The sequence below is a fragment of the Rhinolophus hipposideros genome (assembly GCF_964194185.1).
Source record: "Rhinolophus hipposideros genome assembly, contig: HAP1_SCAFFOLD_79, whole genome shotgun sequence".
Taxonomy (NCBI): Eukaryota; Metazoa; Chordata; class Mammalia; order Chiroptera; family Rhinolophidae; genus Rhinolophus; species Rhinolophus hipposideros.
Genome location: NW_027668954.1, coordinates 88,331 through 160,253, shown reverse-complemented (window position 1 = coordinate 160,253; position 71,923 = coordinate 88,331).

The window sequence follows — 71,923 nt, the reverse complement described above, 5'->3', positions numbered from 1 at the left end:
CATTGGCAAATATCTTTTCCCATACAGTAGGATCCCTTTTTGTTTTATTGATGGTTTCCTTTGCTGTGAAAAAACTTTTCAGTTTGATGTCATCACACATGTTTATTTTTTCTCTTACTTCGCTCGCGCGAGGGGATATATCAGTAAAAATCTTACTCCGGGTAATGTCCATGAAGTTTCTTCCCATATTTTCTTCTAGATATTTTATGGTTTTGGCGCGGGGGCCTGCTCCCAGCGTCTGTGGCCACAGCACCTTGAACGCGCCCGATGTCCTCTGATCTGGAAAGCTAAGCAGGGTCGGGCCTGGTCAGTACTTGGATGGGGGACCGCCCGGGAATACCGGGTGCCCTCTGCTTCCGCCCGCCACTCCTTTTGCGGCCGCCCCGGCCCTCGTCCTTCGGGAGTGGCCCAGCCCGCCTAATAAACCCAGGCCAGGGGTGGCGCTGGGGGGGCTAGTGGGCAGGGGGAGAGGAATGGGTGGCGCCACACAGCACTACAATCTCGCTGCCCCGGCCCCACGCCAGGCCCTTCGGCCCGGGCTCCCCCCTCCCCCCCACCACCTTCTTAGTCCCCTTCCCTCCCGCAAGCCGTCTGCCAGCAGCCGTTCGCCCCGCCCCCAAGGCCCAAGCCCCGATCTGCCTGCAGGCGCAGGCCTGCCTCGGCCTTGGGCGGCTTTCTCCAGCCAGGGACGTGCTGGTGCTTGACACCTCGGGACCCAGCCCAGGGCACGACCATCGCTCTGCCTGCCCCTGGGCCCCTAGACAGAGACTCCGGGTGTCGCCCGACACCGGACCAAGGGGAACGCCACCAGCCCCACCCCACCGGATAGCTCCGTCTCTGATGGCCGGCACTGCGACCCCTCCCCGCCCCCCTCTCATCTCCCCGGAGCACCAGGCGCCCTCCGTTCCCGCAGAACTCGGTGGCCCCACCCACAGCACCAAAAGAGCAGGGACAAACCGGCAGGAGTTGGGAGCACACGTGCCCTCCGGCTCCAGGAGAGACCAGCACAGGGTAAAGCAGGCAGGCGGGCATGCACACAACCCACACGAGGAGGGTGCCTGGGGCCGCTCCTCTCCTCCCGCATGCGGGACCCAGGGCGGGGCTCGGAGCCCGGCGGCGATCCGCGGACCCTGGAGGCCTGCCCCGGGGTCCCACGGTGACTGCCAGCGCCCGGGCACTGCCTCCGTAACGGAGCCCAGCCCCGGGCACCACCGCACTCCTGTGGGGAAGCCGCCACTTCAACTCAGCCTCAGTGCCTCTGTCCCAGTCGGTGTCCCATCCTGTGCGTCAGTCCCCCCTCCTCCCCAACTACCAACCCCTGTCTGTCTGTCTTCTGCCACCTCCAGGGAAGTGGTAGAGGCCCCGTGGAGTCTCGGATGGCGCGAAGGGGCCTCGCTGCGGGCAAGGAGGAAAAGGCAGTCCACCCAGGCGGCGTTTTGAGGAGGCGGGGAGCAGGCGGGAGGCGGGGCCCTGGCGGAGCCGGCCAGCGGGGAGATGCTCCGGACGGGAGAAGCCCTGCAGCCTGGTTCGCGCTCACCACGCAGGCCGGTCCGCTGCTCATTTTTTTTTTTATTTTATTTATTTATTTATTTTTTTATTAATTAATTTATTTATTAGTTTCAGGTGTACAAAACAAGGTAATACTTAGACGTTCATCATTTATATCCCTCATACTTTGAACCCCCCAACCCCATCCACTATCCCTCCGACCTCATACTGAACCATCACATTATATATATAAAATTATTGTTGGCATTCATTAATGTTTAGCTTCTGGTGTACAATGCCATGATCAGGTATCCACTGTATCCCTGAGGTGGTCTCCCAAATAGGACGCATGTCCATCGGATACCCAACAAAATCTTTACAACATTATAGAATACCTTCCCCAAATTAATTTTCAAAAAAACCCTGAGGCCATCTTGTGGTTACCAGCTGCTTCCAAATCCCTTCACCTTTCCCCTTATGCCCAACCCCCTCCCACACACCCATCTAACCACTCTCGGTTTTTTGTCTGCTTCCCCAAAACTGTCTCTGATTAGTTCATTCACATAGTCTTTTCTTTAGATTCCATATATAAGTGAGATCATATGGTACTTGTCTTTCTCTTTCTGACTTATTTCACTTAACATAATGCTCTCTAGATCCATCCATGTTGCTGCAAATGATAAGATTTCTTTCTTCTTCATGGCTGCGTAATACTCCATTGTATAAATGTACCACAGCTTCTTAATCCAGTCATCTACCGATGGGCATTTTGGTTGTTTCCATATCTTGGCTATTGTGTAAAGTGCTGCAATAAACATAGGAGTGCATACAGATTTTTGAATTGGAGTTTTGGATTTCTCCGGGTAGATGCCTAGGAGTGGAATTACTGGATCATAGGGGAGTTCCATTTTCAGATTCCTGAGATACCTCCATACTGTTTTCCATAGTGGCTGCACTAATCTGCAGTCCCACCAACAGTGCACTAGCGTTCCCTTTTCTCCACATCCGCGCCAACATTTGTTGTTTGTTGATTTATTGATAATAGCCATTTTGACTGGAGTGAGGTGGTATCTCATTGTGGTTTCTATTTGCATTTCTCTGCTGGTTAGTGAGGTTGAGCATTTCTTCATATGTCTTCTTGCCTTCTGTATGTCCTTTTTAGAGAAATGTCTCCCCAAGTCCTCTGCCCATTTTTTAATTGGGTGGTTTGTTTTTTTGGAGTTGAGTTGAGTAAGTTTTTTATAGATTTGTGATATTAATCCCTTATCAGATATATCATTGGCAAATATCTTTTCCCATACAGTAGGATCCCTTTTTGTTTTATTGATGGTTTCCTTTGCTGTGAAAAAACTTTTCAGTTTGATGTCATCACACATGTTTATTTTTTCTCTTACTTCGCTCGCGCGAGGGGATATATCAGTAAAAATCTTACTCCGGGTAATGTCCATGAAGTTTCTTCCCATATTTTCTTCTAGATATTTTATGGTTGTGGCGCGGGGGCCTGCTCCCAGCGTCTGTGGCCACAGCACCTTGAACGCGCCCGATGTCCTCTGATCTGGGAAGCTAAGCAGGGTCGGGCCTGGTCAGTACTTGGATGGGGGACCGCCCGGGAATACCGGGTGCCCTCTGCTTCCGCCCGCCACTCCTTTTGCGGCCGCCCCGGCCCTCGTCCTTCGGGAGTGGCCCAGCCCGCCTAATAAACCCAGGCCAGGGGTGGCGCTGGGGGGGCTAGTGGGCAGGGGGAGAGGAATGGGTGGCGCCACACAGCACTACAATCTCGCTGCCCCGGCCCCACGCCAGGCCCTTCGGCCCGGGCTCCCCCCTCCCCCCCACCACCTTCTTAGTCCCCTTCCCTCCCGCAAGCCGTCTGCCAGCAGCCGTTCGCCCCGCCCCCAAGGCCCAAGCCCCGATCTGCCTGCAGGCGCAGGCCTGCCTCGGCCTTGGGCGGCTTTCTCCAGCCAGGGACGTGCTGGTGCTTGACACCTCGGGACCCAGCCCAGGGCACGACCATCGCTCTGCCTGCCCCTGGGCCCCTAGACAGAGACTCCGGGTGTCGCCCGACACCGGACCAAGGGGAACGCCACCAGCCCCACCCCACCGGATAGCTCCGTCTCTGATGGCCGGCACTGCGACCCCTCCCCGCCCCCCTCTCATCTCCCCGGAGCACCAGGCGCCCTCCGTTCCCGCAGAACTCGGTGGCCCCACCCACAGCACCAAAAGAGCAGGGACAAACCGGCAGGAGTTGGGAGCACACGTGCCCTCCGGCTCCAGGAGAGACCAGCACAGGGTAAAGCAGGCAGGCGGGCATGCACACAACCCACACGAGGAGGGTGCCTGGGGCCGCTCCTCTCCTCCCGCATGCGGGACCCAGGGCGGGGCTCGGAGCCCGGCGGCGATCCGCGGACCCTGGAGGCCTGCCCCGGGGTCCCACGGTGACTGCCAGCGCCCGGGCACTGCCTCCGTAACGGAGCCCAGCCCCGGGCACCACCGCACTCCTGTGGGGAAGCCGCCACTTCAACTCAGCCTCAGTGCCTCTGTCCCAGTCGGTGTCCCATCCTGTGCGTCAGTCCCCCCTCCTCCCCAACTACCAACCCCTGTCTGTCTGTCTTCTGCCACCTCCAGGGAAGTGGTAGAGGCCCCGTGGAGTCTCGGATGGCGCGAAGGGGCCTCGCTGCGGGCAAGGAGGAAAAGGCAGTCCACCCAGGCGGCGTTTTGAGGAGGCGGGGAGCAGGCGGGAGGCGGGGCCCTGGCGGAGCCGGCCAGCGGGGAGATGCTCCGGACGGGAGAAGCCCTGCAGCCTGGTTCGCGCTCACCACGCAGGCCGGTCCGCTGCTCATTTTTTTTTTTATTTTATTTATTTATTTATTTTTTTATTAATTAATTTATTTATTAGTTTCAGGTGTACAAAACAAGGTAATACTTAGACGTTCATCATTTATATCCCTCATACTTTGAACCCCCCAACCCCATCCACTATCCCTCCGACCTCATACTGAACCATCACATTATATATATAAAATTATTGTTGGCATTCATTAATGTTTAGCTTCTGGTGTACAATGCCATGATCAGGTATCCACTGTATCCCTGAGGTGGTCTCCCAAATAGGACGCATGTCCATCGGATACCCAACAAAATCTTTACAACATTATAGAATACCTTCCCCAAATTAATTTTCAAAAAAACCCTGAGGCCATCTTGTGGTTACCAGCTGCTTCCAAATCCCTTCACCTTTCCCCTTATGCCCAACCCCCTCCCACACACCCATCTAACCACTCTCGGTTTTTTGTCTGCTTCCCCAAAACTGTCTCTGATTAGTTCATTCACATAGTCTTTTCTTTAGATTCCATATATAAGTGAGATCATATGGTACTTGTCTTTCTCTTTCTGACTTATTTCACTTAACATAATGCTCTCTAGATCCATCCATGTTGCTGCAAATGATAAGATTTCTTTCTTCTTCATGGCTGCGTAATACTCCATTGTATAAATGTACCACAGCTTCTTAATCCAGTCATCTACCGATGGGCATTTTGGTTGTTTCCATATCTTGGCTATTGTGTAAAGTGCTGCAATAAACATAGGAGTGCATACAGATTTTTGAATTGGAGTTTTGGATTTCTCCGGGTAGATGCCTAGGAGTGGAATTACTGGATCATAGGGGAGTTCCATTTTCAGATTCCTGAGATACCTCCATACTGTTTTCCATAGTGGCTGCACTAATCTGCAGTCCCACCAACAGTGCACTAGCGTTCCCTTTTCTCCACATCCGCGCCAACATTTGTTGTTTGTTGATTTATTGATAATAGCCATTTTGACTGGAGTGAGGTGGTATCTCATTGTGGTTTCTATTTGCATTTCTCTGCTGGTTAGTGAGGTTGAGCATTTCTTCATATGTCTTCTTGCCTTCTGTATGTCCTTTTTAGAGAAATGTCTCCCCAAGTCCTCTGCCCATTTTTTAATTGGGTGGTTTGTTTTTTTGGAGTTGAGTTGAGTAAGTTTTTTATAGATTTGTGATATTAATCCCTTATCAGATATATCATTGGCAAATATCTTTTCCCATACAGTAGGATCCCTTTTTGTTTTATTGATGGTTTCCTTTGCTGTGAAAAAACTTTTCAGTTTGATGTCATCACACATGTTTATTTTTTCTCTTACTTCGCTCGCGCGAGGGGATATATCAGTAAAAATCTTACTCCGGGTAATGTCCATGAAGTTTCTTCCCATATTTTCTTCTAGATATTTTATGGTTGTGGCGCGGGGGCCTGCTCCCAGCGTCTGTGGCCACAGCACCTTGAACGCGCCCGATGTCCTCTGATCTGGGAAGCTAAGCAGGGTCGGGCCTGGTCAGTACTTGGATGGGGGACCGCCCGGGAATAACGGGTGCCCTCTGCTTCCGCCCGCCACTCCTTTTGCGGCCGCCCCGGCCCTCGTCCTTCGGGAGTGGCCCAGCCCGCCTAATAAACCCAGGCCAGGGGTGGCGCTGGGGGGGCTAGTGGGCAGGGGGAGAGGAATGGGTGGCGCCACACAGCACTACAATCTCGCTGCCCCGGCCCCACGCCAGGCCCTTCGGCCCGGGCTCCCCCCTCCCCCCCACCACCTTCTTAGTCCCCTTCCCTCCCGCAAGCCGTCTGCCAGCAGCCGTTCGCCCCGCCCCCAAGGCCCAAGCCCCGATCTGCCTGCAGGCGCAGGCCTGCCTCGGCCTTGGGCGGCTTTCTCCAGCCAGGGACGTGCTGGTGCTTGACACCTCGGGACCCAGCCCAGGGCACGACCATCGCTCTGCCTGCCCCTGGGCCCCTAGACAGAGACTCCGGGTGTCGCCCGACACCGGACCAAGGGGAACGCCACCAGCCCCACCCCACCGGATAGCTCCGTCTCTGATGGCCGGCACCGCGACCCCTCCCCGCCCCCCTTTCATCTCCCCGGAGCACCAGGCGCCCTCCGTTCCCGCAGAACTCGGTGGCCCCACCCACAGCACCAAAAGAGCAGGGACAAAACGGCAGGAGTTGGGAGCACACGTGCCCTCCGGCTCCAGGAGAGACCAGCACAGGGAAAAGCAGGCAGGCGGGCATGCACACAACCCACACGAGGAGGGTGCCTGGGGCCGCTCCTCTCCTCCCGCATGCGGGACCCAGGGCGGGGCTCGGAGCCCGGCGGCGATCCGCGGACCCTGGAGGCCTGCCCCGGGGTCCCACGGTGACTGCCAGCGCCCGGGCACTGCCTCCGTAACGGAGCCCAGCCCCGGGCACCACCGCACTCCTGTGGGGAAGCCGCCACTTCAACTCAGCCTCAGTGCCTCTGTCCCAGTCGGTGTCCCATCCTGTGCGTCAGTCCCCCCTCCTCCCCAACTACCAACCCCTGTCTGTCTGTCTTCTGCCACCTCCAGGGAAGTGGTAGAGGCCCCGTGGAGTCTCGGATGGCGCGAAGGGGCCTCGCTGCGGGCAAGGAGGAAAAGGCAGTCCACCCAGGCGGCGTTTTGAGGAGGGGGGGAGCAGGCGGGAGGCGGGGCCCTGGCGGAGCCGGCCAGCGGGGAGATGCTCCGGACGGGAGAAGCCCGGCAGCCTGGTTCGCGCTCACCACGCAGGCCGGTCCGCTGCTCATTTTTTTTTTATTTTATTTATTTATTTATTTTTTTATTAATTAATTTATTTATTAGTTTCAGGTGTACAAAACAAGGTAATACTTAGACGTTCATCATTTATATCCCTCATACTTTGAACCCCCCAACCCCATCCACTATCCCTCCGACCTCATACTGAACTATCACATTATATATATAAAATTATTGTTGGCATTCATTAATGTTTAGCTTCTGGTGTACAATGCCATGATCAGGTATCCACTGTATCCCTGAGGTGGTCTCCCAAATAGGACGCATGTCCATCGGATACCCAACAAAATCTTTACAACATTATAGAATACCTTCCCCAAATTAATTTTCAAAAAAACCCTGAGGCCATCTTGTGGTTACCAGCTGCTTCCAAATCCCTTCACCTTTCCCCTTATGCCCAACCCCCTCCCACACACCCATCTAACCACTCTCGGTTTTTTGTCTGCTTCCCCAAAACTGTCTCTGATTAGTTCATTCACATAGTCTTTTCTTTAGATTCCATATATAAGTGAGATCATATGGTACTTGTCTTTCTCTTTCTGACTTATTTCACTTAACATAATGCTCTCTAGATCCATCCATGTTGCTGCAAATGATAAGATTTCTTTCTTCTTCATGGCTGCGTAATACTCCATTGAATAAATGTACCACAGCTTCTTAATCCAGTCATCTACCGATGGGCATTTTGGTTGTTTCCATATCTTGGCTATTGTGTAAAGTGCTGCAATAAACATAGGAGTGCATACAGATTTTTGAATTGGAGTTTTGGATTTCTCCGGGTAGATGCCTAGGAGTGGAATTACTGGATCATAGGGGAGTTCCATTTTCAGATTCCTGAGATACCTCCATACTGTTTTCCATAGTGGCTGCACTAATCTGCAGTCCCACCAACAGTGCACTAGCGTTCCCTTTTCTCCACATCCGCGCCAGCATTTGTTGTTTGTTGATTTATTGATAATAGCCATTTTGACTGGAGTGAGGTGGTATCTCATTGTGGTTTCTATTTGCATTTCTCTGCTGGTTAGTGAGGTTGAGCATTTCTTCATATGTCTTCTTGCCTTCTGTATGTCCTTTTTAGAGAAATGTCTCCCCAAGTCCTCTGCCCATTTTTTAATTGGCTGGTTTGTTTTTTTGGAGTTGAGTTGAGTAAGTTTTTTATAGATTTGTGATATTAATCCCTTATCAGATATATCATTGGCAAATATCTTTTCCCATACAGTAGGATCCCTTTTTGTTTTATTGATGGTTTCCTTTGCTGTGAAAAAACTTTTCAGTTTGATGTCATCACACATGTTTATTTTTTCTCTTACTTCGCTCGCGCGAGGGGATATATCAGTAAAAATCTTACTCCGGGTAATGTCCATGAAGTTTCTTCCCATATTTTCTTCTAGATATTTTATGGTTGTGGCGCGGGGGCCTGCTCCCAGCGTCTGTGGCCACAGCACCTTGAACGCGCCCGATGTCCTCTGATCTGGGAAGCTAAGCAGGGTCGGGCCTGGTCAGTACTTGGATGGGGGACCGCCCGGGAATACCGGGTGCCCTCTGCTTCCGCCCGCCACTCCTTTTGCGGCCGCCCCGGCCCTCGTCCTTCGGGAGTGGCCCAGCCCGCCTAATAAACCCAGGCCAGGGGTGGCGCTGGGGGGGCTAGTGGGCAGGGGGAGAGGAATGGGTGGCGCCACACAGCACTACAATCTCGCTGCCCCGGCCCCACGCCAGGCCCTTCGGCCCGGGCTCCCCCCTCCCCCCCACCACCCTCTTAGTCCCCTTCCCTCCCGCAAGCCGTCTGCCAGCAGCCGTTCGCCCCGCCCCCAAGGCCCAAGCCCCGATCTGCCTGCAGGCGCAGGCCTGCCTCGGCCTTGGGCGGCTTTCTCCAGCCAGGGACGTGCTGGTGCTTGACACCTCGGGACCCAGCCCAGGGCACGACCATCGCTCTGCCTGCCCCTGGGCCCCTAGACAGAGACTCCGGGTGTCGCCCGACACCGGACCAAGGGGAACGCCACCAGCCCCACCCCACCGGATAGCTCCGTCTCTGATGGCCGGCACCGCGACCCCTCCCCGCCCCCCTTTCATCTCCCCGGAGCACCAGGCGCCCTCCGTTCCCGCAGAACTCGGTGGCCCCACCCACAGCACCAAAAGAGCAGGGACAAACCGGCAGGAGTTGGGAGCGCACGTGCCCTCCGGCTCCAGGAGAGACCAGCACAGGGTAAAGCAGGCAGGCGGGCATGCACACAACCCACACGAGGAGGGTGCCTGGGGCTGCTCCTCTCCTCCCGCATGCGGGACCCAGGGCGGGGCTCGGAGCCCGGCGGCGATCCGCGGACCCTGGAGGCCTGCCCCGGGGTCCCACGGTGACTGCCAGCGCCCGGGCACTGCCTCCGTAACGGAGCCCAGCCCCGGGCACCACCGCACTCCTGTGGGGAAGCCGCCACTTCAACTCAGCCTCAGTGCCTCTGTCCCAGTCGGTGTCCCATCCTGTGCGTCAGTCCCCCCACCTCCCCAACTACCAACCCCTGTCTGTCTGTCTTCTGCCACCTCCAGGGAAGTGGTAGAGGCCCCGTGGAGTCTCGGATGGCGCGAAGGGGCCTCGCTGCGGGCAAGGAGGAAAAGGCAGTCCACCCAGGCGGCGTTTTGAGGAGGGGGGGAGCAGGCGGGAGGCGGGGCCCTGGCGGAGCCGGCCAGCGGGGAGATGCTCCGGACGGGAGAAGCCCGGCAGCCTGGTTCGCGCTCACCACGCAGGCCGGTCCGCTGCTCATTTTTTTTTTATTTTATTTATTTATTTATTTTTTTATTAATTAATTTATTTATTAGTTTCAGGTGTACAAAACAAGGTAATACTTAGACGTTCATCATTTATATCCCTCATACTTTGAACCCCCCAACCCCATCCACTATCCCTCCGACCTCATACTGAACCATCACATTATATATATAAAATTATTGTTGGCATTCATTAATGTTTAGCTTCTGGTGTACAATGCCATGATCAGGTATCCACTGTATCCCTGAGGTGGTCTCCCAAATAGGACGCATGTCCATCGGATACCCAACAAAATCTTTACAACATTATAGAATACCTTCCCCAAATTAATTTTCAAAAAAACCCTGAGGCCATCTTGTGGTTACCAGCTGCTTCCAAATCCCTTCACCTTTCCCCTTATGGCCAACCCCCTCCCACACACCCATCTAACCACTCTCGGTTTTTTGTCTGCTTCCCCAAAACTGTCTCTGATTAGTTCATTCACATAGTCTTTTCTTTAGATTCCATATATAAGTGAGATCATATGGTACTTGTCTTTCTCTTTCTGACTTATTTCACTTAACATAATGCTCTCTAGATCCATCCATGTTGCTGCAAATGATAAGATTTCTTTCTTCTTCATGGCTGCGTAATACTCCATTGTATAAATGTACCACAGCTTCTTAATCCAGTCATCTACCGATGGGCATTTTGGTTGTTTCCATATCTTGGCTATTGTGTAAAGTGCTGCAATAAACATAGGAGTGCATACAGATTTTTGAATTGGAGTTTTGGATTTCTCCGGGTAGATGCCTAGGAGTGGAATTACTGGATCATAGGGGAGTTCCATTTTCAGATTCCTGAGATACCTCCATACTGTTTTCCATAGTGGCTGCACTAATCTGCAGTCCCACCAACAGTGCACTAGCGTTCCCTTTTCTCCACATCCGCGCCAGCATTTGTTGTTTGTTGATTTATTGATAATAGCCATTTTGACTGGAGTGAGGTGGTATCTCATTGTGGTTTCTATTTGCATTTCTCTGCTGGTTAGTGAGGTTGAGCATTTCTTCATATGTCTTCTTGCCTTCTGTATGTCCTTTTTAGAGAAATGTCTCCCCAAGTCCTCTGCCCATTTTTTAATTGGGTGGTTTGTTTTTTTGGAGTTGAGTTGAGTAAGTTTTTTATAGATTTGTGATATTAATCCCTTATCAGATATATCATTGGCAAATATCTTTTCCCATACAGTAGGATCCCTTTTTGTTTTATTGATGGTTTCCTTTGCTGTGAAAAAACTTTTCAGTTTGATGTCATCACACATGTTTATTTTTTCTCTTACTTCGCTCGCGCGAGGGGATATATCAGTAAAAATCTTACTCCGGGTAATGTCCATGAAGTTTCTTCCCATATTTTCTTCTAGATATTTTATGGTTTTGGCGCGGGGGCCTGCTCCCAGCGTCTGTGGCCACAGCACCTTGAACGCGCCCGATGTCCTCTGATCTGGAAAGCTAAGCAGGGTCGGGCCTGGTCAGTACTTGGATGGGGGACCGCCCGGGAATACCGGGTGCCCTCTGCTTCCGCCCGCCACTCCTTTTGCGGCCGCCCCGGCCCTCGTCCTTCGGGAGTGGCCCAGCCCGCCTAATAAACCCAGGCCAGGGGTGGCGCTGGGGGGGCTAGTGGGCAGGGGGAGAGGAATGGGTGGCGCCACACAGCACTACAATCTCGCTGCCCCGGCCCCACGCCAGGCCCTTCGGCCCGGGCTCCCCCCTCCCCCCCACCACCTTCTTAGTCCCCTTCCCTCCCGCAAGCCGTCTGCCAGCAGCCGTTCGCCCCGCCCCCAAGGCCCAAGCCCCGATCTGCCTGCAGGCGCAGGCCTGCCTCGGCCTTGGGCGGCTTTCTCCAGCCAGGGACGTGCTGGTGCTTGACACCTCGGGACCCAGCCCAGGGCACGACCATCGCTCTGCCTGCCCCTGGGCCCCTAGACAGAGACTCCGGGTGTCGCCCGACACCGGACCAAGGGGAACGCCACCAGCCCCACCCCACCGGATAGCTCCGTCTCTGATGGCCGGCACTGCGACCCCTCCCCGCCCCCCTCTCATCTCCCCGGAGCACCAGGCGCCCTCCGTTCCCGCAGAACTCGGTGGCCCCACCCACAGCACCAAAAGAGCAGGGACAAACCGGCAGGAGTTGGGAGCACACGTGCCCTCCGGCTCCAGGAGAGACCAGCACAGGGTAAAGCAGGCAGGCGGGCATGCACACAACCCACACGAGGAGGGTGCCTGGGGCCGCTCCTCTCCTCCCGCATGCGGGACCCAGGGCGGGGCTCGGAGCCCGGCGGCGATCCGCGGACCCTGGAGGCCTGCCCCGGGGTCCCACGGTGACTGCCAGCGCCCGGGCACTGCCTCCGTAACGGAGCCCAGCCCCGGGCACCACCGCACTCCTGTGGGGAAGCCGCCACTTCAACTCAGCCTCAGTGCCTCTGTCCCAGTCGGTGTCCCATCCTGTGCGTCAGTCCCCCCTCCTCCCCAACTACCAACCCCTGTCTGTCTGTCTTCTGCCACCTCCAGGGAAGTGGTAGAGGCCCCGTGGAGTCTCGGATGGCGCGAAGGGGCCTCGCTGCGGGCAAGGAGGAAAAGGCAGTCCACCCAGGCGGCGTTTTGAGGAGGCTGGGAGCTGGCGGGAGGCGGGGTCCTGGCGGAGCCGGCCAGCGGGGAGATGCTCCGGACGGGAGAAGCCCGGCAGCCTGGTTCGCGCTCACCACGCAGGCCGGTCCGCTGCTCATTTTTTTTTTATTTTATTTATTTATTTATTTTTTTATTAATTAATTTATTTATTAGTTTCAGGTGTACAAAACAAGGTAATACTTAGACGTTCATCATTTATATCCCTCATACTTTGAACCCCCCAACCCCATCCACTATCCCTCCGACCTCATACTGAACTATCACATTATATATATAAAATTATTGTTGGCATTCATTAATGTTTAGCTTCTGGTGTACAATGCCATGATCAGGTATCCACTGTATCCCTGAGGTGGTCTCCCAAATAGGACGCATGTCCATCGGATACCCAACAAAATCTTTACAACATTATAGAATACCTTCCCCAAATTAATTTTCAAAAAAACCCTGAGGCCATCTTGTGGTTACCAGCTGCTTCCAAATCCCTTCACCTTTCCCCTTATGCCCAACCCCCTCCCACACACCCATCTAACCACTCTCGGTTTTTTGTCTGCTTCCCCAAAACTGTCTCTGATTAGTTCATTCACATAGTCTTTTCTTTAGATTCCATATATAAGTGAGATCATATGGTACTTGTCTTTCTCTTTCTGACTTATTTCACTTAACATAATGCTCTCTAGATCCATCCATGTTGCTGCAAATGATAAGATTTCTTTCTTCTTCATGGCTGCGTAATACTCCATTGTATAAATGTACCACAGCTTCTTAATCCAGTCATCTACCGATGGGCATTTTGGTTGTTTCCATATCTTGGCTATTGTGTAAAGTGCTGCAATAAACATAGGAGTGCATACAGATTTTTGAATTGGAGTTTTGGATTTCTCCGGGTAGATGCCTAGGAGTGGAATTACTGGATCATAGGGGAGTTCCATTTTCAGATTCCTGAGATACCTCCATACTGTTTTCCATAGTGGCTGCACTAATCTGCAGTCCCACCAACAGTGCACTAGCGTTCCCTTTTCTCCACTTCCGCGCCAGCATTTGTTGTTTGTTGATTTATTGATAATAGCCATTTTGACTGGAGTGAGGTGGTATCTCATTGTGGTTTCTATTTGCATTTCTCTGCTGGTTAGTGAGGTTGAGCATTTCTTCATATGTCTTCTTGCCTTCTGTATGTCCTTTTTAGAGAAATGTCTCCCCAAGTCCTCTGCCCATTTTTTAATTGGGTGGTTTGTTTTTTTGGAGTTGAGTTGAGTAAGTTTTTTATAGATTTGTGATATTAATCCCTTATCAGATATATCATTGGCAAATATCTTTTCCCATACAGTAGGATCCCTTTTTGTTTTATTGATGGTTTCCTTTGCTGTGAAAAACCTTTTCAGTTTGATGTCATCACACATGTTTATTTTTTCTCTTACTTGGCTCCCGCGAGGGGATATATCAGTAAAAATCTTACTCCGGGTAATGTCCATGAAGTTTCTTCCCATATTTTCTTCTAGATATTTTATGGTTGTGGCGCGGGGGCCTGCTCCCAGCGTCTGTGGCCACAGCACCTTGAACGCGCCCGATGTCCTCTGATCTGGGAAGCTAAGCAGGGTCGGGCCTGGTCAGTACTTGGATGGGGGACCGCCCGGGAATACCGGGTGCCCTCTGCTTCCGCCCGCCACTCCTTTTGCGGCCGCCCCGGCCCTCGTCCTTCGGGAGTGGCCCAGCCCGCCTAATAAACCCAGGCCAGGGGTGGCGCTGGGGGGGCTAGTGGGCAGGGGGAGAGGAATGGGTGGCGCCACACAGCACTACAATCTCGCTGCCCCGGCCCCACGCCAGGCCCTTCGGCCCGGGCTCCCCCCTCCCCCCCACCACCTTCTTAGTCCCCTTCCCTCCCGCAAGCCGTCTGCCAGCAGCCGTTCGCCCCGCCCCCAAGGCCCAAGCCCCGATCTGCCTGCAGGCGCAGGCCTGCCTAGGCCTTGGGCGGCTTTCTCCAGCCAGGGACGTGCTGGTGCTTGACACCTCGGGACCCAGCCCAGGGCACGACCATCGCTCTGCCTGCCCCTGGGCCCCTAGACAGAGACTCCGGGTGTCGCCCGACACCGGACCAAGGGGAACGCCACCAGCCCCACCCCACCGGATAGCTCCGTCTCTGATGGCCGGCACCGCGACCCCTCCCCGCCCCCCTTTCATCTCCCTGGAGCACCAGGCGCCCTCCGTTCCCGCAGAACTCGGTGGCCCCGCCCACAGCACCAAAAGAGCAGGGACAAAACGGCAGGAGTTGGGAGCACACGTGCCCTCCGGCTCCAGGAGAGACCAGCACAGGGGAAAAGCAGGCAGGCGGGCATGCACACAACCCACACGAGGAGGGTGCCTGGGGCCGCTCCTCTCCTCCCGCATGCGGGACCCCGGGCGGGGCTCGGAGCCCGGCGGCGATCCGCGGACCCTGGAGGCCTGCCCCGGGGTCCCACGGTGACTGCCAGCGCCCGGGCACTGCCTCCGTATCGGAGCCCAGCCCCGGGCACCACCGCACTCCTGTGGGGAAGCCGCCACTTCAACTCAGCCTCAGTGCCTCTGTCCCAGTCGGTGTCCCATCCTGTGCGTCAGTCCCCCCTCCTCTCCCACTCCCAACCCCTGTCTGTCTGTCTTCTGCCACCTCCAGGGAAGTGGTAGAGGCCCCGTGGAGTCTCGGATGGCGCGAAGGGGCCTCGCTGCGGGCAAGGAGGAAAAGGCAGTCCACCCAGGCGGCGTTTTGAGGAGGCGGGGAGCTGGCGGGAGGCGGGGCCCTGGCGGAGCCGGCCAGCGGGGAGATGCTCCGGACGGGAGAAGCCCGGCAGCCTGGTTCGCGCTCACCACGCAGGCCGGTCCGCTGCTCATTATTCTTTTTATTTTATTTATTTATTTATTTATTTATTAATTAATTTATTTATTAGTTTCAGGTGTACAAAACAAGGTAATACTTACACGTTCATCATTTATATCCCTCATACTGTGAACACCCCACCCCCATCCACTATCCCTCCGACCTCATACGGAACCATCACATTATATATATAAAATTATTGTTGGCATTCATTAATGTTTAGCTTCTGGTGTACAATGCCATGATCAGGTATCCACTGTATCCCTGAGGTGGTCTCCCAAATAGGACGCATGTCCATCAGATACCCAACAAAATCTTTACAACATTATAGAATACCTTCCCCAAATTAATTTTCAAAAAAACCCTGAGGCCATCTTGTGGTTACCAGCTGCTTCCAAATCCCTTCACCTTTCCCCTTATGGCCAACCCCCTCCCACACACCCATCTAACCACTCTCGGTTTTTTGTCTGCTTCCCCAAAACTGTCTCTGATTAGTTCATTCACATAGTCTTTTCTTTAGATTCCATATATAAGTGAGATCATATGGTACTTGTCTTTCTCTTTCTGACTTATTTCACTTAACATAATGCTCTCTAGATCCATCCATGTTGCTGCAAATGATAAGATTTCTTTCTTCTTCATGGCTGCGTAATACTCCATTGTATAAATGTACCACAGCTTCTTAATCCAGTCATCTACCGATGGGCATTTTGGTTGTTTCCATATCTTGGCTATTGTGTAAAGTGCTGCAATAAACATAGGAGTGCATACAGATTTTTGAATTGGAGTTTTGGATTTCTCCGGGTAGATGCCTAGGAGTGGAATTACTGGATCATAGGGGAGTTCCATTTTCAGATTCCTGAGATACCTCCATACTGTTTTCCATAGTGGCTGCACTAATCTGCAGTCCCACCAACAGTGCACTAGCGTTCCCTTTTCTCCACATCCGCGCCAGCATTTGTTGTTTGTTGATTTATTGATAATAGCCATTTTGACTGGAGTGAGGTGGTATCTCATTGTGGTTTCTATTTGCATTTCTCTGCTGGTTAGTGAGGTTGAGCATTTCTTCATATGTCTTCTTGCCTTCTGTATGTCCTTTTTAGAGAAATGTCTCCCCAAGTCCTCTGCCCATTTTTTAATTGGGTGGTTTGTTTTTTTGGAGTTGAGTTGAGTAAGTTTTTTATAGATTTGTGATATTAATCCCTTATCAGATATATCATTGGCAAATATCTTTTCCCATACAGTAGGATCCCTTTTTGTTTTATTGATGGTTTCCTTTGCTGTGAAAAAACTTTTCAGTTTGATGTCATCACACATGTTTATTTTTTCTCTTACTTCGCTCGCGCGAGGGGATATATCAGTAAAAATCTTACTCCGGGTAATGTCCATGAAGTTTCTTCCCATATTTTCTTCTAGATATTTTATGGTTTTGGCGCGGGGGCCTGCTCCCAGCGTCTGTGGCCACAGCACCTTGAACGCGCCCGATGTCCTCTGATCTGGAAAGCTAAGCAGGGTCGGGCCTGGTCAGTACTTGGATGGGGGACCGCCCGGGAATACCGGGTGCCCTCTGCTTCCGCCCGCCACTCCTTTTGCGGCCGCCCCGGCCCTCGTCCTTCGGGAGTGGCCCAGCCCGCCTAATAAACCCAGGCCAGGGGTGGCGCTGGGGGGGCTAGTGGGCAGGGGGAGAGGAATGGGTGGCGCCACACAGCACTACAATCTCGCTGCCCCGGCCCCACGCCAGGCCCTTCGGCCCGGGCTCCCCCCTCCCCCCCACCACCTTCTTAGTCCCCTTCCCTCCCGCAAGCCGTCTGCCAGCAGCCGTTCGCCCCGCCCCCAAGGCCCAAGCCCCGATATGCCTGCAGGCGCAGGCCTGCCTCGGCCTTGGGCGGCTTTCTCCAGCCAGGGACGTGCTGGTGCTTGACACCTCGGGACCCAGCCCAGGGCACGACCATCGCTCTGCCTGCCCCTGGGCCCCTAGACAGAGACTCCGGGTGTCGCCCGACACCGGACCAAGGGGAACGCCACCAGCCCCACCCCACCGGATAGCTCCGTCTCTGATGGCCGGCACCGCGACCCCTCCCCGCCCCCCTCTCATCTCCCCGGAGCACCAGGCGCCCTCCGTTCCCGCAGAACTCGGTGGCCCCACCCACAGCACCAAAAGAGCAGGGACAAACCGGCAGGAGTTGGGAGCACACGTGCCCTCCGGCTCCAGGAGAGACCAGCACAGGGTAAAGCAGGCAGGCGGGCATGCACACAACCCACACGAGGAGGGTGCCTGGGGCCGCTCCTCTCCTCCCGCATGCGGGACCCAGGGCGGGGCTCGGAGCCCGGCGGCGATCCGCGGACCCTGGAGGCCTGCCCCGGGGTCCCACGGTGACTGCCAGCGCCCGGGCACTGCCTCCGTAACGGAGCCCAGCCCCGGGCACCACCGCACTCCTGTGGGGAAGCCGCCACTTCAACTCAGCCTCAGTGCCTCTGTCCCAGTCTGTGTCCCATCCTGTGCGTCAGTCCCCCCTCCTCCCCAACTACCAACCCCTGTCTGTCTGTCTTCTGCCACCTCCAGGGAAGTGGTAGAGGCCCCGTGGAGTCTCGGATGGCGCGAAGGGGCCTCGCTGCGGGCAAGGAGGAAAAGGCAGTCCACCCAGGCGGCGTTTTGAGGAGGCGGGGAGCAGGCGGGAGGCGGGGCCCTGGCGGAGCCGGCCAGCGGGGAGATGCTCCGGACGGGAGAAGCCCTGCAGCCTGGTTCGCGCTCACCACGCAGGCCGGTCCGCTGCTCATTTTTTTTTAATTTTATTTATTTATTTATTTTTTTATTAATTAATTTATTTATTAGTTTCAGGTGTACAAAACAAGGTAATACTTAGACGTTCATCATTTATATCCCTCATACTTTGAACCCCCCAACCCCATCCACTATCCCTCCGACCTCATACTGAACCATCACATTATATATATAAAATTATTGTTGGCATTCATTAATGTTTAGCTTCTGGTGTACAATGCCATGATCAGGTATCCACTGTATCCCTGAGGTGGTCTCCCAAATAGGACGCATGTCCATCGGATACCCAACAAAATCTTTACAACATTATAGAATACCTTCCCCAAATTAATTTTCAAAAAAACCCTGAGGCCATCTTGTGGTTACCAGCTGCTTCCAAATCCCTTCACCTTTCCCCTTATGCCCAACCCCCTCCCACACACCCATCTAACCACTCTCGGTTTTTTGTCTGCTTCCCCAAAACTGTCTCTGATTAGTTCATTCACATAGTCTTTTCTTTAGATTCCATATATAAGTGAGATCATATGGTACTTGTCTTTCTCTTTCTGACTTATTTCACTTAACATAATGCTCTCTAGATCCATCCATGTTGCTGCAAATGATAAGATTTCTTTCTTCTTCATGGCTGCGTAATACTCCATTGTATAAATGTACCACAGCTTCTTAATCCAGTCATCTACCGATGGGCATTTTGGTTGTTTCCATATCTTGGCTATTGTGTAAAGTGCTGCAATAAACATAGGAGTGCATACAGATTTTTGAATTGGAGTTTTGGATTTCTCCGGGTAGATGCCTAGGAGTGGAATTACTGGATCATAGGGGAGTTCCATTTTCAGATTCCTGAGATACCTCCATACTGTTTTCCATAGTGGCTGCACTAATCTGCAGTCCCACCAACAGTGCACTAGCGTTCCCTTTTCTCCACATCCGCGCCAGCATTTGTTGTTTGTTGATTTATTGATAATAGCCATTTTGACTGGAGTGAGGTGGTATCTCATTGTGGTTTCTATTTGCATTTCTCTGCTGGTTAGTGAGGTTGAGCATTTCTTCATATGTCTTCTTGCCTTCTGTATGTCCTTTTTAGAGAAATGTCTCCCCAAGTCCTCTGCCCATTTTTTAATTGGGTGGTTTGTTTTTTTGGAGTTGAGTTGAGTAAGTTTTTTATAGATTTGTGATATTAATCCCTTATCAGATATATCATTGGCAAATATCTTTTCCCATACAGTAGGATCCCTTTTTGTTTTATTGATGGTTTCCTTTGCTGTGAAAAAACTTTTCAGTTTGATGTCATCACACATGTTTATTTTTTCTCTTACTTCGCTCGCGCGAGGGGATATATCAGTAAAAATCTTACTCCGGGTAATGTCCATGAAGTTTCTTCCCATATTTTCTTCTAGATATTTTATGGTTTTGGCGCGGGGGCCTGCTCCCAGCGTCTGTGGCCACAGCACCTTGAACGCGCCCGATGTCCTCTGATCTGGAAAGCTAAGCAGGGTCGGGCCTGGTCAGTACTTGGATGGGGGACCGCCCGGGAATACCGGGTGCCCTCTGCTTCCGCCCGCCACTCCTTTTGCGGCCGCCCCGGCCCTCGTCCTTCGGGAGTGGCCCAGCCCGCCTAATAAACCCAGGCCAGGGGTGGCGCTGGGGGGGCTAGTGGGCAGGGGGAGAGGAATGGGTGGCGCCACACAGCACTACAATCTCGCTGCCCCGGCCCCACGCCAGGCCCTTCGGCCCGGGCTCCCCCCTCCCCCCCACCACCTTCTTAGTCCCCTTCCCTCCCGCAAGCCGTCTGCCAGCAGCCGTTCGCCCCGCCCCCAAGGCCCAAGCCCCGATCTGCCTGCAGGCGCAGGCCTGCCTCGGCCTTGGGCGGCTTTCTCCAGCCAGGGACGTGCTGGTGCTTGACACCTCGGGACCCAGCCCAGGGCACGACCATCGCTCTGCCTGCCCCTGGGCCCCTAGACAGAGACTCCGGGTGTCGCCCGACACCGGACCAAGGGGAACGCCACCAGCCCCACCCCACCGGATAGCTCCGTCTCTGATGGCCGGCACTGCGACCCCTCCCCGCCCCCCTCTCATCTCCCCGGAGCACCAGGCGCCCTCCGTTCCCGCAGAACTCGGTGGCCCCACCCACAGCACCAAAAGAGCAGGGACAAACCGGCAGGAGTTGGGAGCACACGTGCCCTCCGGCTCCAGGAGAGACCAGCACAGGGTAAAGCAGGCAGGCGGGCATGCACACAACCCACACGAGGAGGGTGCCTGGGGCCGCTCCTCTCCTCCCGCATGCGGGACCCAGGGCGGGGCTCGGAGCCCGGCGGCGATCCGCGGACCCTGGAGGCCTGCCCCGGGGTCCCACGGTGACTGCCAGCGCCCGGGCACTGCCTCCGTAACGGAGCCCAGCCCCGGGCACCACCGCACTCCTGTGGGGAAGCCGCCACTTCAACTCAGCCTCAGTGCCTCTGTCCCAGTCGGTGTCCCATCCTGTGCGTCAGTCCCCCCTCCTCCCCAACTACCAACCCCTGTCTGTCTGTCTTCTGCCACCTCCAGGGAAGTGGTAGAGGCCCCGTGGAGTCTCGGATGGCGCGAAGGGGCCTCGCTGCGGGCAAGGAGGAAAAGGCAGTCCACCCAGGCGGCGTTTTGAGGAGGCGGGGAGCAGGCGGGAGGCGGGGCCCTGGCGGAGCCGGCCAGCGGGGAGATGCTCCGGACGGGAGAAGCCCTGCAGCCTGGTTCGCGCTCACCACGCAGGCCGGTCCGCTGCTCATTTTTTTTTTTTATTTTATTTATTTATTTATTTTTTTATTAATTAATTTATTTATTAGTTTCAGGTGTACAAAACAAGGTAATACTTAGACGTTCATCATTTATATCCCTCATACTTTGAACCCCCCAACCCCATCCACTATCCCTCCGACCTCATACTGAACCATCACATTATATATATAAAATTATTGTTGGCATTCATTAATGTTTAGCTTCTGGTGTACAATGCCATGATCAGGTATCCACTGTATCCCTGAGGTGGTCTCCCAAATAGGACGCATGTCCATCGGATACCCAACAAAATCTTTACAACATTATAGAATACCTTCCCCAAATTAATTTTCAAAAAAACCCTGAGGCCATCTTGTGGTTACCAGCTGCTTCCAAATCCCTTCACCTTTCCCCTTATGCCCAACCCCCTCCCACACACCCATCTAACCACTCTCGGTTTTTTGTCTGCTTCCCCAAAACTGTCTCTGATTAGTTCATTCACATAGTCTTTTCTTTAGATTCCATATATAAGTGAGATCATATGGTACTTGTCTTTCTCTTTCTGACTTATTTCACTTAACATAATGCTCTCTAGATCCATCCATGTTGCTGCAAATGATAAGATTTCTTTCTTCTTCATGGCTGCGTAATACTCCATTGTATAAATGTACCACAGCTTCTTAATCCAGTCATCTACCGATGGGCATTTTGGTTGTTTCCATATCTTGGCTATTGTGTAAAGTGCTGCAATAAACATAGGAGTGCATACAGATTTTTGAATTGGAGTTTTGGATTTCTCCGGGTAGATGCCTAGGAGTGGAATTACTGGATCATAGGGGAGTTCCATTTTCAGATTCCTGAGATACCTCCATACTGTTTTCCATAGTGGCTGCACTAATCTGCAGTCCCACCAACAGTGCACTAGCGTTCCCTTTTCTCCACATCCGCGCCAGCATTTGTTGTTTGTTGATTTATTGATAATAGCCATTTTGACTGGAGTGAGGTGGTATCTCATTGTGGTTTCTATTTGCATTTCTCTGCTGGTTAGTGAGGTTGAGCATTTCTTCATATGTCTTCTTGCCTTCTGTATGTCCTTTTTAGAGAAATGTCTCCCCAAGTCCTCTGCCCATTTTTTAATTGGGTGGTTTGTTTTTTTGGAGTTGAGTTGAGTAAGTTTTTTATAGATTTGTGATATTAATCCCTTATCAGATATATCATTGGCAAATATCTTTTCCCATACAGTAGGATCCCTTTTTGTTTTATTGATGGTTTCCTTTGCTGTGAAAAAACTTTTCAGTTTGATGTCATCACACATGTTTATTTTTTCTCTTACTTCGCTCGCGCGAGGGGATATATCAGTAAAAATCTTACTCCGGGTAATGTCCATGAAGTTTCTTCCCATATTTTCTTCTAGATATTTTATGGTTTTGGCGCGGGGGCCTGCTCCCAGCGTCTGTGGCCACAGCACCTTGAACGCGCCCGATGTCCTCTGATCTGGAAAGCTAAGCAGGGTCGGGCCTGGTCAGTACTTGGATGGGGGACCGCCCGGGAATACCGGGTGCCCTCTGCTTCCGCCCGCCACTCCTTTTGCGGCCGCCCCGGCCCTCGTCCTTCGGGAGTGGCCCAGCCCGCCTAATAAACCCAGGCCAGGGGTGGCGCTGGGGGGGCTAGTGGGCAGGGGGAGAGGAATGGGTGGCGCCACACAGCACTACAATCTCGCTGCCCCGGCCCCACGCCAGGCCCTTCGGCCCGGGCTCCCCCCTCCCCCCCACCACCTTCTTAGTCCCCTTCCCTCCCGCAAGCCGTCTGCCAGCAGCCGTTCGCCCCGCCCCCAAGGCCCAAGCCCCGATCTGCCTGCAGGCGCAGGCCTGCCTCGGCCTTGGGCGGCTTTCTCCAGCCAGGGACGTGCTGGTGCTTGACACCTCGGGACCCAGCCCAGGGCACGACCATCGCTCTGCCTGCCCCTGGGCCCCTAGACAGAGACTCCGGGTGTCGCCCGACACCGGACCAAGGGGAACGCCACCAGCCCCACCCCACCGGATAGCTCCGTCTCTGATGGCCGGCACTGCGACCCCTCCCCGCCCCCCTCTCATCTCCCCGGAGCACCAGGCGCCCTCCGTTCCCGCAGAACTCGGTGGCCCCACCCACAGCACCAAAAGAGCAGGGACAAACCGGCAGGAGTTGGGAGCACACGTGCCCTCCGGCTCCAGGAGAGACCAGCACAGGGTAAAGCAGGCAGGCGGGCATGCACACAACCCACACGAGGAGGGTGCCTGGGGCCGCTCCTCTCCTCCCGCATGCGGGACCCAGGGCGGGGCTCGGAGCCCGGCGGCGATCCGCGGACCCTGGAGGCCTGCCCCGGGGTCCCACGGTGACTGCCAGCGCCCGGGCACTGCCTCCGTAACGGAGCCCAGCCCCGGGCACCACCGCACTCCTGTGGGGAAGCCGCCACTTCAACTCAGCCTCAGTGCCTCTGTCCCAGTCGGTGTCCCATCCTGTGCGTCAGTCCCCCCTCCTCCCCAACTCCCAACCCCTGTCTGTCTGTCTTCTGCCACCTCCAGGGAAGTGGTAGAGGCCCCGTGGAGTCTCGGATGGCGCGAAGGGGCCTCGCTGCGGGCAAGGAGGAAAAGGCAGTCCACCCAGGCGGCGTTTTGAGGAGGCGGGGAGCAGGCGGGAGGCGGGGCCCTGGCGGAGCCGGCCAGCGGGGAGATGCTCCGGACGGGAGAAGCCCTGCAGCCTGGTTCGCGCTCACCACGCAGGCCGGTCCGCTGCTCATTTTTTTTTTTATTTTATTTATTTATTTATTTTTTTATTAATTAATTTATTTATTAGTTTCAGGTGTACAAAACAAGGTAATACTTAGACGTTCATCATTTATATCCCTCATACTTTGAACCCCCCAACCCCATCCACTATCCCTCCGACCTCATACTGAACCATCACATTATATATATAAAATTATTGTTGGCATTCATTAATGTTTAGCTTCTGGTGTACAATGCCATGATCAGGTATCCACTGTATCCCTGAGGTGGTCTCCCAAATAGGACGCATGTCCATCGGATACCCAACAAAATCTTTACAACATTATAGAATACCTTCCCCAAATTAATTTTCAAAAAAACCCTGAGGCCATCTTGTGGTTACCAGCTGCTTCCAAATCCCTTCACCTTTCCCCTTATGCCCAACCCCCTCCCACACACCCATCTAACCACTCTCGGTTTTTTGTCTGCTTCCCCAAAACTGTCTCTGATTAGTTCATTCACATAGTCTTTTCTTTAGATTCCATATATAAGTGAGATCATATGGTACTTGTCTTTCTCTTTCTGACTTATTTCACTTAACATAATGCTCTCTAGATCCATCCATGTTGCTGCAAATGATAAGATTTCTTTCTTCTTCATGGCTGCGTAATACTCCATTGTATAAATGTACCACAGCTTCTTAATCCAGTCATCTACCGATGGGCATTTTGGTTGTTTCCATATCTTGGCTATTGTGTAAAGTGCTGCAATAAACATAGGAGTGCATACAGATTTTTGAATTGGAGTTTTGGATTTCTCCGGGTAGATGCCTAGGAGTGGAATTACTGGATCATAGGGGAGTTCCATTTTCAGATTCCTGAGATACCTCCATACTGTTTTCCATAGTGGCTGCACTAATCTGCAGTCCCACCAACAGTGCACTAGCGTTCCCTTTTCTCCACATCCGCGCCAGCATTTGTTGTTTGTTGATTTATTGATAATAGCCATTTTGACTGGAGTGAGGTGGTATCTCATTGTGGTTTCTATTTGCATTTCTCTGCTGGTTAGTGAGGTTGAGCATTTCTTCATATGTCTTCTTGCCTTCTGTATGTCCTTTTTAGAGAAATGTCTCCCCAAGTCCTCTGCCCATTTTTTAATTGGGTGGTTTGTTTTTTTGGAGTTGAGTTGAGTAAGTTTTTTATAGATTTGTGATATTAATCCCTTATCAGATATATCATTGGCAAATATCTTTTCCCATACAGTAGGATCCCTTTTTGTTTTATTGATGGTTTCCTTTGCTGTGAAAAAACTTTTCAGTTTGATGTCATCACACATGTTTATTTTTTCTCTTACTTCGCTCGCGCGAGGGGATATATCAGTAAAAATCTTACTCCGGGTAATGTCCATGAAGTTTCTTCCCATATTTTCTTCTAGATATTTTATGGTTGTGGCGCGGGGGCCTGCTCCCAGCGTCTGTGGCCACAGCACCTTGAACGCGCCCGATGTCCTCTGATCTGGGAAGCTAAGCAGGGTCGGGCCTGGTCAGTACTTGGATGGGGGACCGCCCGGGAATAACGGGTGCCCTCTGCTTCCGCCCGCCACTCCTTTTGCGGCCGCCCCGGCCCTCGTCCTTCGGGAGTGGCCCAGCCCGCCTAATAAACCCAGGCCAGGGGTGGCGCTGGGGGGGCTAGTGGGCAGGGGGAGAGGAATGGGTGGCGCCACACAGCACTACAATCTCGCTGCCCCGGCCCCACGCCAGGCCCTTCGGCCCGGGCTCCCCCCTCCCCCCCACCACCTTCTTAGTCCCCTTCCCTCCCGCAAGCCGTCTGCCAGCAGCCGTTCGCCCCGCCCCCAAGGCCCAAGCCCCGATATGCCTGCAGGCGCAGGCCTGCCTCGGCCTTGGGCGGCTTTCTCCAGCCAGGGACGTGCTGGTGCTTGACACCTCGGGACCCAGCCCAGGGCACGACCATCGCTCTGCCTGCCCCTGGGCCCCTAGACAGAGACTCCGGGTGTCGCCCGACACCGGACCAAGGGGAACGCCACCAGCCCCACCCCACCGGATAGCTCCCTCTCTGATGGCCGGCACCGCGACCCCTCCCCGCCCCCCTTTCATCTCCCCGGAGCACCAGGCGCCCTCCGTTCCCGCAGAACTCGGTGGCCCCACCCACAGCACCAAAAGAGCAGGGACAAAACGGCAGGAGTTGGGAGCACACGTGCCCTCCGGCTCCAGGAGAGACCAGCACAGGGAAAAGCAGGCAGGCGGGCATGCACACAACCCACACGAGGAGGGTGCCTGGGGCCGCTCCTCTCCTCCCGCATGCGGGACCCAGGGCGGGGCTCGGAGCCCGGCGGCGATCCGCGGACCCTGGAGGCCTGCCCCGGGGTCCCACGGTGACTGCCAGCGCCCGGGCACTGCCTCCGTAACGGAGCCCAGCCCCGGGCACCACCGCACTCCTGTGGGGAAGCCGCCACTTCAACTCAGCCTCAGTGCCTCTGTCCCAGTCGGTGTCCCATCCTGTGCGTCAGTCCCCCCTCCTCCCCAACTACCAACCCCTGTCTGTCTGTCTTCTGCCACCTCCAGGGAAGTGGTAGAGGCCCCGTGGAGTCTCGGATGGCGCGAAGGGGCCTCGCTGCGGGCAAGGAGGAAAAGGCAGTCCACCCAGGCGGCGTTTTGAGGAGGGGGGGAGCAGGCGGGAGGCGGGGCCCTGGCGGAGCCGGCCAGCGGGGAGATGCTCCGGACGGGAGAAGCCCGGCAGCCTGGTTCGCGCTCACCACGCAGGCCGGTCCGCTGCTCATTTTTTTTTTATTTTATTTATTTATTTATTTTTTTATTAATTAATTTATTTATTAGTTTCAGGTGTACAAAACAAGGTAATACTTAGACGTTCATCATTTATATCCCTCATACTTTGAACCCCCCAACCCCATCCACTATCCCTCCGACCTCATACTGAACTATCACATTATATATATAAAATTATTGTTGGCATTCATTAATGTTTAGCTTCTGGTGTACAATGCCATGATCAGGTATCCACTGTATCCCTGAGGTGGTCTCCCAAATAGGACGCATGTCCATCGGATACCCAACAAAATCTTTACAACATTATAGAATACCTTCCCCAAATTAATTTTCAAAAAAACCCTGAGGCCATCTTGTGGTTACCAGCTGCTTCCAAATCCCTTCACCTTTCCCCTTATGCCCAACCCCCTCCCACACACCCATCTAACCACTCTCGGTTTTTTGTCTGCTTCCCCAAAACTGTCTCTGATTAGTTCATTCACATAGTCTTTTCTTTAGATTCCATATATAAGTGAGATCATATGGTACTTGTCTTTCTCTTTCTGACTTATTTCACTTAACATAATGCTCTCTAGATCCATCCATGTTGCTGCAAATGATAAGATTTCTTTCTTCTTCATGGCTGCGTAATACTCCATTGAATAAATGTACCACAGCTTCTTAATCCAGTCATCTACCGATGGGCATTTTGGTTGTTTCCATATCTTGGCTATTGTGTAAAGTGCTGCAATAAACATAGGAGTGCATACAGATTTTTGAATTGGAGTTTTGGATTTCTCCGGGTAGATGCCTAGGAGTGGAATTACTGGATCATAGGGGAGTTCCATTTTCAGATTCCTGAGATACCTCCATACTGTTTTCCATAGTGGCTGCACTAATCTGCAGTCCCACCAACAGTGCACTAGCGTTCCCTTTTCTCCACTTCCGCGCCAGCATTTGTTGTTTGTTGATTTATTGATAATAGCCATTTTGACTGGAGTGAGGTGGTATCTCATTGTGGTTTTTATTTGCATTTCTCTGCTGGTTAGTGAGGTTGAGCATTTCTTCATATGTCTTCTTGCCTTCTGTATGTCCTTTTTAGAGAAATGTCTCCCCAAGTCCTCTGCCCATTTTTTAATTGGGTGGTTTGTTTTTTTGGAGTTGAGTTGAGTAAGTTTTTTATAGATTTGTGATATTAATCCCTTATCAGATATATCATTGGCAAATATCTTTTCCCATACAGTAGGATCCCTTTTTGTTTTATTGATGGTTTCCTTTGCTGTGAAAAAACTTTTCAGTTTGATGTCATCACACATGTTTATTTTTTCTCTTACTTGGCTCCCGCGAGGGGATATATCAGTAAAAATCTTACTCCGGGTAATGTCCATGAAGTTTCTTCCCATATTTTCTTCTAGATATTTTATGGTTGTGGCGCGGGGGCCTGCTCCCAGCGTCTGTGGCCACAGCACCTTGAACGCGCCCGATGTCCTCTGATCTGGGAAGCTAAGCAGGGTCGGGCCTGGTCAGTACTTGGATGGGGGACCGCCCGGGAATACCGGGTGCCCTCTGCTTCCGCCCGCCACTCCTTTTGCGGCCGCCCCGGCCCTCGTCCTTCGGGAGTGGCCCAGCCCGCCTAATAAACCCAGGCCAGGGGTGGCGCTGGGGGGGCTAGTGGGCAGGGGGAGAGGAATGGGTGGCGCCACACAGCACTACAATCTCGCTGCCCCGGCCCCACGCCAGGCCCTTCGGCCCGGGCTCCCCCCTCCCCCCCACCACCTTCTTAGTCCCCTTCCCTCCCGCAAGCCGTCTGCCAGCAGCCGTTCGCCCCGCCCCCAAGGCCCAAGCCCCGATCTGCCTGCAGGCTCAGGCCTGCCTAGGCCTTGGGCGGCTTTCTCCAGCCAGGGACGTGCTGGTGCTTGACACCTCGGGACCCAGCCCAGGGCACGACCATCGCTCTGCCTGCCCCTGGGCCCCTAGACAGAGACTCCGGGTGTCGCCCGACACCGGACCAAGGGGAACGCCACCAGCCCCACCCCACCGGATAGCTCCGTCTCTGATGGCCGGCACCGCGACCCCTCCCCGCCCCCCTTTCATCTCCCCGGAGCACCAGGCGCCCTCCGTTCCCGCAGAACTCGGTGGCCCCGCCCACAGCACCAAAAGAGCAGGGACAAAACGGCAGGAGTTGGGAGCACACGTGCCCTCCGGCTCCAGGAGAGACCAGCACAGGGGAAAAGCAGGCAGGCGGGCATGCACACAACCCACACGAGGAGGGTGCCTGGGGCCGCTCCTCTCCTCCCGCATGCGGGACCCCGGGCGGGGCTCGGAGCCCGGCGGCGATCCGCGGACCCTGGAGGCCTGCCCCGGGGTCCCACGGTGACTGCCAGCGCCCGGGCACTGCCTCCGTATCGGAGCCCAGCCCCGGGCACCACCGCACTCCTGTGGGGAAGCCGCCACTTCAACTCAGCCTCAGTGCCTCTGTCCCAGTCGGTGTCCCATCCTGTGCGTCAGTCCCCCCTCCTCTCCCACTCCCAACCCCTGTCTGTCTGTCTTCTGCCACCTCCAGGGAAGTGGTAGAGGCCCCGTGGAGTCTCGGATGGCGCGAAGGGGCCTCGCTGCGGGCAAGGAGGAAAAGGCAGTCCACCCAGGCGGCGTTTTGAGGAGGCTGGGAGCTGGCGGGAGGCGGGGCCCTGGCGGAGCCGGCCAGCGGGGAGATGCTCCGGACGGAAGAAGCCCGGCAGCCTGGTTCGCGCTCACCACGCAGGCCGGTCCGCTGCTCATTATTCTTTTTATTTTATTTATTTATTTATTTATTTATTAATTAATTTATTTATTAGTTTCAGGTGTACAAAACAAGGTAATACTTACACGTTCATCATTTATATCCCTCATACTGTGAACACCCCACCCCCATCCACTATCCCTCCGACCTCATACGGAACCATCACATTATATATATAAAATTATTGTTGGCATTCATTAATGTTTAGCTTCTGGTGTACAATGCCATGATCAGGTATCCACTGTATCCCTGAGGTGGTCTCCCAAATAGGACGCATGTCCATCAGATACCCAACAAAATCTTTACAACATTATAGAATACCTTCCCCAAATTAATTTTCAAAAAAACCCTGAGGCCATCTTGTGGTTACCAGCTGCTTCCAAATCCCTTCACCTTTCCCCTTATGGCCAACCCCCTCCCACACACCCATCTAACCACTCTCGGTTTTTTGTCTGCTTCCCCAAAACTGTCTCTGATTAGTTCATTCACATAGTCTTTTCTTTAGATTCCATATATAAGTGAGATCATATGGTACTTGTCTTTCTCTTTCTGACTTATTTCACTTAACATAATGCTCTCTAGATCCATCCATGTTGCTGCAAATGATAAGATTTCTTTCTTCTTCATGGCTGCGTAATACTCCATTGTATAAATGTACCACAGCTTCTTAATCCAGTCATCTACCGATGGGCATTTTGGTTGTTTCCATATCTTGGCTATTGTGTAAAGTGCTGCAATAAACATAGGAGTGCATACAGATTTTTGAATTGGAGTTTTGGATTTCTCCGGGTAGATGCCTAGGAGTGGAATTACTGGATCATAGGGGAGTTCCATTTTCAGATTCCTGAGATACCTCCATACTGTTTTCCATAGTGGCTGCACTAATCTGCAGTCCCACCAACAGTGCACTAGCGTTCCCTTTTCTCCACATCCGCGCCAGCATTTGTTGTTTGTTGATTTATTGATAATAGCCATTTTGACTGGAGTGAGGTGGTATCTCATTGTGGTTTCTATTTGCATTTCTCTGCTGGTTAGTGAGGTTGAGCATTTCTTCATATGTCTTCTTGCCTTCTGTATGTCCTTTTTAGAGAAATGTCTCCCCAAGTCCTCTGCCCATTTTTTAATTGGGTGGTTTGTTTTTTTGGAGTTGAGTTGAGTAAGTTTTTTATAGATTTGTGATATTAATCCCTTATCAGATATATCATTGGCAAATATCTTTTCCCATACAGTAGGATCCCTTTTTGTTTTATTGATGGTTTCCTTTGCTGTGAAAAAACTTTTCAGTTTGATGTCATCACACATGTTTATTTTTTCTCTTACTTCGCTCGCGCGAGGGGATATATCAGTAAAAATCTTACTCCGGGTAATGTCCATGAAGTTTCTTCCCATATTTTCTTCTAGATATTTTATGGTTGTGGCGCGGGGGCCTGCTCCCAGCGTCTGTGGCCACAGCACCTTGAACGCGCCCGATGTCCTCTGATCTGGGAAGCTAAGCAGGGTCGGGCCTGGTCAGTACTTGGATGGGGGACCGCCCGGGAATACCGGGTGCCCTCTGCTTCCGCCCGCCACTCCTTTTGCGGCCGCCCCGGCCCTCGTCCTTCGGGAGTGGCCCAGCCCGCCTAATAAACCCAGGCCAGGGGTGGCGCTGGGGGGGCTAGTGGGCAGGGGGAGAGGAATGGGTGGCGCCACACAGCACTACAATCTCGCTGCCCCGGCCCCACGCCAGGCCCTTCGGCCCGGGCTCCCCCCTCCCCCCCACCACCTTCTTAGTCCCCTTCCCTCCCGCAAGCCGTCTGCCAGCAGCCGTTCGCCCCGCCCCCAAGGCCCAAGCCCCGATCTGCCTGCAGGCGCAGGCCTGCCTCGGCCTTGGGCGGCTTTCTCCAGCCAGGGACGTGCTGGTGCTTGACACCTCGGGACCCAGCCCAGGGCACGACCATCGCTCTGCCTGCCCCTGGGCCCCTAGACAGAGACTCCGGGTGTCGCCCGACACCGGACCAAGGGGAACGCCACCAGCCCCACCCCACCGGATAGCTCCGTCTCTGATGGCCGGCACTGCGACCCCTCCCCGCCCCCCTCTCATCTCCCCGGAGCACCAGGCGCCCTCCGTTCCCGCAGAACTCGGTGGCCCCACCCACAGCACCAAAAGAGCAGGGACAAACCGGCAGGAGTTGGGAGCACACGTGCCCTCCGGCTCCAGGAGAGACCAGCACAGGGTAAAGCAGGCAGGCGGGCATGCACACAACCCACACGAGGAGGGTGCCTGGGGCCGCTCCTCTCCTCCCGCATGCGGGACCCAGGGCGGGGCTCGGAGCCCGGCGGCGATCCGCGGACCCTGGAGGCCTGCCCCGGGGTCCCACGGTGACTGCCAGCGCCCGGGCACTGCCTCCGTAACGGAGCCCAGCCCCGGGCACCACCGCACTCCTGTGGGGAAGCCGCCACTTCAACTCAGCCTCAGTGCCTCTGTCCCAGTCGGTGTCCCATCCTGTGCGTCAGTCCCCCCTCCTCCCCAACTCCCAACCCCTGTCTGTCTGTCTTCTGCCACCTCCAGGGAAGTGGTAGAGGCCCCGTGGAGTCTCGGATGGCGCGAAGGGGCCTCGCTGCGGGCAAGGAGGAAAAGGCAGTCCACCCAGGCGGCGTTTTGAGGAGGCGGGGAGCAGGCGGGAGGCGGGGCCCTGGCGGAGCCGGCCAGCGGGGAGATGCTCCGGACGGGAGAAGCCCTGCAGCCTGGTTCGCGCTCACCACGCAGGCCGGTCCGCTGCTCATTTTTTTTTTATTTTATTTATTTATTTATTTTTTTATTAATTAATTTATTTATTAGTTTCAGGTGTACAAAACAAGGTAATACTTAGACGTTCATCATTTATATCCCTCATACTTTGAACCCCCCAACCCCATCCACTATCCCTCCGACCTCATACTGAACCATCACATTATATATATAAAATTATTGTTGGCATTCATTAATGTTTAGCTTCTGGTGTACAATGCCATGATCAGGTATCCACTGTATCCCTGAGGTGGTCTCCCAAATAGGACGCATGTCCATCGGATACCCAACAAAATCTTTACAACATTATAGAATACCTTCCCCAAATTAATTTTCAAAAAAACCCTGAGGCCATCTTGTGGTTACCAGCTGCTTCCAAATCCCTTCACCTTTCCCCTTATGCCCAACCCCCTCCCACACACCCATCTAACCACTCTCGGTTTTTTGTCTGCTTCCCCAAAACTGTCTCTGATTAGTTCATTCACATAGTCTTTTCTTTAGATTCCATATATAAGTGAGATCATATGGTACTTGTCTTTCTCTTTCTGACTTATTTCACTTAACATAATGCTCTCTAGATCCATCCATGTTGCTGCAAATGATAAGATTTCTTTCTTCTTCATGGCTGCGTAATACTCCATTGAATAAATGTACCACAGCTTCTTAATCCAGTCATCTACCGATGGGCATTTTGGTTGTTTCCATAACTTGGCTATTGTGTAAAGTGCTGCAATAAACATAGGAGTGCATACAGATTTTTGAATTGGAGTTTTGGATTTCTCCGGGTAGATGCCTAGGAGTGGAATTACTGGATCATAGGGGAGTTCCATTTTCAGATTCCTGAGATACCTCCATACTGTTTTCCATAGTGGCTGCACTAATCTGCAGTCCCACCAACAGTGCACTAGCGTTCCCTTTTCTCCACATCCGCGCCAGCATTTGTTGTTTGTTGATTTATTGATAATAGCCATTTTGACTGGAGTGAGGTGGTATCTCATTGTGGTTTCTATTTGCATTTCTCTGCTGGTTAGTGAGGTTGAGCATTTCTTCATATGTCTTCTTGCCTTCTGTATGTCCTTTTTAGAGAAATGTCTCCCCAAGTCCTCTGCCCATTTTTTAATTGGGTGGTTTGTTTTTTTGGAGTTGAGTTGAGTAAGTTTTTTATAGATTTGTGATATTAATCCCTTATCAGATATATCATTGGCAAATATCTTTTCCCATACAGTAGGATCCCTTTTTGTTTTATTGATGGTTTCCTTTGCTGTGAAAAAACTTTTCAGTTTGATGTCATCACACATGTTTATTTTTTCTCTTACTTCGCTCGCGCGAGGGGATATATCAGTAAAAATCTTACTCCGGGTAATGTCCATGAAGTTTCTTCCCATATTTTCTTCTAGATATTTTATGGTTTTGGCGCGGGGGCCTGCTCCCAGCGTCTGTGGCCACAGCACCTTGAACGCGCCCGATGTCCTCTGATCTGGAAAGCTAAGCAGGGTCGGGCCTGGTCAGTACTTGGATGGGGGACCGCCCGGGAATACCGGGTGCCCTCTGCTTCCGCCCGCCACTCCTTTTGCGGCCGCCCCGGCCCTCGTCCTTCGGGAGTGGCCCAGCCCGCCTAATAAACCCAGGCCAGGGGTGGCGCTGGGGGGGCTAGTGGGCAGGGGGAGAGGAATGGGTGGCGCCACACAGCACTACAATCTCGCTGCCCCGGCCCCACGCCAGGCCCTTCGGCCCGGGCTCCCCCCTCCCCCCCACCACCTTCTTAGTCCCCTTCCCTCCCGCAAGCCGTCTGCCAGCAGCCGTTCGCCCCGCCCCCAAGGCCCAAGCCCCGATCTGCCTGCAGGCGCAGGCCTGCCTCGGCCTTGGGCGGCTTTCTCCAGCCAGGGACGTGCTGGTGCTTGACACCTCGGGACCCAGCCCAGGGCACGACCATCGCTCTGCCTGCCCCTTGGGCCCCTAGACAGAGACTCCGGGTGTCGCCCGACACCGGACCAAGGGGAACGCCACCAGCCCCACCCCACCGGATAGCTCCTTCTCTGATGGCCTGCACCACGACCCCTCCCCGCCCCCCTTTCATCTCCCCGGAGCACCAGGCGCCCTCCGTTCCCGCAGAACTCGGTGGCCCCACCCACAGCACCAAAAGAGCAGGGACAAAACGGCAGGAGTTGGGAGCACACGTGCCCTCCGGCTCCAGGAGAGACCAGCACAGGGGAAAAGCAGGCAGGCGGGCATGCACACAACCCACACGAGGAGGGTGCCTGGGGCTGCTCCTCTCCTCCCGCATGCGGGACCCCGGGCGGGGCTCGGAGCCCGGCGGGATCCGCGGACCCTGGACGCCTGCCCCGGGGTCCCACGGTGACTGCCAGCGCCCGGGCACTGCCTCCGTAACGGAGCCCAGCCCCGGGCACCACCGCACTCCTGTGGGGAAGCCGCCACTTCAACTCAGCCTCAGTGCCTCTGTCCCAGTCGGTGTCCCATCCTGTGCGTCAGTCCCCCCTCCTCCCCAACTCCCAACCCCTGTCTGTCTGTCTTCTGCCACCTCCAGGGAAGTGGTAGAGGCCCCGTGGAGTCTCGGATGGCGCGAAGGAACCTCGCTGCGGGCAAGGAGGAAAAGGCAGTCCACCCAGGCTGCGTTTTGAGGAGGCGGGGAGCAGGCGGGAGGCGGGGCCCTGGCGGAGCCGGCCAGTGGGGAGATGCTCCGGACGGGAGAAGCCCGGCAGCCTGGTTCGCGCTCACCACGCAGGCCGGTCCGCTGCTCATTTTTTTTTTATTTTATTTATTTATTTATTTTTTTATTAATTAATTTATTTATTAGTTTCAGGTGTACAAAACAAGGTAATACTTAGACGTTCATCATTTATATCCCTCATACTTTGAACCCCCCACCCCCATCCACTATCCCTCCGACCTCATACTGAACCATCACATTATATATATAAAATTATTGTTGGCATTCATTAATGTTTAGCTTCTGGTGTACAATGCCATGATCAGGTATCCACTGTATCCCTGAGGTGGTCTCCCAAATAGGACGCATGTCCATCGGATACCCAACAAAATCTTTACAACATTATAGAATACCTTCCCCAAATTAATTTTCAAAAAAACCCTGAGGCCATCTTGTGGTTACCAGCTGCTTCCAAATCCCTTCACCTTTCCCCTTATGGCCAACCCCCTCCCACACACCCATCTAACCACTCTCGGTTTTTTGTCTGCTTCCCCAAAACTGTCTCTGATTAGTTCATTCACATAGTCTTTTCTTTAGATTCCATATATAAGTGAGATCATATGGTACTTGTCTTTCTCTTTCTGACTTATTTCACTTAACATAATGCTCTCTAGATCCATCCATGTTGCTGCAAATGATAAGATTTCTTTCTTCTTCATGGCTGCGTAATACTCCATTGAATAAATGTACCACAGCTTCTTAATCCAGTCATCTACCGATGGGCATTTTGGTTATTTCCATAACTTGGCTATTGTGTAAAGTGCTGCAATAAACATAGGAGTGCATACAGATTTTTGAATTGGAGTTTTGGATTTCTCCGGGTAGATGCCTAGGAGTGGAATTACTGGATCATAGGGGAGTTCCATTTTCAGATTCCTGAGATACCTCCATACTGTTTTCCATAGTGGCTGCACTAATCTGCAGTCCCACCAACAGTGCACTAGCGTTCCCTTTTCTCCACATCCGCGCCAGCATTTGTTGTTTGTTGATTTATTGATAATAGCCATTTTGACTGGAGTGAGGTGGTATCTCATTGTGGTTTCTATTTGCATTTCTCTGCTGGTTAGTGAGGTTGAGCATTTCTTCATATGTCTTCTTGCCTTCTGTATGTCCTTTTTAGAGAAATGTCTCCCCAAGTCCTCTGCCCATTTTTTAATTGGGTGGTTTGTTTTTTTGGAGTTGAGTTGAGTAAGTTTTTTATAGATTTGTGATATTAATCCCTTATCAGATATATCATTGGCAAATATCTTTTCCCATACAGTAGGATCCCTTTTTGTTTTATTGATGGTTTCCTTTGCTGTGAAAAAACTTTTCAGTTTGATGTCATCACACATGTTTATTTTTTCTCTTACTTCGCTCGCGCGAGGGGATATATCAGTAAAAATCTTACTCCGGGTAATGTCCATGAAGTTTCTTCCCATATTTTCTTCTAGATATTTTATGGTTGTGGCGCGGGGGCCTGCTCCCAGCGTCTGTGGCCACAGCACCTTGAACGCGCCCGATGTCCTCTGATCTGGGAAGCTAAGCAGGGTCGGGCCTGGTCAGTACTTGGATGGGGGACCGCCCGGGAATACCGGGTGCCCTCTGCTTCCGCCCGCCACTCCTTTTGCGGCCGCCCCGGCCCTCGTCCTTCGGGAGTGGCCCAGCCCGCCTAATAAACCCAGGCCAGGGGTGGCGCTGGGGGGGCTAGTGGGCAGGGGGAGAGGAATGGGTGGCGCCACACAGCACTACAATCTCGCTGCCCCGGCCCCACGCCAGGCCCTTCGGCCCGGGCTCCCCCCTCCCCCCCACCACCTTCTTAGTCCCCTTCCCTCCCGCAAGCCGTCTGCCAGCAGCCGTTCGCCCCGCCCCCAAGGCCCAAGCCCCGATCTGCCTGCAGGCGCAGGCCTGCCTCGGCCTTGGGCGGCTTTCTCCAGCCAGGGACGTGCTGGTGCTTGACACCTCGGGACCCAGCCCAGGGCACGACCATCGCTCTGCCTGCCCCTGGGCCCCTAGACAGAGACTCCGGGTGTCGCCCGACACCGGACCAAGGGGAACGCCACCAGCCCCACCCCACCGGATAGCTCCGTCTCTGATGGCCGGCACTGCGACCCCTCCCCGCCCCCCTCTCATCTCCCCGGAGCACCAGGCGCCCTCCGTTCCCGCAGAACTCGGTGGCCCCACCCACAGCACCAAAAGAGCAGGGACAAACCGGCAGGAGTTGGGAGCACACGTGCCCTCCGGCTCCAGGAGAGACCAGCACAGGGTAAAGCAGGCAGGCGGGCATGCACACAACCCACACGAGGAGGGTGCCTGGGGCCGCTCCTCTCCTCCCGCATGCGGGACCCAGGGCGGGGCTCGGAGCCCGGCGGCGATCCGCGGACCCTGGAGGCCTGCCCCGGGGTCCCACGGTGACTGCCAGCGCCCGGGCACTGCCTCCGTAACGGAGCCCAGCCCCGGGCACCACCGCACTCCTGTGGGGAAGCCGCCACTTCAACTCAGCCTCAGTGCCTCTGTCCCAGTCGGTGTCCCATCCTGTGCGTCAGTCCCCCCTCCTCCCCAACTCCCAACCCCTGTCTGTCTGTCTTCTGCGACCTCCAGGGAAGTGGTAGAGGCCCCGTGGAGTCTCGGATGGCGCGAAGGGGCCTCGCTGCGGGCAAGGAGGAAAAGGCAGTCCACCCAGGCGGCGTTTTGAGGAGGCAGGGAGCAGGCGGGAGGCGGGGCCCTGGCGGAGCCGGCCAGCGGGGAGATGCTCCGGACGGGAGAAGCCCTGCAGCCTGGTTCGCGCTCACCACGCAGGCCGGTCCGCTGCTCATTTTTTTTTTTATTTTATTTATTTATTTATTTTTTTATTAATTAATTTATTTATTAGTTTCAGGTGTACAAAACAAGGTAATACTTAGACGTTCATCATTTATATCCCTCATACTTTGAACCCCCCAACCCCATCCACTATCCCTCCGACCTCATACTGAACCATCACATTATATATATAAAATTATTGTTGGCATTCATTAATGTTTAGCTTCTGGTGTACAATGCCATGATCAGGTATCCACTGTATCCCTGAGGTGGTCTCCCAAATAGGACGCATGTCCATCGGATACCCAACAAAATCTTTACAACATTATAGAATACCTTCCCCAAATTAATTTTCAAAAAAACCCTGAGGCCATCTTGTGGTTACCAGCTGCTTCCAAATCCCTTCACCTTTCCCCTTATGCCCAACCCCCTCCCACACACCCATCTAACCACTCTCGGTTTTTTGTCTGCTTCCCCAAAACTGTCTCTGATTAGTTCATTCACATAGTCTTTTCTTTAGATTCCATATATAAGTGAGATCATATGGTACTTGTCTTTCTCTTTCTGACTTATTTCACTTAACATAATGCTCTCTAGATCCATCCATGTTGCTGCAAATGATAAGATTTCTTTCTTCTTCATGGCTGCGTAATACTCCATTGTATAAATGTACCACAGCTTCTTAATCCAGTCATCTACCGATGGGCATTTTGGTTGTTTCCATATCTTGGCTATTGTGTAAAGTGCTGCAATAAACATAGGAGTGCATACAGATTTTTGAATTGGAGTTTTGGATTTCTCCGGGTAGATGCCTAGGAGTGGAATTACTGGATCATAGGGGAGTTCCATTTTCAGATTCCTGAGATACCTCCATACTGTTTTCCATAGTGGCTGCACTAATCTGCAGTCCCACCAACAGTGCACTAGCGTTCCCTTTTCTCCACTTCCGCGCCAGCATTTGTTGTTTGTTGATTTATTGATAATAGCCATTTTGACTGGAGTGAGGTGGTATCTCATTGTGGTTTCTATTTGCATTTCTCTGCTGGTTAGTGAGGTTGAGCATTTCTTCATATGTCTTCTTGCCTTCTGTATGTCCTTTTTAGAGAAATGTCTCCCCAAGTCCTCTGCCCATTTTTTAATTGGGTGGTTTGTTTTTTTGGAGTTGAGTTGAGTAAGTTTTTTATAGATTTGTGATATTAATCCCTTATCAGATATATCATTGGCAAATATCTTTTCCCATACAGTAGGATCCCTTTTTGTTTTATTGATGGTTTCCTTTGCTGTGAAAAAACTTTTCAGTTTGATGTCATCACACATGTTTATTTTTTCTCTTACTTCGCTCGCGCGAGGGGATATATCAGTAAAAATCTTACTCCGGGTAATGTCCATGAAGTTTCTTCCCATATTTTCTTCTAGATATTTTATGGTTTTGGCGCGGGGGCCTGCTCCCAGCGTCTGTGGCCACAGCACCTTGAACGCGCCCGATGTCCTCTGATCTGGAAAGCTAAGCAGGGTCGGGCCTGGTCAGTACTTGGATGGGGGACCGCCCGGGAATACCGGGTGCCCTCTGCTTCCGCCCGCCACTCCTTTTGCGGCCGCCCCGGCCCTCGTCCTTCGGGAGTGGCCCAGCCCGCCTAATAAACCCAGGCCAGGGGTGGCGCTGGGGGGGCTAGTGGGCAGGGGGAGAGGAATGGGTGGCGCCACACAGCACTACAATCTCGCTGCCCCGGCCCCACGCCAGGCCCTTCGGCCCGGGCTCCCCCCTCCCCCCCACCACCTTCTTAGTCCCCTTCCCTCCCGCAAGCCGTCTGCCAGCAGCCGTTCGCCCCGCCCCCAAGGCCCAAGCCCCGATCTGCCTGCAGGCGCAGGCCTGCCTCGGCCTTGGGCGGCTTTCTCCAGCCAGGGACGTGCTGGTGCTTGACACCTCGGGACCCAGCCCAGGGCACGACCATCGCTCTGCCTGCCCCTTGGGCCCCTAGACAGAGACTCCGGGTGTCGCCCGACACCGGACCAAGGGGAACGCCACCAGCCCCACCCCACCGGATAGCTCCTTCTCTGATGGCCTGCACCACGACCCCTCCCCGCCCCCCTTTCATCTCCCCGGAGCACCAGGCGCCCTCCGTTCCCGCAGAACTCGGTGGCCCCACCCACAGCACCAAAAGAGCAGGGACAAAACGGCAGGAGTTGGGAGCACACGTGCCCTCCGGCTCCAGGAGAGACCAGCACAGGGGAAAAGCAGGCAGGCGGGCATGCACACAACCCACACGAGGAGGGTGCCTGGGGCTGCTCCTCTCCTCCCGCATGCGGGACCCCGGGCGGGGCTCGGAGCCCGGCGGGATCCGCGGACCCTGGACGCCTGCCCCGGGGTCCCACGGTGACTGCCAGCGCCCGGGCACTGCCTCCGTAACGGAGCCCAGCCCCGGGCACCACCGCACTCCTGTGGGGAAGCCGCCACTTCAACTCAGCCTCAGTGCCTCTGTCCCAGTCGGTGTCCCATCCTGTGCGTCAGTCCCCCCTCCTCCCCAACTCCCAACCCCTGTCTGTCTGTCTTCTGCCACCTCCAGGGAAGTGGTAGAGGCCCCGTGGAGTCTCGGATGGCGCGAAGGAACCTCGCTGCGGGCAAGGAGGAAAAGGCAGTCCACCCAGGCTGCGTTTTGAGGAGGCGGGGAGCAGGCGGGAGGCGGGGCCCTGGCGGAGCCGGCCAGTGGGGAGATGCTCCGGACGGGAGAAGCCCGGCAGCCTGGTTCGCGCTCACCACGCAGGCCGGTCCGCTGCTCATTTTTTTTTTATTTTATTTATTTATTTATTTTTTTATTAATTAATTTATTTATTAGTTTCAGGTGTACAAAACAAGGTAATACTTAGACGTTCATCATTTATATCCCTCATACTTTGAACCCCCCACCCCCATCCACTATCCCTCCGACCTCATACTGAACCATCACATTATATATATAAAATTATTGTTGGCATTCATTAATGTTTAGCTTCTGGTGTACAATGCCATGATCAGGTATCCACTGTATCCCTGAGGTGGTCTCCCAAATAGGACGCATGTCCATCGGATACCCAACAAAATCTTTACAACATTATAGAATACCTTCCCCAAATTAATTTTCAAAAAAACCCTGAGGCCATCTTGTGGTTACCAGCTGCTTCCAAATCCCTTCACCTTTCCCCTTATGGCCAACCCCCTCCCACACACCCATCTAACCACTCTCGGTTTTTTGTCTGCTTCCCCAAAACTGTCTCTGATTAGTTCATTCACATAGTCTTTTCTTTAGATTCCATATATAAGTGAGATCATATGGTACTTGTCTTTCTCTTTCTGACTTATTTCACTTAACATAATGCTCTCTAGATCCATCCATGTTGCTGCAAATGATAAGATTTCTTTCTTCTTCATGGCTGCGTAATACTCCATTGAATAAATGTACCACAGCTTCTTAATCCAGTCATCTACCGATGGGCATTTTGGTTATTTCCATAACTTGGCTATTGTGTAAAGTGCTGCAATAAACATAGGAGTGCATACAGATTTTTGAATTGGAGTTTTGGATTTCTCCGGGTAGATGCCTAGGAGTGGAATTACTGGATCATAGGGGAGTTCCATTTTCAGATTCCTGAGATACCTCCATACTGTTTTCCATAGTGGCTGCACTAATCTGCAGTCCCACCAACAGTGCACTAGCGTTCCCTTTTCTCCACATCCGCGCCAGCATTTGTTGTTTGTTGATTTATTGATAATAGCCATTTTGACTGGAGTGAGGTGGTATCTCATTGTGGTTTCTATTTGCATTTCTCTGCTGGTTAGTGAGGTTGAGCATTTCTTCATATGTCTTCTTGCCTTCTGTATGTCCTTTTTAGAGAAATGTCTCCCCAAGTCCTCTGCCCATTTTTTAATTGGGTGGTTTGTTTTTTTGGAGTTGAGTTGAGTAAGTTTTTTATAGATTTGTGATATTAATCCCTTATCAGATATATCATTGGCAAATATCTTTTCCCATACAGTAGGATCCCTTTTTGTTTTATTGATGGTTTCCTTTGCTGTGAAAAAACTTTTCAGTTTGATGTCATCACACATGTTTATTTTTTCTCTTACTTCGCTCGCGCGAGGGGATATATCAGTAAAAATCTTACTCCGGGTAATGTCCATGAAGTTTCTTCCCATATTTTCTTCTAGATATTTTATGGTTGTGGCGCGGGGGCCTGCTCCCAGCGTCTGTGGCCACAGCACCTTGAACGCGCCCGATGTCCTCTGATCTGGGAAGCTAAGCAGGGTCGGGCCTGGTCAGTACTTGGATGGGGGACCGCCCGGGAATACCGGGTGCCCTCTGCTTCCGCCCGCCACTCCTTTTGCGGCCGCCCCGGCCCTCGTCCTTCGGGAGTGGCCCAGCCCGCCTAATAAACCCAGGCCAGGGGTGGCGCTGGGGGGGCTAGTGGGCAGGGGGAGAGGAATGGGTGGCGCCACACAGCACTACAATCTCGCTGCCCCGGCCCCACGCCAGGCCCTTCGGCCCGGGCTCCCCCCTCCCCCCCACCACCTTCTTAGTCCCCTTCCCTCCCGCAAGCCGTCTGCCAGCAGCCGTTCGCCCCGCCCCCAAGGCCCAAGCCCCGATCTGCCTGCAGGCGCAGGCCTGCCTCGGCCTTGGGCGGCTTTCTCCAGCCAGGGACGTGCTGGTGCTTGACACCTCGGGACCCAGCCCAGGGCACGACCATCGCTCTGCCTGCCCCTGGGCCCCTAGACAGAGACTCCGGGTGTCGCCCGACACCGGACCAAGGGGAACGCCACCAGCCCCACCCCACCGGATAGCTCCGTCTCTGATGGCCGGCACTGCGACCCCTCCCCGCCCCCCTCTCATCTCCCCGGAGCACCAGGCGCCCTCCGTTCCCGCAGAACTCGGTGGCCCCACCCACAGCACCAAAAGAGCAGGGACAAACCGGCAGGAGTTGGGAGCACACGTGCCCTCCGGCTCCAGGAGAGACCAGCACAGGGTAAAGCAGGCAGGCGGGCATGCACACAACCCACACGAGGAGGGTGCCTGGGGCCGCTCCTCTCCTCCCGCATGCGGGACCCAGGGCGGGGCTCGGAGCCCGGCGGCGATCCGCGGACCCTGGAGGCCTGCCCCGGGGTCCCACGGTGACTGCCAGCGCCCGGGCACTGCCTCCGTAACGGAGCCCAGCCCCGGGCACCACCGCACTCCTGTGGGGAAGCCGCCACTTCAACTCAGCCTCAGTGCCTCTGTCCCAGTCGGTGTCCCATCCTGTGCGTCAGTCCCCCCTCCTCCCCAACTCCCAACCCCTGTCTGTCTGTCTTCTGCGACCTCCAGGGAAGTGGTAGAGGCCCCGTGGAGTCTCGGATGGCGCGAAGGGGCCTCGCTGCGGGCAAGGAGGAAAAGGCAGTCCACCCAGGCGGCGTTTTGAGGAGGCAGGGAGCAGGCGGGAGGCGGGGCCCTGGCGGAGCCGGCCAGCGGGGAGATGCTCCGGACGGGAGAAGCCCTGCAGCCTGGTTCGCGCTCACCACGCAGGCCGGTCCGCTGCTCATTTTTTTTTTTATTTTATTTATTTATTTATTTTTTTATTAATTAATTTATTTATTAGTTTCAGGTGTACAAAACAAGGTAATACTTAGACGTTCATCATTTATATCCCTCATACTTTGAACCCCCCAACCCCATCCACTATCCCTCCGACCTCATACTGAACCATCACATTATATATATAAAATTATTGTTGGCATTCATTAATGTTTAGCTTCTGGTGTACAATGCCATGATCAGGTATCCACTGTATCCCTGAGGTGGTCTCCCAAATAGGACGCATGTCCATCGGATACCCAACAAAATCTTTACAACATTATAGAATACCTTCCCCAAATTAATTTTCAAAAAAACCCTGAGGCCATCTTGTGGTTACCAGCTGCTTCCAAATCCCTTCACCTTTCCCCTTATGCCCAACCCCCTCCCACACACCCATCTAACCACTCTCGGTTTTTTGTCTGCTTCCCCAAAACTGTCTCTGATTAGTTCATTCACATAGTCTTTTCTTTAGATTCCATATATAAGTGAGATCATATGGTACTTGTCTTTCTCTTTCTGACTTATTTCACTTAACATAATGCTCTCTAGATCCATCCATGTTGCTGCAAATGATAAGATTTCTTTCTTCTTCATGGCTGCGTAATACTCCATTGTATAAATGTACCACAGCTTCTTAATCCAGTCATCTACCGATGGGCATTTTGGTTGTTTCCATATCTTGGCTATTGTGTAAAGTGCTGCAATAAACATAGGAGTGCATACAGATTTTTGAATTGGAGTTTTGGATTTCTCCGGGTAGATGCCTAGGAGTGGAATTACTGGATCATAGGGGAGTTCCATTTTCAGATTCCTGAGATACCTCCATACTGTTTTCCATAGTGGCTGCACTAATCTGCAGTCCCACCAACAGTGCACTAGCGTTCCCTTTTCTCCACTTCCGCGCCAGCATTTGTTGTTTGTTGATTTATTGATAATAGCCATTTTGACTGGAGTGAGGTGGTATCTCATTGTGGTTTCTATTTGCATTTCTCTGCTGGTTAGTGAGGTTGAGCATTTCTTCATATGTCTTCTTGCCTTCTGTATGTCCTTTTTAGAGAAATGTCTCCCCAAGTCCTCTGCCCATTTTTTAATTGGGTGGTTTGTTTTTTTGGAGTTGAGTTGAGTAAGTTTTTTATAGATTTGTGATATTAATCCCTTATCAGATATATCATTGGCAAATATCTTTTCCCATACAGTAGGATCCCTTTTTGTTTTATTGATGGTTTCCTTTGCTGTGAAAAAACTTTTCAGTTTGATGTCATCACACATGTTTATTTTTTCTCTTACTTCGCTCGCGCGAGGGGATATATCAGTAAAAATCTTACTCCGGGTAATGTCCATGAAGTTTCTTCCCATATTTTCTTCTAGATATTTTATGGTTTTGGCGCGGGGGCCTGCTCCCAGCGTCTGTGGCCACAGCACCTTGAACGCGCCCGATGTCCTCTGATCTGGAAAGCTAAGCAGGGTCGGGCCTGGTCAGTACTTGGATGGGGGACCGCCCGGGAATACCGGGTGCCCTCTGCTTCCGCCCGCCACTCCTTTTGCGGCCGCCCCGGCCCTCGTCCTTCGGGAGTGGCCCAGCCCGCCTAATAAACCCAGGCCAGGGGTGGCGCTGGGGGGGCTAGTGGGCAGGGGGAGAGGAATGGGTGGCGCCACACAGCACTACAATCTCGCTGCCCCGGCCCCACGCCAGGCCCTTCGGCCCGGGCTCCCCCCTCCCCCCCACCACCTTCTTAGTCCCCTTCCCTCCCGCAAGCCGTCTGCCAGCAGCCGTTCGCCCCGCCCCCAAGGCCCAAGCCCCGATCTGCCTGCAGGCGCAGGCCTGCCTCGGCCTTGGGCGGCTTTCTCCAGCCAGGGACGTGCTGGTGCTTGACACCTCGGGACCCAGCCCAGGGCACGACCATCGCTCTGCCTGCCCCTTGGGCCCCTAGACAGAGACTCCGGGTGTCGCCCGACACCGGACCAAGGGGAACGCCACCAGCCCCACCCCACCGGATAGCTCCTTCTCTGATGGCCTGCACCACGACCCCTCCCCGCCCCCCTTTCATCTCCCCGGAGCACCAGGCGCCCTCCGTTCCCGCAGAACTCGGTGGCCCCACCCACAGCACCAAAAGAGCAGGGACAAAACGGCAGGAGTTGGGAGCACACGTGCCCTCCGGCTCCAGGAGAGACCAGCACAGGGGAAAAGCAGGCAGGCGGGCATGCACACAACCCACACGAGGAGGGTGCCTGGGGCTGCTCCTCTCCTCCCGCATGCGGGACCCCGGGCGGGGCTCGGAGCCCGGCGGGATCCGCGGACCCTGGACGCCTGCCCCGGGGTCCCACGGTGACTGCCAGCGCCCGGGCACTGCCTCCGTAACGGAGCCCAGCCCCGGGCACCACCGCACTCCTGTGGGGAAGCCGCCACTTCAACTCAGCCTCAGTGCCTCTGTCCCAGTCGGTGTCCCATCCTGTGCGTCAGTCCCCCCTCCTCCCCAACTCCCAACCCCTGTCTGTCTGTCTTCTGCCACCTCCAGGGAAGTGGTAGAGGCCCCGTGGAGTCTCGGATGGCGCGAAGGAACCTCGCTGCGGGCAAGGAGGAAAAGGCAGTCCACCCAGGCTGCGTTTTGAGGAGGCGGGGAGCAGGCGGGAGGCGGGGCCCTGGCGGAGCCGGCCAGTGGGGAGATGCTCCGGACGGGAGAAGCCCGGCAGCCTGGTTCGCGCTCACCACGCAGGCCGGTCCGCTGCTCATTTTTTTTTTATTTTATTTATTTATTTATTTTTTTATTAATTAATTTATTTATTAGTTTCAGGTGTACAAAACAAGGTAATACTTAGACGTTCATCATTTATATCCCTCATACTTTGAACCCCCCACCCCCATCCACTATCCCTCCGACCTCATACTGAACCATCACATTATATATATAAAATTATTGTTGGCATTCATTAATGTTTAGCTTCTGGTGTACAATGCCATGATCAGGTATCCACTGTATCCCTGAGGTGGTCTCCCAAATAGGACGCATGTCCATCGGATACCCAACAAAATCTTTACAACATTATAGAATACCTTCCCCAAATTAATTTTCAAAAAAACCCTGAGGCCATCTTGTGGTTACCAGCTGCTTCCAAATCCCTTCACCTTTCCCCTTATGGCCAACCCCCTCCCACACACCCATCTAACCACTCTCGGTTTTTTGTCTGCTTCCCCAAAACTGTCTCTGATTAGTTCATTCACATAGTCTTTTCTTTAGATTCCATATATAAGTGAGATCATATGGTACTTGTCTTTCTCTTTCTGACTTATTTCACTTAACATAATGCTCTCTAGATCCATCCATGTTGCTGCAAATGATAAGATTTCTTTCTTCTTCATGGCTGCGTAATACTCCATTGAATAAATGTACCACAGCTTCTTAATCCAGTCATCTACCGATGGGCATTTTGGTTATTTCCATAACTTGGCTATTGTGTAAAGTGCTGCAATAAACATAGGAGTGCATACAGATTTTTGAATTGGAGTTTTGGATTTCTCCGGGTAGATGCCTAGGAGTGGAATTACTGGATCATAGGGGAGTTCCATTTTCAGATTCCTGAGATACCTCCATACTGTTTTCCATAGTGGCTGCACTAATCTGCAGTCCCACCAACAGTGCACTAGCGTTCCCTTTTCTCCACATCCGCGCCAGCATTTGTTGTTTGTTGATTTATTGATAATAGCCATTTTGACTGGAGTGAGGTGGTATCTCATTGTGGTTTCTATTTGCATTTCTCTGCTGGTTAGTGAGGTTGAGCATTTCTTCATATGTCTTCTTGCCTTCTGTATGTCCTTTTTAGAGAAATGTCTCCCCAAGTCCTCTGCCCATTTTTTAATTGGGTGGTTTGTTTTTTTGGAGTTGAGTTGAGTAAGTTTTTTATAGATTTGTGATATTAATCCCTTATCAGATATATCATTGGCAAATATCTTTTCCCATACAGTAGGATCCCTTTTTGTTTTATTGATGGTTTCCTTTGCTGTGAAAAAACTTTTCAGTTTGATGTCATCACACATGTTTATTTTTTCTCTTACTTCGCTCGCGCGAGGGGATATATCAGTAAAAATCTTACTCCGGGTAATGTCCATGAAGTTTCTTCCCATATTTTCTTCTAGATATTTTATGGTTGTGGCGCGGGGGCCTGCTCCCAGCGTCTGTGGCCACAGCACCTTGAACGCGCCCGATGTCCTCTGATCTGGGAAGCTAAGCAGGGTCGGGCCTGGTCAGTACTTGGATGGGGGACCGCCCGGGAATACCGGGTGCCCTCTGCTTCCGCCCGCCACTCCTTTTGCGGCCGCCCCGGCCCTCGTCCTTCGGGAGTGGCCCAGCCCGCCTAATAAACCCAGGCCAGGGGTGGCGCTGGGGGGGCTAGTGGGCAGGGGGAGAGGAATGGGTGGCGCCACACAGCACTACAATCTCGCTGCCCCGGCCCCACGCCAGGCCCTTCGGCCCGGGCTCCCCCCTCCCCCCCACCACCTTCTTAGTCCCCTTCCCTCCCGCAAGCCGTCTGCCAGCAGCCGTTCGCCCCGCCCCCAAGGCCCAAGCCCCGATCTGCCTGCAGGCGCAGGCCTGCCTCGGCCTTGGGCGGCTTTCTCCAGCCAGGGACGTGCTGGTGCTTGACACCTCGGGACCCAGCCCAGGGCACGACCATCGCTCTGCCTGCCCCTGGGCCCCTAGACAGAGACTCCGGGTGTCGCCCGACACCGGACCAAGGGGAACGCCACCAGCCCCACCCCACCGGATAGCTCCGTCTCTGATGGCCGGCACTGCGACCCCTCCCCGCCCCCCTCTCATCTCCCCGGAGCACCAGGCGCCCTCCGTTCCCGCAGAACTCGGTGGCCCCACCCACAGCACCAAAAGAGCAGGGACAAACCGGCAGGAGTTGGGAGCACACGTGCCCTCCGGCTCCAGGAGAGACCAGCACAGGGTAAAGCAGGCAGGCGGGCATGCACACAACCCACACGAGGAGGGTGCCTGGGGCCGCTCCTCTCCTCCCGCATGCGGGACCCAGGGCGGGGCTCGGAGCCCGGCGGCGATCCGCGGACCCTGGAGGCCTGCCCCGGGGTCCCACGGTGACTGCCAGCGCCCGGGCACTGCCTCCGTAACGGAGCCCAGCCCCGGGCACCACCGCACTCCTGTGGGGAAGCCGCCACTTCAACTCAGCCTCAGTGCCTCTGTCCCAGTCGGTGTCCCATCCTGTGCGTCAGTCCCCCCTCCTCCCCAACTCCCAACCCCTGTCTGTCTGTCTTCTGCGACCTCCAGGGAAGTGGTAGAGGCCCCGTGGAGTCTCGGATGGCGCGAAGGGGCCTCGCTGCGGGCAAGGAGGAAAAGGCAGTCCACCCAGGCGGCGTTTTGAGGAGGCAGGGAGCAGGCGGGAGGCGGGGCCCTGGCGGAGCCGGCCAGCGGGGAGATGCTCCGGACGGGAGAAGCCCTGCAGCCTGGTTCGCGCTCACCACGCAGGCCGGTCCGCTGCTCATTTTTTTTTTTATTTTATTTATTTATTTATTTTTTTATTAATTAATTTATTTATTAGTTTCAGGTGTACAAAACAAGGTAATACTTAGACGTTCATCATTTATATCCCTCATACTTTGAACCCCCCAACCCCATCCACTATCCCTCCGACCTCATACTGAACCATCACATTATATATATAAAATTATTGTTGGCATTCATTAATGTTTAGCTTCTGGTGTACAATGCCATGATCAGGTATCCACTGTATCCCTGAGGTGGTCTCCCAAATAGGACGCATGTCCATCAGATACCCAACAAAATCTTTACAACATTATAGAATACCTTCCCCAAATTAATTTTCAAAAAAACCCTGAGGCCATCTTGTGGTTACCAGCTGCTTCCAAATCCCTTCACCTTTCCCCTTATGGCCAACCCCCTCCCACACACCCATCTAACCACTCTCGGTTTTTTGTCTGCTTCCCCAAAACTGTCTCTGATTAGTTCATTCACATAGTCTTTTCTTTAGATTCCATATATAAGTGAGATCATATGGTACTTGTCTTTCTCTTTCTGACTTATTTCACTTAACATAATGCTCTCTAGATCCATCCATGTTGCTGCAAATGATAAGATTTCTTTCTTCTTCATGGCTGCGTAATACTCCATTGTATAAATGTACCACAGCTTCTTAATCCAGTCATCTACCGATGGGCATTTTGGTTGTTTCCATATCTTGGCTATTGTGTAAAGTGCTGCAATAAACATAGGAGTGCATACAGATTTTTGAATTGGAGTTTTGGATTTCTCCGGGTAGATGCCTAGGAGTGGAATTACTGGATCATAGGGGAGTTCCATTTTCAGATTCCTGAGATACCTCCATACTGTTTTCCATAGTGGCTGCACTAATCTGCAGTCCCACCAACAGTGCACTAGCGTTCCCTTTTCTCCACATCCGCGCCAGCATTTGTTGTTTGTTGATTTATTGATAATAGCCATTTTGACTGGAGTGAGGTGGTATCTCATTGTGGTTTCTATTTGCATTTCTCTGCTGGTTAGTGAGGTTGAGCATTTCTTCATATGTCTTCTTGCCTTCTGTATGTCCTTTTTAGAGAAATGTCTCCCCAAGTCCTCTGCCCATTTTTTAATTGGGTGGTTTGTTTTTTTGGAGTTGAGTTGAGTAAGTTTTTTATAGATTTGTGATATTAATCCCTTATCAGATATATCATTGGCAAATATCTTTTCCCATACAGTAGGATCCCTTTTTGTTTTATTGATGGTTTCCTTTGCTGTGAAAAAACTTTTCAGTTTGATGTCATCACACATGTTTATTTTTTCTCTTACTTCGCTCGCGCGAGGGGATATATCAGTAAAAATCTTACTCCGGGTAATGTCCATGAAGTTTCTTCCCATATTTTCTTCTAGATATTTTATGGTTGTGGCGCGGGGGCCTGCTCCCAGCGTCTGTGGCCACAGCACCTTGAACGTGCCCGATGTCCTCTGATCTGGGAAGCTAAGCAGGGTCGGGCCTGGTCAGTACTTGGATGGGGGACCGCCCGGGAATACCGGGTGCCCTCTGCTTCCGCCCGCCACTCCTTTTGCGGCCGCCCCGGCCCTCGTCCTTCGGGAGTGGCCCAGCCCGCCTAATAAACCCAGGCCAGGGTTGGCGCTGGGGGGGCTAGTGGGCAGGGGGAGAGGAATGGGTGGCGCCACACAGCACTACAATCTCGCTGCCCCGGCCCCACGCCAGGCCCTTCGGCCCGGGCTCCCCCCTCCCCCCCACCACCTTCTTAGTCCCCTTCCCTCCCGCAAGCCATCTGCCAGCAGCCGTTCGCCCCGCCCCCAAGGCCCAAGCCCCGATCTGCCTGCAGGCGCAGGCCTGCCTAGGCCTTGGGCGGCTTTCTTTAGCCAAGGACGTGCTGGTGCTTGACACCTCGGGACCCAGCCCAGGGCACGACCATCGCTCTGCCTGCCCCTGGGCCCCTAGACAGAGACTCCGGGTGTCGCCCGACACCGGACCAAGGGGAACGCCACCAGCCCCACCCCACCGGATAGCTCCGTCTCTGATGGCCGGCACTGCGACCCCTCCCCGCCCCCCTTTCATCTCCCCGGAGCACCAGGCGCCCTCCGTTCCCGCAGAACTCGGTGGCCCCACCCACAGCACCAAAAGAGCAGGGACAAACCGGCAGGAGTTGGGAGCACACGTGCCCTCCGGCTCCAGGAGAGACCAGCACAGGGAAAAGCAGGCAGGCGGGCATGCACACAACCCACACGAGGAGGGTGCCTGGGGCCGCTCCTCTCCTCCCGCATTCGGGACCCAGGGCGGGGCTCGGATCCCGGCGGCGATCCGCGGACCCTGGAGGCCTGCCCCGGGGTCCCACGGTGACTGCCAGCGCCCGGGCACTGCCTCCGTAACGGAGCCCAGCCCCGGGCACCACCGCACTCCTGTGGGGAAGCCGCCACTTCAACTCAGCCTCAGTGCCTCTGTCCCAGTCGGTGTCCCATCCTGTGCGTCAGTCCCCCCTCCTCCCCAACTCCCAACCCCTGTCTGTCTGTCTTCTGCGACCTCCAGGGAAGTGGTAGAGGCCCCGTGGAGTCTCGGATGGCGCGAAGGGGCCTCGCTGCGGGCAAGGAGGAAAAGGCAGTCCACCCAGGCGGCGTTTTGAGGAGGCTGGGAGCAGGCGGGAGGCGGGGTCCTGGCGGAGCCGGCCAACGGGGAGATGCTCCGGACGGGAGAAGCCCGGCAGCCTGGTTCGCGCTCACCACGCAGGCCGGTCCGCTGCTCATTTTTTTTTTATTTTATTTATTTATTTATTTATTTATTAATTAATTTATTTATTAGTTTCAGGTGTACAAAACAAGGTAATACTTAGACGTTCATCATTTATATCCCTCATACTTTGAACCCCCCACCCCCATCCACTATCCCTCCGACCTCATACTGAACCATCACATTATATATATAAAATTATTGTTGGCATTCATTAATGTTTAGCTTCTGGTGTACAATGCCATGATCAGGTATCCACTGTATCCCTGAGGTGGTCTCCCAAATAGGACGCATGTCCATCGGATACCCAAGAAAATCTTTACAACATTATAGAATACCTTCCCCAAATTAATTTTCAAAAAAACCCTGAGGCCATCTTGTGGTTACCAGCTGCTTCCAAATCCCTTCACCTTTCCCCTTATGGCCAACCCCCTCCCACACACCCATCTAACCACTCTCGGTTTTTTGTCTGCTTCCCCAAAACTGTCTCTGATTAGTTCATTCACATAGTCTTTTCTTTAGATTCCATATATAAGTGAGATCATATGGTACTTGTCTTTCTCTTTCTGACTTATTTCACTTAACATAATGCTCTCTAGATCCATCCATGTTGCTGCAAATGATAAGATTTCTTTCTTCTTCATGGCTGCGTAATACTCCATTGTATAAATGTACCACAGCTTCTTAATCCAGTCATCTACCGATGGGCATTTTGGTTGTTTCCATATCTTGGCTATTGTGTAAAGTGCTGCAATAAACATAGGAGTGCATACAGATTTTTGAATTGGAGTTTTGGATTTCTCCGGGTAGATGCCTAGGAGTGGAATTACTGGATCATAGGGGAGTTCCATTTTCAGATTCCTGAGATACCTCCATACTGTTTTCCATAGTGGCTGCACTAATCTGCAGTCCCACCAACAGTGCACTAGCGTTCCCTTTTCTCCACTTCCGCGCCAGCATTTGTTGTTTGTTGATTTATTGATAATAGCCATTTTGACTGGAGTGAGGCGGTATCTCATTGTGGCTTTTATTTGCATTTCTCTGCTGGTTAGTGAGGTTGAGCATTTCTTCATATGTCTTCTTGCCTTCTGTATGTCCTTTTTAGAGAAATGTCTCCCCAAGTCCTCTGCCCATTTTTTAATTGGGTGGTTTGTTTTTTTGGAGTTGAGTTGAGTAAGTTTTTTATAGATTTGTGATATTAATCCCTTATCAGATATATCATTGGCAAATATCTTTTCCCATACAGTAGGATCCCTTTTTGTTTTATTGATGGTTTCCTTTGCTGTGAAAAAACTTTTCAGTTTGATGTCATCACACAGGTTTATTTTTTCTCTTACTTCGCTCGCGCGAGGGGATATATCAGTAAAAATCTTACTCCGGGTAATGTCCATGAAGTTTCTTCCCATATTTTCTTCTAGATATTTTATGGTTGTGGCGCGGGGGCCTGCTCCCAGCGTCTGTGGCCACAGCACCTTGAACGCGCCCGATGTCCTCTGATCTGGGAAGCTAAGCAGGGTCGGGCCTGGTCAGTACTTGGATGGGGGACCACCCGGGAATACCGGGTGCCCTCTGCTTCCGCCCGCCACTCCTTTTGCGGCCGCCCCGGCCCTCGTCCTTCGGGAGTGGCCCAGCCCGCCTAATAAACCCAGGCCAGGGGTGGCGCTGGGGGGGCTAGTGGGCAGGGGGAGAGGAATGGGTGGCGCCACACAGCACTACAATCTCGCTGCCCCGGCCCCACGCCAGGCCCTTCGGCCCGGGCTCCCCCCTCCCCCCCACCACCTTCTTAGTCCCCTTCCCTCCCGCAAGCCGTCTGCCAGCAGCCGTTCGCCCCGCCCCCAAGGCCCAAGCCCCGATCTGCCTGCAGGCGCAGGCCTGCCTCGGCCTTGGGCGGCTTTCTCCAGCCAGGGACGTGCTGGTGCTTGACACCTCGGGACCCAGCCCAGGGCACGACCATCGCTCTGCCTGCCCCTGGGCCCCTAGACAGAGACTCCGGGTGTCGCCCGACACCGGACCAAGGGGAACGCCACCAGCCCCACCCCACCGGATAGCTCCGTCTCTGATGGCCGGCACCGCGACCCCTCCCCGCCCCCCTTTCATCTCCCCGGAGCACCAGGCGCCCTCCGTTCCCGCAGAACTCGGTGGCCCCGCCCACAGCACCAAAAGAGCAGGGACAAAACGGCAGGAGTTGGGAGCACACGTGCCCTCCGGCTCCAGGAGAGACCAGCACAGGGGAAAAGCAGGCAGGCGGGCATGCACACAACCCACACGAGGAGGGTGCCTGGGGCCGCTCCTCTCCTCCCGCATGCGGGACCCCGGGCGGGGCTCGGAGCCCGGCGGCGATCCGCGGACCCTGGAGGCCTGCCCCGGGGTCCCACGGTGACTGCCAGCGCCCGGGCACTGCCTCCGTAACGGAGCCCAGCCCCGGGCACCACCGCACTCCTGTGGGGAAGCCGCCACTTCAACTCAGCCTCAGTGCCTCTGTCCCAGTCGGTGTCCCATCCTGTGCGTCAGTCCCCCCTCCTCCCCAACTCCCAACCCCTGTCTGTCTGTCTTCTGCCACCTCCAGGGAAGTGGTAGAGGCCCCGTGGAGTCTCGGCTGGCGCGAAGGGGCCTCGCTGCGGGCAAGGAGGAAAAGGCAGTCCACCCAGGCTGCGTTTTGAGGAGGCTGGGAGCTGGCGGGAGGCGGGGTCCTGGCGGAGCCGGCCAGCGGGGAGATGCTCCGGACGGGAGAAGCCCGGCAGCCTGGTTCGCGCTCACCACGCAGGCCGGTCCGCTGCTCATTATTCTTTTTATTTTATTTATTTATTTATTTATTTATTTATTAATTTATTTATTAGTTTCAGGTGTACAAAACAAGGTAATACTTAGACGTTCATCATTTATATCCCTCATACTGTGAACACCCCACCCCCATCCACTATCCCTCCGACCTCATACGGAACCATCACATTATATATATAAAATTATTGTTGGCATTCATTAATGTTTAGCTTCTGGTGTACAATGCCATGATCAGGTATCCACTGTATCCCTGAGGTGGTCTCCCAAATAGGACGCATGTCCATCAGATACCCAACAAAATCTTTACAACATTATAGAATACCTTCCCCAAATTAATTTTCAAAAAAACCCTGAGGCCATCTTGTGGTTACCAGCTGCTTCCAAATCCCTTCACCTTTCCCCTTATGGCCAACCCCCTCCCACACACCCATCTAACCACTCTCGGTTTTTTGTCTGCTTCCCCAAAACTGTCTCTGATTAGTTCATTCACATAGTCTTTTCTTTAGATTCCATATATAAGTGAGATCATATGGTACTTGTCTTTCTCTTTCTGACTTATTTCACTTAACATAATGCTCTCTAGATCCATCCATGTTGCTGCAAATGATAAGATTTCTTTCTTCTTCATGGCTGCGTAATACTCCATTGTATAAATGTACCACAGCTTCTTAATCCAGTCATCTACCGATGGGCATTTTGGTTGTTTCCATATCTTGGCTATTGTGTAAAGTGCTGCAATAAACATAAGAGTGCATACAGATTTTTGAATTGGAGTTTTGGATTTCTCCGGGTAGATGCCTAGGAGTGGAATTACTGGATCATAGGGGAGTTCCATTTTCAGATTCCTGAGATACCTCCATACTGTTTTCCATAGTGGCTGCACTAATCTGCAGTCCCACCAACAGTGCACTAGCGTTCCCTTTTCTCCACTTCCGCGCCAGCATTTGTTGTTTGTTGATTTATTGATAATAGCCATTTTGACTGGAGTGAGGCGGTATCTCATTGTGGCTTTTATTTGCATTTCTCTGCTGGTTAGTGAGGTTGAGCATTTCTTCATATGTCTTCTTGCCTTCTGTATGTCCTTTTTAGAGAAATGTCTCCCCAAGTCCTCTGCCCATTTTTTAATTGGGTGGTTTGTTTTTTTGGAGTTGAGTTGAGTAAGTTTTTTATAGATTTGTGATATTAATCCCTTATCAGATATATCATTGGCAAATATCTTTTCCCATACAGTAGGATCCCTTTTTGTTTTATTGATGGTTTCCTTTGCTGTGAAAAAACTTTTCAGTTTGATGTCATCACACATGTTTATTTTTTCTCTTACTTCGCTCGCGCGAGGGGATATATCAGTAAAAATCTTACTCCGGGTAATGTCCACGAAGTTTCTTCCCATATTTTCTTCTAGATATTTTATGGTTGTGGCGCGGGGGCCTGCTCCCAGCGTCTGTGGCCACAGCACCTTGAACGCGCCCGATGTCCTCTGATCTGGGAAGCTAAGCAGGGTCGGGCCTGGTCAGTACTTGGATGGGGGACCGCCCGGGAATACCGGGTGCCCTCTGCTTCCGCCCGCCACTCCTTTTGCGGCCGCCCCGGCCCTCGTCCTTCGGGAGTGGCCCAGCCCGCCTAATAAACCCAGGCCAGGGGTGGCGCTGGGGGGGCTAGTGGGCAGGGGGAGAGGAATGGGTGGCGCCACACAGCACTACAATCTCGCTGCCCCGGCCCCACGCCAGGCCCTTCGGCCCGGGCTCCCCCCTCCCCCCCACCACCTTCTTAGTCCCCTGCCCTCCCGCAAGCCGTCTGCCAGCAGCCGTTCGCCCCGCCCCCAAGGCCCAAGCCCCGATCTGCCTGCAGGCGCAGGCCTGCCTCGGCCTTGGGCGGCTTTCTCCAGCCAGGGACGTGCTGGTGCTTGACACCTCGGGACCCAGCCCAGGGCACGACCATCGCTCTGCCTGCCCCTGGGCCCCTAGACAGAGACTCCGGGTGTCGCCCGACACCGGACCAAGGGGAACGCCACCAGCCCCACCCCACCGGATAGCTCCGTCTCTGATGGCCGGCACCGCGACCCCTCCCCGCCCCCCTTTCATCTCCCCGGAGCACCAGGCGCCCTCCGTTCCCGCAGAACTCGGTGGCCCCACCCACAGCACCAAAAGAGCAGGGACAAAACGGCAGGAGTTGGGAGCACACGTGCCCTCCGGCTCCAGGAGAGACCAGCACAGGGGAAAAGCAGGCAGGCGGGCATGCACACAACCCACACGAGGAGGGTGCCTGGGGCTGCTCCTCTCCTCCCGCATGCGGGACCCAGGGCGGGGCTCGGAGCCCGGCGGCGATCCGCGGACCCTGGAGGCCTGCCCCGGGGTCCCACGGTGACTGCCAGCGCCCGGGCACTGCCTCCGTAACGGAGCCCAGCCCCGGGCACCACCGCACTCCTGTGGGGAAGCCGCCACTTCAACTCAGCCTCAGTGCCTCTGTCTCAGTCGGTGTCCCATCCTGTGCGTCAGTCCCCCCTCCTCCCCAACTCCCAACCCCTGTCTGTCTGTCTTCTGCCACCTCCAGGGAAGTGGTAGAGGCCCCGTGGAGTCTCGGCTGGCGCGAAGGGGCCTCGCTGCGGGCAAGGAGGAAAAGGCAGTCCACCCAGGCTGCGTTTTGAGGAGGCTGGGAGCTGGCGGGAGGCGGGGTCCTGGCGGAGCCGGCCAGCGGGGAGATGCTCCGGACGGGAGAAGCCCGGCAGCCTGGTTCGCGCTCACCACGCAGGCCGGTCCGCTGCTCATTATTCTTTTTATTTTATTTATTTATTTATTTATTTATTTATTAATTTATTTATTAGTTTCAGGTGTACAAAACAAGGTAATACTTAGACGTTCATCATTTATATCCCTCATACTGTGAACACCCCACCCCCATCCACTATCCCTCCGACCTCATACGGAACCATCACATTATATATATAAAATTATTGTTGGCATTCATTAATGTTTAGCTTCTGGTGTACAATGCCATGATCAGGTATCCACTGTATCCCTGAGGTGGTCTCCCAAATAGGACGCATGTCCATCAGATACCCAACAAAATCTTTACAACATTATAGAATACCTTCCCCAAATTAATTTTCAAAAAAACCCTGAGGCCATCTTGTGGTTACCAGCTGCTTCCAAATCCCTTCACCTTTCCCCTTATGGCCAACCCCCTCCCACACACCCATCTAACCACTCTCGGTTTTTTGTCTGCTTCCCCAAAACTGTCTCTGATTAGTTCATTCACATAGTCTTTTCTTTAGATTCCATATATAAGTGAGATCATATGGTACTTGTCTTTCTCTTTCTGACTTATTTCACTTAACATAATGCTCTCTAGATCCATCCATGTTGCTGCAAATGATAAGATTTCTTTCTTCTTCATGGCTGCGTAATACTCCATTGTATAAATGTACCACAGCTTCTTAATCCAGTCATCTACCGATGGGCATTTTGGTTGTTTCCATATCTTGGCTATTGTGTAAAGTGCTGCAATAAACATAAGAGTGCATACAGATTTTTGAATTGGAGTTTTGGATTTCTCCGGGTAGATGCCTAGGAGTGGAATTACTGGATCATAGGGGAGTTCCATTTTCAGATTCCTGAGATACCTCCATACTGTTTTCCATAGTGGCTGCACTAATCTGCAGTCCCACCAACAGTGCACTAGCGTTCCCTTTTCTCCACTTCCGCGCCAGCATTTGTTGTTTGTTGATTTATTGATAATAGCCATTTTGACTGGAGTGAGGCGGTATCTCATTGTGGCTTTTATTTGCATTTCTCTGCTGGTTAGTGAGGTTGAGCATTTCTTCATATGTCTTCTTGCCTTCTGTATGTCCTTTTTAGAGAAATGTCTCCCCAAGTCCTCTGCCCATTTTTTAATTGGGTGGTTTGTTTTTTTGGAGTTGAGTTGAGTAAGTTTTTTATAGATTTGTGATATTAATCCCTTATCAGATATATCATTGGCAAATATCTTTTCCCATACAGTAGGATCCCTTTTTGTTTTATTGATGGTTTCCTTTGCTGTGAAAAAACTTTTCAGTTTGATGTCATCACACAGGTTTATTTTTTCTCTTACTTCGCTCGCGCGAGGGGATATATCAGTAAAAATCTTACTCCGGGTAATGTCCATGAAGTTTCTTCCCATATTTTCTTCTAGATATTTTATGGTTGTGGCGCGGGGGCCTGCTCCCAGCGTCTGTGGCCACAGCACCTTGAACGCGCCCGATGTCCTCTGATCTGGGAAGCTAAGCAGGGTCGGGCCTGGTCAGTACTTGGATGGGGGACCGCCCGGGAATACCGGGTGCCCTCTGCTTCCGCCCGCCACTCCTTTTGCGGCCGCCCCGGCCCTCGTCCTTCGGGAGTGGCCCAGCCCGCCTAATAAACCCAGGCCAGGGGTGGCGCTGGGGGGGCTAGTGGGCAGGGGGAGAGGAATGGGTGGCGCCACACAGCACTACAATCTCGCTGCCCCGGCCCCACGCCAGGCCCTTCGGCCCGGGCTCCCCCCTCCCCCCCACCACCTTCTTAGTCCCCTTCCCTCCCGCAAGCCGTCTGCCAGCAGCCGTTCGCCCCGCCCCCAAGGCCCAAGCCCCGATCTGCCTGCAGGCGCAGGCCTGCCTCGGCCTTGGGCGGCTTTCTCCAGCCAGGGACGTGCTGGTGCTTGACACCTCGGGACCCAGCCCAGGGCACGACCATCGCTCTGCCTGCCCCTGGGCCCCTAGACAGAGACTCCGGGTGTCGCCCGACACCGGACCAAGGGGAACGCCACCAGCCCCACCCCACCGGATAGCTCCGTCTCTGATGGCCGGCACCGCGACCCCTCCCCGCCCCCCTTTCATCTCCCCGGAGCACCAGGCGCCCTCCGTTCCCGCAGAACTCGGTGGCCCCGCCCACAGCACCAAAAGAGCAGGGACAAAACGGCAGGAGTTGGGAGCACACGTGCCCTCCGGCTCCAGGAGAGACCAGCACAGGGGAAAAGCAGGCAGGCGGGCATGCACACAACCCACACGAGGAGGGTGCCTGGGGCTGCTCCTCTCCTCCCGCATGCGGGACCCAGGGCGGGGCTCGGAGCCCGGCGGCGATCCGCGGACCCTGGAGGCCTGCCCCGGGGTCCCACGGTGACTGCCAGCGCCCGGGCACTGCCTCCGTAACGGAGCCCAGCCCCGGGCACCACCGCACTCCTGTGGGGAAGCCGCCACTTCAACTCAGCCTCAGTGCCTCTGTCCCAGTCGGTGTCCCATCCTGTGCGTCAGTCCCCCCTCCTCCCCAACTCCCAACCCCTGTCTGTCTGTCTTCTGCCACCTCCAGGGAAGTGGTAGAGGCCCCGTGGAGTCTCGGCTGGCGCGAAGGGGCCTCGCTGCGGGCAAGGAGGAAAAGGCAGTCCACCCAGGCTGCGTTTTGAGGAGGCGGGGAGCAGGCGGGAGGCGGGGCCCTGGCGGAGCCGGCCAGCGGGGAGATGCTCCGGACGGGAGAAGCCCGGCAGCCTGGTTCGCGCTCACCACGCAGGCCGGTCCGCTGCTCATTATTCTTTTTATTTTATTTATTTATTTATTTATTTATTTATTAATTTATTTATTAGTTTCAGGTGTACAAAACAAGGTAATACTTAGACGTTCATCATTTATATCCCTCATACTGTGAACACCCCACCCCCATCCACTATCCCTCCGACCTCATACGGAACCATCACATTATATATATAAAATTATTGTTGGCATTCATTAATGTTTAGCTTCTGGTGTACAATGCCATGATCAGGTATCCACTGTATCCCTGAGGTGGTCTCCCAAATAGGACGCATGTCCATCAGATACCCAACAAAATCTTTACAACATTATAGAATACCTTCCCCAAATTAATTTTCAAAAAAACCCTGAGGCCATCTTGTGGTTACCAGCTGCTTCCAAATCCCTTCACCTTTCCCCTTATGGCCAACCCCCTCCCACACACCCATCTAACCACTCTCGGTTTTTTGTCTGCTTCCCCAAAACTGTCTCTGATTAGTTCATTCACATAGTCTTTTCTTTAGATTCCATATATAAGTGAGATCATATGGTACTTGTCTTTCTCTTTCTGACTTATTTCACTTAACATAATGCTCTCTAGATCCATCCATGTTGCTGCAAATGATAAGATTTCTTTCTTCTTCATGGCTGCGTAATACTCCATTGTATAAATGTACCACAGCTTCTTAATCCAGTCATCTACCGATGGGCATTTTGGTTGTTTCCATATCTTGGCTATTGTGTAAAGTGCTGCAATAAACATAAGAGTGCATACAGATTTTTGAATTGGAGTTTTGGATTTCTCCGGGTAGATGCCTAGGAGTGGAATTACTGGATCATAGGGGAGTTCCATTTTCAGATTCCTGAGATACCTCCATACTGTTTTCCATAGTGGCTGCACTAATCTGCAGTCCCACCAACAGTGCACTAGCGTTCCCTTTTCTCCACTTCCGCGCCAGCATTTGTTGTTTGTTGATTTATTGATAATAGCCATTTTGACTGGAGTGAGGCGGTATCTCATTGTGGCTTTTATTTGCATTTCTCTGCTGGTTAGTGAGGTTGAGCATTTCTTCATATGTCTTCTTGCCTTCTGTATGTCCTTTTTAGAGAAATGTCTCCCCAAGTCCTCTGCCCATTTTTTAATTGGGTGGTTTGTTTTTTTGGAGTTGAGTTGAGTAAGTTTTTTATAGATTTGTGATATTAATCCCTTATCAGATATATCATTGGCAAATATCTTTTCCCATACAGTAGGATCCCTTTTTGTTTTATTGATGGTTTCCTTTGCTGTGAAAAAACTTTTCAGTTTGATGTCATCACACATGTTTATTTTTTCTCTTACTTCGCTCGCGCGAGGGGATATATCAGTAAAAATCTTACTCCGGGTAATGTCCATGAAGTTTCTTCCCATATTTTCTTCTAGATATTTTATGGTTGTGGCGCGGGGGCCTGCTCCCAGCGTCTGTGGCCACAGCACCTTGAACGCGCCCGATGTCCTCTGATCTGGGAAGCTAAGCAGGGTCGGGCCTGGTCAGTACTTGGATGGGGGACCGCCCGGGAATACCGGGTGCCCTCTGCTTCCGCCCGCCACTCCTTTTGCGGCCGCCCCGGCCCTCGTCCTTCGGGAGTGGCCCAGCCCGCCTAATAAACCCAGGCCAGGGGTGGCGCTGGGGGGGCTAGTGGGCAGGGGGAGAGGAATGGGTGGCGCCACACAGCACTACAATCTCGCTGCCCCGGCCCCACGCCAGGCCCTTCGGCCCGGGCTCCCCCCTCCCCCCCACCACCTTCTTAGTCCCCTTCCCTCCCGCAAGCCGTCTGCCAGCAGCCGTTCGCCCCGCCCCCAAGGCCCAAGCCCCGATCTGCCTGCAGGCGCAGGCCTGCCTCGGCCTTGGGCGGCTTTCTCCAGCCAGGGACGTGCTGGTGCTTGACACCTCGGGACCCAGCCCAGGGCACGACCATCGCTCTGCCTGCCCCTGGGCCCCTAGACAGAGACTCCGGGTGTCGCCCGACACCGGACCAAGGGGAACGCCAACAGCCCCACCCCACCGGATAGCTCCGTCTCTGATGGCCGGCACCGCGACCCCTCCCCGCCCCCCTTTCATCTCCCCGGAGCACCAGGCGCCCTCCGTTCCCGCAGAAATCGGTGGCCCCGCCCACAGCACCAAAAGAGCAGGGACAAAACGGCAGGAGTTGGGAGCACACGTGCCCTCCGGCTCCAGGAGAGACCAGCACAGGGGAAAAGCAGGCAGGCGGGCATGCACACAACCCACACGAGGTGGGTGCCTGGCGCTGCTCCTCTCCTCCCGCATGTGGGACCCCGGGCGGGGCTCGGAGCCCGGCGGCGATCCGCGGACCCTGGAGGCCTGCCCCGGGGTCCCACGGTGACTGCCAGCGCCCGGGCACTGCCTCCGTAACGCAGCCCAGCCCCGGGCACCACCGCACTCCTGTGGGGAAGCCGCCACTTCAACTCAGCCTCAGTGCCTCTGTCCCAGTCGGTGTCCCATCCTGTGCGTCAGTCCCCCCTCCTCCCCAACTCCCAACCCCTGTCTGTCTGTCTTCTGCCACCGCCAGGGAAGTGGTAGAGGCCCCGTGGAGTCTCGGATGGCGCGAAGGGGCCTCGCTGCGGGCAAGGAGGAAAAGGCAGTCCACCCAGGCTGCGTTTTGAGGAGGCTGGGAGCTGGCGGGAGGCGGGGTCCTGGCGGAGCCGGCCAGCGGGGAGATGCTCCGGACGGGAGAAGCCCGGCAGCCTGGTTCGCACTCACCACGCAGGCCGGTCCGCTGCTCATTATTCTTTTTATTTTATTTATTTATTTATTTTTTTATTAATTAATTTATTTATTAGTTTCAGGTGTACAAAACAAGGTAATACTTAGACGTTCATCATTTATATCCCTCATACTGTGAACACCCCACCCCCATCCACTATCCCTCCGACCTCATACGGAACCATCACATTATATATATATAATTATTGTTGGCATTCATTAATGTTGAGCTTCTGGTGTACAATGCCATGATCAGGTATCCACTGTATCCCTGAGGTGGTCTCCCAAATAGGACGCATGTCCATCAGATACCCAACAAAATCTTTACAACATTATAGAATACCTTCCCCAAATTAATTTTCAAAAAAACCCTGAGGCCATCTTGTGGTTACCAGCTGCTTCCAAATCCCTTCACCTTTCCCCTTATGGCCAACCCCCTCCCACACACCCATCTAACCACTCTCGGTTTTTTGTCTGCTTCCCCAAAACTGTCTCTGATTAGTTCATTCACATAGTCTTTTCTTTAGATTCCATATATAAGTGAGATCATATGGTACTTGTCTTTCTCTTTCTGACTTATTTCACTTAACATAATGCTCTCTAGATCCATCCATGTTGCTGCAAATGATAAGATTTCTTTCTTCTTCATGGCTGTGTAATACTCCATTGTATAAATGTACCACAGCTTCTTAATCCAGTCATCTACCGATGGGCATTTTGGTTGTTTCCATATCTTGGCTATTGTGTAAAGTGCTGCAATAAACATAGGAGTGCATACAGATTTTTGAATTGGAGTTTTGGATTTCTCCGGGTAGATGCCTAGGAGTGGAATTACTGGATCATAGGGGAGTTCCATTTTCAGATTCCTGAGATACCTCCATACTGTTTTCCATAGTGGCTGCACTAATCTGCAGTCCCACCAACAGTGCACTAGCGTTCCCTTTTCTCCACATCCGCGCCAGCATTTGTTGTTTGTTGATTTATTGATAATAGCCATTTTGACTGGAGTGAGGTGGTATCTCATTGTGGTTTTTATTTGCATTTCTCTGCTGGTTAGTGAGGTTGAGCATTTCTTCATATGTGTTCTTGCCTTCTGTATGTCCTCTTTAGAGAAATGTCTCCCCAAGTCCTCTGCCCATTTTTTAATTGGGTGGTTTGTTTTTTTGGAGTTGAGTTGAGTAAGTTTTTTATAGATTTGTGATATTAATCCCTTATCAGATATATCATTGGCAAATATCTTTTCCCATACAGTAGGATCACTTTTTGTTTTATTGATGGTTTCCTTTGCTGTGAAAAAACTTTTCAGTTTGATGTCATCACACATGTTTATTTTTTCTCTTACTTCGCTCGCGCGAGGGGATATATCAGTAAAAATCTTACTCCGGGTAATGTCCATGAAGTTTCTTCCCATATTTTCTTCTAGATATTTTATGGTTGTGGCGCGGGGGCCTGCTCCCAGCGTCTGTGGCCACAGCACCTTGAACGCGCCCGATGTCCTCTGATCTGGGAAGCTAAGCAGGGTCGGGCCTGGTCAGTACTTGGATGGGGGACCGCCCGGGAATACCGGGTGCCCTCTGCTTCCGCCCGCCACTCCTTTTGCGGCCGCCCCGGCCCTCGTCTTTCGGGAGTGGCCCAGCCCGCCTAATAAACCCAGGCCAGGGGTGGCGCTGGAGGGGCTAGTGGGCAGGGGGAGAGGAATGGGTGGCGCCACACAGCACTACAATCTCGCTGCCCCGGCCCCACGTCAGGCCCTTCGGCCCGGGCTCTCCCCTCCCCCCCAACACCTTCTTAGTCCCCTTCCCTCCCGCAAGCCTTCTGCCAGCAGCAGTTCGCCCTGCCCCCAAGGCCCAAGCCCCGATCTGCCTGCAGGCGCAGGCCTGCCTCGGCCTTGGGCGGCTTTCTCCAGCCAGGGACGTGCTGGTGCTTGACACCTCGGGACCCAGCCCAGGGCACGACCATCGCTCTGCCTGCCCCTGGGCCCCTAGACAGAGACTCCGGGTGTCGCCCGACACCGGACCAAGGGGAACGCCACCAGCCCCACCCCACCGGATAGCTCCGTCTCTGATGGCCGGCACCGCGACCCCTCCCCGCCCCCCTTTCATCTCCCCGGAGCACCAGGCGCCCTCCGTTCCCGCAGAACTCGGTGGCCCCGCCCACAGCACCAAAAGAGCAGGGACAAAACGGCAGGAGTTGGGAGCACACGTGCCCTCCGACTCCAGGAGAGACCAGCACAGGGGAAAAGCAGGCAGGCGGGCATGCACACAACCCACACGAGGAGGGTGCCTGGCGCTGCTCCTCTCCTCCCGCATGCGGGACCCCGGGCGGGGCTCGGAGCCCGGCGGCGATCCGCGGACCCTGGAGGCCTGCCCCGGGGTCCCACGGTGACTGCCAGCGCCCGGGCACTGCCTCCGTAACGGAGCCCAGCCCCGGGCACCACCGCACTCCTGTGGGGAAGCCGCCACTTCAACTCAGCCTCAGTGCCTCTGTCCCAGTCGGTGTCCCATCCTGTGCGTCAGTCCCCCCTCCTCCCCAACTCCCAACCCCTGTCTGTCTGTCTTCTGCCACCTCCAGGGAAGTGGTAGAGGCCCCGTGGAGTCTCGGATGGCGCGATGGGGCCTCGCTGCGGGCAAGGAGGAAAAGGCAGTCCACCCAGGCTGCGTTTTGAGGAGGCTGGGAGCTGGCGGGAGGCGGGGTCCTGGCGGAGCCGGCCAGCGGGGAGATGCTCCGGACGGGAGAAGCCCGGCAGCCTGGTTCGCGCTCACCACGCAGGCCGGTCCGCTGCTCATTATTCTTTTTATTTTATTTATTTATTTATGTTTTTATTAATTAATTTATTTATTAGTTTCAGGTGTACAAAACAAGGTAATACTTAGACGTTCATCATTTATATCCCTCATACTGTGAATACCCCACCCCCATCCACTATCCCTCCGACGTCATACGGAACCATCACATTATATATATAAAATTATTGTTGGCATTCATTAATGTTGAGCTTCTGGTGTACAATGCCATGATCAGGTATCCACTGTATCCCTGAGGTGGTCTCCCAAATAGGACGCATGTCCATCAGATACCCAACAAAATCTTTACAACATTATAGAATACCTTCCCCAAATTAATTTTCAAAAAAACCCTGAGGCCATCTTGTGGTTACCAGCTGCTTCCAAATCCCTTCACCTTTCCCCTTATGGCCAACCCCCTCCCACACACCCATCTAACCACTCTCGGTTTTTTGTCTGCGTCCCCAAAACTGTCTCTGATTAGTTCATTCACATAGTCTTTTCTTTAGATTCCATATATAAGTGAGATCATATGGTACTTGTCTTTCTCTTTCTGACTTATTTCACTTAACATAATGCTCTCTAGATCCATCCATGTTGCTGCAAATGATAAGATTTCTTTCTTCTTCATGGCTGCGTAATACTCCATTGTATAAATGTACCACAGCTTCTTAATCCAGTCATCTACCGATGGGCATTTTGGTTGTTTCCATATCTTGGCTATTGTGTAAAGTGCTGCAATAAACATAGGAGTGCATACAGATTTTTGAATTGGAGTTTTGGATTTCTCCGGGTAGATGCCTAGGAGTGGAATTACTGGATCATAGGGGAGTTCCATTTTCAGATTCCTGAGATACCTCCATACTGTTTTCCATAGTGGCTGCACTAATCTGCAGTCCCACCAACAGTGCACTAGCGTTCCCTTTTCTCCACTTCCGCGCCAGCATTTGTTGTTTGTTGATTTATTGATAATAGCCATTTTGACTGGAGTGAGGCGGTATCTCATTGTGGCTTTTATTTGCATTTCTCTGCTGGTTAGTGAGGTTGAGCATTTCTTCATATGTCTTCTTGCCTTCTGTATGTCCTTTTTAGAGAAATGTCTCCCCAAGTCCTCTGCCCATTTTTTAATTGGGTGGTTTGTTTTTTTGGAGTTGAGTTGAGTAAGTTTTTTATAGATTTGTGATATTAATCCCTTATCAGATATATCATTGGCAAATATCTTTTCCCATACAGTAGGATCCCTTTTTGTTTTATTGATGGTTTCCTTTGCTGTGAAAAAACTTTTCAGTTTGATGTCATCACACATGTTTATTTTTTCTCTTACTTCGCTCGCGCGAGGGGATATATCAGTAAAAATCTTACTCCGGGTAATGTCCATGAAGTTTCTTCCCATATTTTCTTCTAGATATTTTATGGTTGTGGCGCGGGGGCCTGCTCCCAGCGTCTGTGGCCACAGCACCTTGAACGCGCCCGATGTCCTCTGATCTGGGAAGCTAAGCAGGGTCGGGCCTGGTCAGTACTTGGATGGGGGACCGCCCGGGAATACCGGGTGCCCTCTGCTTCCGCCCGCCACTCCTTTTGCGGCCGCCCCGGCCCTCGTCCTTCGGGAGTGGCCCAGCCCGCCTAATAAACCCAGGCCAGGGGTGGCGCTGGGGGGGCTAGTGGGCAGGGGGAGAGGAATGGGTGGCGCCACACAGCACTACAATCTCGCTGCCCCGGCCCCACGCCAGGCCCTTCGGCCCGGGCTCCCCCCTCCCCCCCACCACCTTCTTAGTCCCCTTCCCTCCCGCAAGCCGTCTGCCAGCAGCCGTTCGCCCCGCCCCCAAGGCCCAAGCCCCGATCTGCCTGCAGGCGCAGGCCTGCCTCGGCCTTGGGCGGCTTTCTCCAGCCAGGGACGTGCTGGTGCTTGACACCTCGGGACCCAGCCCAGGGCACGACCATCGCTCTGCCTGCCCCTGGGCCCCTAGACAGAGACTCCGGGTGTCGCCCGACACCGGACCAAGGGGAACGCCACCAGCCCCACCCCACCGGATAGCTCCGTCTCTGATGGCCGGCACCGCGACCCCTCCCCGCCCCCCTTTCATCTCCCCGGAGCACCAGGCGCCCTCCGTTCCCGCAGAACTCGGTGGCCCCGCCCACAGCACCAAAAGAGCAGGGACAAAACGGCAGGAGTTGGGAGCACACGTGCCCTCCGGCTCCAGGAGAGACCAGCACAGGGGAAAAGCAGGCAGGCGGGCATGCACACAACCCACACGAGGAGGGTGCCTGGGGCCGCTCCTCTCCTCCCGCATGCGGGACCCAGGGCGGGGCTCGGAGCCCGGCGGCGATCCGCGGACCCTGGAGGCCTGCCCCGGGGTCCCACGGTGACTGCCAGCGCCCGGGCACTGCCTCCGTAACGGAGCCCAGCCCCGGGCACCACCGCACTCCTGTGGGGAAGCCGCCACTTCAACTCAGCCTCAGTGCCTCTGTCCCAGTCGGTGTCCCATCCTGTGCGTCCGTCCCCCCTCCTCCCCAACTCCCAACCCCTGTCTGTCTGTCTTCTGCCACCTCCAGGGAAGTGGTAGAGGCCCCGTGGAGTCTCGGATGGCGCGAAGGGGCCTCGCTGCGGGCAAGGAGGAAAAGGCAGTCCACCCAGGCGGCGTTTTGAGGAGGCTGGGAGCTGGCGGGAGGCGGGGTCCTGGCGGAGCCGGCCAGCGGGGAGATGCTCCGGACGGGAGAAGCCCGGCAGCCTGGTTCGCGCTCACCACGCAGGCCGGTCCGCTGCTCATTATTCTTTTTATTTTATTTATTTATTTATTTATTTATTAATTAATTAATTTATTTATTAGTTTCAGGTGTACAAAACAAGGTAATACTTAGACGTTCATCATTTATATCCCTCATACTGTGAACACCCCACCCCCATCCACTATCCCTCCGACCTCATACGGAACCATCACATTATATATATAAAATTATTGTTGGCATTCATTAATGTTTAGCTTCTGGTGTACAATGCCATGATCAGGTATCCACTGTATCCCTGAGGTGGTCTCCCAAATAGGACGCATGTCCATCAGATACCCAACAAAATCTTTACAACATTATAGAATACCTTCCCCAAATTAATTTTCAAAAAAACCCTGAGGCCATCTTGTGGTTACCAGCTGCTTCCAAATCCCTTCACCTTTCCCCTTATGGCCAACCCCCTCCCACACACCCATCTAACCACTCTCGGTTTTTTGTCTGCTTCCCCAAAACTGTCTCTGATTAGTTCATTCACATAGTCTTTTCTTTAGATTCCATATATAAGTGAGATCATATGGTACTTGTCTTTCTCTTTCTGACTTATTTCACTTAACATAATGCTCTCTAGATCCATCCATGTTGCTGCAAATGATAAGATTTCTTTCTTCTTCATGGCTGCGTAATACTCCATTGTATAAATGTACCACAGCTTCTTAATCCAGTCATCTACCGATGGGCATTTTGGTTGTTTCCATATCTTGGCTATTGTGTAAAGTGCTGCAATAAACATAAGAGTGCATACAGATTTTTGAATTGGAGTTTTGGATTTCTCCGGGTAGATGCCTAGGAGTGGAATTACTGGATCATAGGGGAGTTCCATTTTCAGATTCCTGAGATACCTCCATACTGTTTTCCATAGTGGCTGCACTAATCTGCAGTCCCACCAACAGTGCACTAGCGTTCCCTTTTCTCCACTTCCGCGCCAGCATTTGTTGTTTGTTGATTTATTGATAATAGCCATTTTGACTGGAGTGAGGCGGTATCTCATTGTGGCTTTTATTTGCATTTCTCTGCTGGTTAGTGAGGTTGAGCATTTCTTCATATGTCTTCTTGCCTTCTGTATGTCCTTTTTAGAGAAATGTCTCCCCAAGTCCTCTGCCCATTTTTTAATTGGGTGGTTTGTTTTTTTGGAGTTGAGTTGAGTAAGTTTTTTATAGATTTGTGATATTAATCCCTTATCAGATATATCATTGGCAAATATCTTTTCCCATACAGTAGGATCCCTTTTTGTTTTATTGATGGTTTCCTTTGCTGTGAAAAAACTTTTCAGTTTGATGTCATCACACATGTTTATTTTTTCTCTTACTTCGCTCGCGCGAGGGGATATATCAGTAAAAATCTTACTCCGGGTAATGTCCACGAAGTTTCTTCCCATATTTTCTTCTAGATATTTTATGGTTGTGGCGCGGGGGCCTGCTCCCAGCGTCTGTGGCCACAGCACCTTGAACGCGCCCGATGTCCTCTGATCTGGGAAGCTAAGCAGGGTCGGGCCTGGTCAGTACTTGGATGGGGGACCGCCCGGGAATACCGGGTGCCCTCTGCTTCCGCCCGCCACTCCTTTTGCGGCCGCCCCGGCCCTCGTCTTTCGGGAGTGGCCCAGCCCGCCTAATAAACCCAGGCCAGGGGTGGCGCTGGGGGGGCTAGTGGGCAGGGGGAGAGGAATGGGTGGCGCCACACAGCACTACAATCTCGCTGCCCCGGCCCCACGCCAGGCCCTTCGGCCCGGGCTCCCCCCTCCCCCCCACCATCTTCTTAGTCCCCTGCCCTCCCGCAAGCCGTCTGCCAGCAGCCGTTCGCCCCGCCCCCAAGGCCCAAGCCCCGATCTGCCTGCAGGCGCAGGCCTGCCTCGGCCTTGGGCGGCTTTCTCCAGCCAGGGACGTGCTGGTGCTTGACACCTCGGGACCCAGCCCAGGGCACGACCATCGCTCTGCCTGCCCCTGGGCCCCTAGACAGAGACTCCGGGTGTCGCCCGACACCGGACCAAGGGGAACGCCACCAGCCCCACCCCACCGGATAGCTCCGTCTCTGATGGCCGGCACCGTGACCACTCCCCGCCCCCCTTTCATCTCCCCTGAGCACCAGGCGCCCTCCGTTCCCGCAGAACTCGGTGGCCCCGCCCACAGCACCAAAAGAGCAGGGACAAAACGGCAGGAGTTGGGAGCACACGTGCCCTCCGGCTCCAGGAGAGACCAGCACAGGGGAAAAGCAGGCAGGCGTGCATGCACAATACCCACACGAGGAGGGTGCCTGGGGCTGCTCCTCTCCTCCCGCATGCGGGACCCAGGGCGGGGCTCGGAGCCCGGCGGCGATCCGCGGACCCTGGAGGCCTGCCCCGGGGTCCCACGGTGACTGCCAGCGCCCGGGCACTGCCTCCGTAACGGAGCCCAGCCCCGGGCACCACCGCACTCCTGTGGGGAAGCCGCCACTTCAACTCAGCCTCAGTGCCTCTGTCCCAGTCGGTGTCCCATCCTGTGCGTCAGTCCCCCCTCCTCCCCAACTCCCAACCCCTGTCTGTCTGTCTTCTGCCACCTCCAGGGAAGTGGTAGAGGCCCCGTGGAGTCTCGGCTGGCGCGAAGGGGCCTCGCTGCGGGCAAGGAGGAAAAGGCAGTCCACCCAGGCTGCGTTTTGAGGAGGCTGGGAGCTGGCGGGAGGCGGGGTCCTGGCGGAGCCGGCCAGCGGGGAGATGCTCCGGACGGGAGAAGCCCGGCAGCCTGGTTCGCGCTCACCACGCAGGCCGGTCCGCTGCTCATTATTCTTTTTATTTTATTTATTTATTTATTTATTTATTTATTTATTTATTTATTTATTTATTAGTTTCAGGTGTACAAAACAAGGTAATACTTAGACGTTCATCATTTATATCCCTCATACTGTGAACACCCCACCCCCATCCACTATCCCTCCGACCTCATACGGAACCATCACATTATATATATAAAATTATTGTTGGCATTCATTAATGTTTAGCTTCTGGTGTACAATGCCATGATCAGGTATCCACTGTATCCCTGAGGTGGTCTCCCAAATAGGACGCATGTCCATCAGATACCCAACAAAATCTTTACAACATTATAGAATACCTTCCCCAAATTAATTTTCAAAAAAACCCTGAGGCCATCTTGTGGTTACCAGCTGCTTCCAAATCCCTTCACCTTTCCCCTTATGGCCAACCCCCTCCCACACACCCATCTAACCACTCTCGGTTTTTTGTCTGCTTCCCCAAAACTGTCTCTGATTAGTTCATTCACATAGTCTTTTCTTTAGATTCCATATATAAGTGAGATCATATGGTACTTGTCTTTCTCTTTCTGACTTATTTCACTTAACATAATGCTCTCTAGATCCATCCATGTTGCTGCAAATGATAAGATTTCTTTCTTCTTCATGGCTGCGTAATACTCCATCGTATAAATGTACCACAGCTTCTTAATCCAGTCATCTACCGATGGGCATTTTGGTTGTTTCCATATCTTGGCTATTGTGTAAAGTGCTGCAATAAACATAAGAGTGCATACAGATTTTTGAATTGGAGTTTTGGATTTCTCCGGGTAGATGCCTAGGAGTGGAATTACTGGATCATAGGGGAGTTCCATTTTCAGATTCCTGAGATACCTCCATACTGTTTTCCATAGTGGCTGCACTAATCTGCAGTCCCACCAACAGTGCACTAGCGTTCCCTTTTCTCCACTTCCGCGCCAGCATTTGTTGTTTGTTGATTTATTGATAATAGCCATTTTGACTGGAGTGAGGCGGTATCTCATTGTGGCTTTTATTTGCATTTCTCTGCTGGTTAGTGAGGTTGAGCATTTCTTCATATGTCTTCTTGCCTTCTGTATGTCCTTTTTAGAGAAATGTCTCCCCAAGTCCTCTGCCCATTTTTTAATTGGGTGGTTTGTTTTTTTGGAGTTGAGTTGAGTAAGTTTTTTATAGATTTGTGATATTAATCCCTTATCAGATATATCATTGGCAAATATCTTTTCCCATACAGTAGGATCCCTTTTTGTT